The sequence below is a fragment of the Martes martes genome, assembly GCF_963455335.1.
Source record: "Martes martes genome assembly, chromosome: 1".
Classification (NCBI taxonomy): Eukaryota; Metazoa; Chordata; class Mammalia; order Carnivora; family Mustelidae; genus Martes; species Martes martes.
The window spans coordinates 4,138,074-4,209,281 of NC_137888.1; the positions used below are offsets into that span (position 1 = coordinate 4,138,074).

Below are 71,208 nucleotides of genomic sequence, written 5' to 3' on the forward strand. Positions count from 1 at the left end.
ACTGTCTCAGGGCAGGGGAGGGCCCAGAATCTCCCATCCCGGAATAGGACTCTGAGACGTGATCGGCCAGGAGGCCCTGAGGTGAACTGAGATCGGAGAAAATGGTCCTTCCAGCTGGACCACGGATAGGCTCCCTCCTCCTTTCTTTAGTCCAGAAATGTCTACGGGCACCAGAGCTTAGCACCAAAAGGGAACCGAAGCTGTGTCCCTGGGGAGGCCATACCACACCCCACAGTCCCGGTGACCTAAACAGCAGACATTTGCTCTCCCTCAGTCTGGGGCCAGAAGTCCAAGGTGCTGCCCGGCCTGCACTCCCTCTGCGGGCTGGGGGCGGGGAGGAGGCATCTGTCTGCTCCAGGCCTCTCCCCAGGCTTCTAGGGGTTTCCTGGCATCTTTGCCTTCTTGGCTTGTGGAAACGTCACCCGGACCTCTGCCTCCATGCTCTGTGTCTACGTCCCCCTGTGCATAAGGACACGGTCACCCTGGCTCGAGGTCCACCCTACTCCCCCAACTCGCTCCCCCTGCAATGACCCTATTTCCAAATAGGGGCACCTTCGGAGGTCCCAGGGGTTAGGATCTCAACTTAGGAATCTCGCAGGGACAGAGTTTAGTCCATAATGGGGCCTGAGCCATGGGCCTAGCTGGTGGTCTGCAGACTCCTCTGCAGAGAGGCCCTGGCTCCCCGAGGGGCTACTGCTCAGGGCCGTGGGCCAGCAGGCACCAGATCCTCCTGGGGCCAGAGCCCCAGAGCCCGGCTTGGCTTGCAGGGTCAGTGTGTGCCCGCTCACACTCACCCCTGCCTGTGGGAGGATGGCCCCCTTGTCCCTGCACGGCTGATACCCCCGGATACCGCCCGGCAATGGGAAGCAGGACATGGGGTTCACACGTGTGTGTCCTGCCAGGGGCTTGGGGGCGTCTGGGATTCCTGCTCCTTCTGGCTTCCGTGCCTACAGGGACCCTCCTCTGGCCTGGCTCCCAGCACCCTCTGGCCAAGCCTGGCTGATCTGCGACTCACATGCCAAATGACGAAGAAATCAGTCCCACAGTAAGTCACCAAGCCAGGGGCGGTTTGCCACTTTGAAGGGTGCTGACATTCAAAGCGCCAGGTGCTGCTGGGTTTTTGAAAGGAGTCCTCCTGATAAAGATGCTTATACACATTCACCCATCCCAAGTCCTCCCCCTTCCACCTGAAATGCTGGAGGCTCTGGGAGGCAAGACCCCTAACTCGACCTCAGAGCCAGGCCCGGAGTGGTGTTAGAATGGGTGTTTGGCCACGGCGTGACTGCCTGAACCCCAGATCAGAGGCATCGTCGGACGTCCTTCATTGAGCCTGGGTATCTTGGACACTTGGATCTAACGATGTGTTCCTGGGAATTGCGGGGTATCTAGCTGTCCTCTTGAGAGCAGAGCTTACTGGGCCTGCCAGGGCTCCTCCTGCCGGGCCCGTCGAGTGCACCCCTGCGTTTGCCTGGGTCTCCTCCGCTACTGTGGTGATGCTCCTGCTAGAAGGCAGACGTGCCCAGATCTGCAGGGTGAATCACAGACCCCCAGGGCTCAGTGGGAGTGGACAAAGACAGCTTTGCCAAGCTCTCTGGCCGCGCTCAGTGTCCTAGGAGAGGACAGCCCGGAAGGAGGGTGTGTTTCGTGGCTGTATCTCAGGGCACATGCATAGGTCCAATCCCACGTGGCTCCGCACCCCGACAAACAGGGCTTGCTTCCCCCAGCCTCTCCTTTCCAGGGCACATCCCCTCCTCCCTCACCATCCCCATCCATTCCAGTCTTCCTGCTCAGGAATGCCTTCATTAGAGAATTCTGGCATAAACGTACCGTGTGCCAGGACTGGATACGACCAGCAAACATGGCTCGCTTGAAGATAGCCCTCAAATGCTCATCAAATATTGACTGTCGGCCAAGATTCCTGGGCCAGACCACACCACACGGGTCTACATATCACACGTTTATTAGGGCTGCGTGCAACGTTAGCTCGGTGGTTTCGGTATGCAGCCTTCTATCTGCACCTCTGCCGGCCAGCCAGAGTATCTGTTCCTTGCGCTATCAGAGTGGTTGATCTGTGTGAAGAAAAGAGAAGAATTTTATTTAGCCACTAATCTTTTCAACAAATATTTAACGTGTCAGTTACTAGCAAAGTCATGTAAAGAGAATCATTTCCTAGAACGGGATTTGCTCTAACCTACTCTGGGTACTTGATTTTTTCCCCTCAATGTGTTTCTTAATAATATTTGAACGAGGTGTTAATGAAGTTATAGAACCTTCTGCAATGAAACCATGTTCTAGCGTCCACGCCTCCAGCAGAGTAGCCACCTGCCACATCGGATTCGTGAGTGCTTAAAATGTGGCTAGTGAGACTGATGAACCTGATTTTAAATTCTATTTAATTTAAATAAAGGTAAATGTAAATGCAAATTTGGCTAGAAGCCGCCATATTGGACGGCATAGCTCAAAGGTTTAATTTTCAATTCTCTGGGTGTAGGGGAGTATTTTTTTGAGGGAAACTGTAGAGTCCCTTACTCAGCAAATGTGTGTTCATATGGACTGGGCTTTAATCCTTCATATCTTTGATGTTTTCACAGTAACAGAGCACCTTAGCCTGATACAAAAGAGGGATAATTTGCATTGTTATGAAACTGTGGAATTCTAGTTTTATATTCCTTTCTATGTAACAGCTTTAGGAAGATGTAATTCACATACTATAAAATTAACCCATTTAAGCATACGATTCAATGGTTTTTAGTATTCACAGAGATACGCCACCATCAGCACAATCAACTTTCAAACATTCTAGTCCCCTGAACAAGCAGGGGCACACCTGTCAGTGGTGACTCCCCACTGTCCACAGCTCTAGGCAGCCACTCATCTACTTTGTCTCTCCAGATTTTGTCTTTCTATAAATTTCATACAGATAGAATCATACCAATATGTGTTTTCTGTGTGTTGGTTTTTCTTCACTTAGCATATGTTGAGGGTTCACCTGTGTCGTAGCACAGATTGGCAGTCGTCTCTTTATGCGGTTGCATAACATTCCCGTGAATGGATACACCATATTTTATTATACATTTTTAATCTGTTAATTAGACATGTGGATTGTTTTCCCTTTTTTTTGGCTATTATGGATAATACTGCTATGAACATTCACTTACTATGTTTTCATTCTATCAGCTAAATATTGAAAAGTAGGATTACTGGGTTAGCTGGTAACTGTATGTCTAACTTTTTGAGGAATTGCCAGAATGTTCCCCAAAGCAGTTGTATATCACATTTCCTCCAGCAGAGTATGAGGGTTCGAATTTCTCCACATCCTTGTCCACACTTCTTAGTAGGTCTTGGGTATTACAGTCATCCTAGTGAGTCACTGGGTTTTATTTGCATTTTCCTAATGGCTAGCAAGGAGCATCTTTCCATGGGCTTATTGGCCATCTACATGTCTTTGAAGAACGGCCCAGTCAGATCCTTTGACTATTTTAAAATTGGGTTGTCTTTTTATTATTGAGTTGTAAGAGTTCTTTATATATGCTGGATACATGTCCTTCATTTGCATAGATGTTCTCCCATTCTGTGGGTTACCTTTTCAGTTTCTGGATGGTATTTGTGCTTTCTTCCGTCCTTTGTGCTTTTGCTATTCTATCAAAGAAACTACGTCTAACCCAGGGTCACAAAGACTTATGCCTATGTTTTCTTCTGAGAGTTCAGTAGTTCTAGTTCTTACATTTAGTTATTTGACCCACTTTGACTGAGTTTTTGTATATGGTGTGAGGTTGGTGTCCCAATTCATTCTTCAGCGTGTGGATATCCAGTTGTCTCAGTGACACTGGTTGAGAACATGACTCATTCCTCAAAGGCCCCGCATCGGAAAGCTCTGTCATGTGTGGAGGAGAGCGAAGTGGAGGGGTAGTGGCTTCAGCAGCGTGTGGGGCATTGCAGCATGGAAATCAGAGTAGGAGGGGACTGGCTGGGCTGCAAAGAGAAGGGTTCCAGACTGGTCTGGTTCCAGACTGCCAGGGACCAAGATGGAGACCACGCGGGAGGTGATGTTAATGATGATCCCGGGCTGAGTACACCAAGTGGGCCAGGCTGACCACCCACAGTTCAGGGCAAAGACAAGGAGGCTCAGGCACATGACATCACTGTCCTCGGGTCACTAAGCTCAGGGCAAGAGTGTCTAGGTCCGGATTCAGGCTATGCTGCTTCAGGCTTCTACCCTCCTCTATGTCGAAGTTTGTAGGTCTCAGATTCCTCCCCTTTAGAACACTGGAATCAGCCCTAAAGTCTCTAATGCTTTATTTTTATTTTATTATTTTTTAGAAACTGTTTATTTTCCATCAGTCTTATTTCCATCGCGTTTGCCTCTGTGGAGGAGCGGCTTTGGACCACTCAGTGGTTGCTCCTACCCATTCCATAGCCCGAGCAGCGGGAGTAGCCAACCCGTCTTCCGCGTCTGGCTGAGTCTTCGGGAGGGAAGTGCTGACCAGGCCCAGCGCGCACTTGTTTGACCTTGATGAGTCTGCACCTTCAAGTTCAGCAGTCATTCGGGAGCTGGAGCAGTCCACCCTGAAATCCCTCCTTGGTCACGGCCTTTCCAGCACCGGCCTGCTCTTCTCTGCAATCTCGTCAGCATCTCTGTGAAGTAAAGATCAGACACGACCGTCCTCGGGCGCACCCGGGGAAATGGTGCCACGCATGCGCAGAACTTCCCAGGCCAGCATCCTCCACTTCGGATCCCCTGAGTGAGCTCCACTGTTGTTGCAAGGAATGGCGATGTCCAAGTTGTGCAGGTGAGAGTCTGTGCTCCGCAGAGCGACGGTGGGCAGGTTAACGTAAGACGCCTCTGTGACAGGCTGGTGGTCAGCCTGCGGTCAGTTACCACCCGGGTCTGGGCTCCTGGAAGGCTGCTTGATCTGGTTAGTGAGGGCTCCGGGAGGGAGGTGACCGGCAACAGCCCACTGCAGCCCAGTGCCCTGGCTGGGATTCACAGATGACAGGATGCTGATGTCAGCCGGGTTTTCAATGACAGCAATGACACGAGCCGCCAGCAGAAGCTTCTCTCAGGTTTCCTCGGGTTCATGATGTGGATGCCTTCACTTTTCTTCTGGAGGTGTGCTGCTCCATTTGGAAGTCAACGCTGGTGCCACCCAAGTTCCTGCGGCAAGGAATTCAAGGACATCCTCCTCTTTCACTTGCAGGACGCCTGAGGCTCTGGACGTGGTGACAGTTTCCCTTTAAGCTGGGACAGGAACAACTCTGTATTGACCCCTCCCTGGGTAGTGTGAAACAAAGCAAGTCTCTTCCATTTTAAAATTCAGTTCAATGGGTAATAGGGCTGGTGAAGGCTTCTGAACATGGGGGTGACCTGCGGGCTGTGCCTGGGAAGCTGGCTCTGGGAGCAGCAGGAGGGCAGGGTGGGGACAGCGGCTGGGGACCGGCCAGGGCCCGGAAGGCCTGCCCCACACAGCCACACACCACCCCTGGGGAAGTCCACGCAGCAAGTCTGCATACCCCAAACAGGAAGGCATACTGATTTCCCCAGTAGCACTTGACTCGATCTCTGAGTGAGACCCTCTTGAGGCTCTGTCCCCAGCTCAGGCCTCAATCAGCATCTGAGCAAACCCTCTTTCGTGTCCCTAAGCCACGGCTCTAACAGCTCCCACCAGCACCGCTCACAGCATTCAAGTCTCATCCTCCTACTCTTGGAACGACTGAGATGACAACCTTCAACACACATGTATAGGCAAGACAGGCCTTTCCCTGAAATTCCCATAGAGCCCCTGCTCCAAAAAGCTGGTTCTCTAAACTCAGGGCAGCTGTTCGGACACCCCCTCTGTCCTTGATTCCTCCCTTTTCAGAAACTCACTCTTATAAAGAAGATAAGGAAGCAAGGGCCATTGCTACTTTGCAATTCAAATGAAGTTTTACTTTAAATGTCTTAGTGGAACATTAATAGGGAAGCTGTTTGTTGAGATGTTAGGGCTGCCTCCTCACTCCAGGCTTTTCTGATAGTGGGGACACACTGGGGCCCCAGAGGGCACGGCAAGGAGGGCAGCACTTTCTACAGGGCCTGGTCTGCGCTCTGGCTGGGTCCCCGACCCGGGGCTGGTGGGGAGAGGCCCCCAGGGAGATGGGAGGGTGGCGGAAGGAGGGCGCAGAGTAATGCAGCTGGAGAAGGAGCAGAATGGCTGAAAGGTGATGTTAGGGGGAAGCTGGGAGGGGCACATGGGATTGGGACCTCCATCAGGACAATGCGTCCAACCCTTCCCGTGCATCAGAATCACCGGCCAGGCCCCACCCTGAGAGTGCAGCTCGGGTGGCCTGCAAAGTCACTCTGGATTCCAGGACTCTGCTCGGTTCTCGGCCTGGCCCTGCATGCTGTTCTCATTGACTCTTCAGGTGTGGTAGGTGTGGTCACGTTTACTCTGCGATAGGTGTGGTCTTTACTCCTTTCTCCTGAGAGGTGATTCTGAGGCACAGAGAGGCTGAGTAACTTTCCCAAGACCACACAGCCGAGCAGATGAAGCCGGGGGATCCTTAGGTGTCCAGACTGCTGCTGGTCATACAAGGGCAGAGGAGAGGAACGCTGTCTTAATAGGCAGGGTCAGCCTGATGAAGGCCACGGGTCGGTGGGGTGCGTCCCCGCTTCGGAGCCGCTGGGCCCTGAGGAGCTACCTAGCCTTTGTCCCATTGCCCAGAGCAGCAGACGGGCCCACAGAGGTCAAGTGGTTTGCGTGGGATCACTCGTGGCCCCTGGCAAATCTGACACGGGACTCCAAGCCCCTGCCCCTGGCTGTGCCTGGCTTAGCGCACTATGCCATGTGGTCCAGACGGTGCTACTGCACAGAGCCCGGGACATGCCTCTCATTAGGACATGTGTCTGAAGTCCCGCCGGTACACTGGGTGTCCAGACCCAGTCACTAGTACCAAGAAGTCCACGCTAGAGCACCGAGTAGATGCTCCTGACGCGTCCTGCACGACTGGCTTCGGTCCGCAAAAGAACGCGAGAGTCACAAGGGGGAATGTGCTTTTCTCGACGTGTGTTAAACAAGCCTGATTTCGGAGCCTCCAGAATGCTGTGGTCCGGGGGGCTTCAGAGGGGCTGCGGGGCTTCCCCTGTTTGCTGGTCATGCATCATCTGCTCGTGTGGCCACACTGACCTCCCAGCTCCCCCGGCCCCCTTCCCCTGCGAGGGGATCCTGCCAACAAGGAGAGGCCCAGCTGCGGTCTGCTTCTGTCGGTCTCCCTTCCCAGACCCACAACCATAGCACATGGTGCCAAGAGGGGACCAGGACCAGGACCAGGGGTCTCAGCCTGAAGTCAGAAGCAGCCTCTCGCCCGGGCTAGGGAGCCCAGTCTCTGTCTCCTCCGAGTTTCTGGCTCCAGGAGAGGAAGCCTTTCCCTGGGAAGAGTCGGTGACTTCGTTCCGTGGTTGAGCCACTGCTCCTTCCTCTCCTGGGCGCTGTCTTGTCTCCCAAAGAGCTGTGTCTCCCAAAGGGGCCGTGTGACCGTCCCCAGAGGCGTCAGCTGGGGACTCCGACATTCACCAGTGCTGAGTTGCAATTTTCACAGGCGACCAAATTAATTCATTACAACTTGATTCTCTTGCTCTTTACTACTCCTCCATAAAGGGGACACGATGGGGGCTTAAAAGCAAGCTGGCGTTGAGCCATGGCAGCACCTCGAGCTGGGTTTATCCCGTGTGTTCGGAACCTGCACGCACAGGCCGGATGAGCCCGTCACCCGGCGCTGTCACCGGCCTCTGAACACAGGCAAGGGACCGAGAGGCTTGCCACAGCCCGTGCGGGCTGCCGCATGACAGAAGGAGGGACCCACAGCCCATGAGGAACCGTCTACTTTTAAAGAGATTTGGGAAGCGTGAACTTCAGTCGAGTGACTTTTCCTGATGTAACGGGCAAGGTCTACACACCCCACAGGATGGACTATTTTACTTACAACGATGGATCAGGCCCCTACCGCCATTCGCCCGGGACTCGGGAATGGAGAGTCCCAGGCACATTCCCACGAGCGAACCCAGGGCTCAAACCCAGGCAGCCGGCTCCGCGTGGCCCTGCGTGGCAAGCATTTCACACAGGAATGTCCTGGGGGCCGGGAGCCATCACTGACCCACAACCTTAAAAATCACAGGGTGTCCTACACTAACCACTTGTGGGAAGTGACATTTAGAAAGCACTTACATTTTCTCTCTGAATTTCTGCAGGAAGCTCGAAGCCTTTTGCTGTGAGGAACACCCAGCTGGACCTGAACCGGATGTTCCTGATTTGTTTACTTCCAAGTGCTTCTATGACCTCCTTGGCATCCTCCTTCAGCCTGGGGGGAGAGAGGAAAGGCATGTGAATGTCCCCGTGGAGACTTCGGTGTATCACACCTCCGTTGTCCTGGCAAAGAGGCTTCTAGATCAACCCACCTTCTCCTGGGGCATACAGCGGGAGGGCGTCAAATTTCTAGTTAAACATACGACGACATCAGGGGCTCTCTGAGCCTCAGGTTTGGGCACAGAGTTTTAATTCTTAATTCTCAAAAGCCCTGTATCTTGGGATCAAATCACACCTTCACGTTTAGCCAATGTAATTTTTGGTCTTTGCTGCCCCTCGTGTTCACTGACCACAAAAGGAGGCAGAAGTTGGCGAAAGGTGAAAGGACAGGTCAAAACAGTCCCTTTCATTTTCAGAAAGATTAGTATCAAGAAAGAAAAAAAGCCCCAAGGGGCGCCTGGGTGGCTCAGTGGGTTAAAGCCTCTGCCTTCGGCTCGGGTCATGATCCCAGTGTCCTGGGATCGAGCCCCGCGTCGGGCTCTCTGCTCCGTGGAGAGCCTGCTCTCTCCTCTCTCTCTGCCTGCCTCTCTGCCTACTTGTTATCTCTGTCTGTCAAGTAAATAAATAAAATCTTAAAAAAAAAAAAAGAAAAGAAAAAGAAAAAAAGCCCCAAATCAACGCCACCATTGTAAAAGCAGGCGCTTAGAGTAAGCAAAGGGAGGAGGGCAGAAAGGGAAAGGAAAAAACATGAGCTGAGATTTTCCTGAGTTAAATCAGAATTTTCCCAAGCGTGTATCAAATAACTTCTGGCTGATAAGATGCTCTATTAAAAATAGGACCCGAGGCCAAATAAATTTGGGGAATGCCTTGTTCAGGGGCCAGACTTACAGGGCACAGAAGTACTCTGAGGTTCGTGGAAGGTTCACAGAAGTTTGGCTGTGAACACACAAGTGTTTGCTCAGAAGAGCAAACCTCCGAGCCACACGGGGGCCAGACCAACTTCTTTGCACAGGAAGGGGTGCGTCTGTGTGTGTGTGTGTGTGTGTGTGTGTGTGTGTTTCCTTTTCATTCAATTGTTATTCATACAGAGAATTTTTTCCCGATTTCCTTTCCTATTTCTGTAAGTCCCACCCTGAGTGTAGCTTTTCTGTCCAAATCCGGGTCTGTGGCGGCTCTTTCTTGCTCCCGAGAATATTCCTTAGCGTCTAGGACTGAACACAGTCCCCTTTGTCATGGGCTCCCCTTCCTTCTCCTTAAGAAAGCCCCCTGCTCCAGCTGGCTTCCTCGTCCCCGCCGCGGGGACAGTCCGTCCACGCTCACCTGCTCGCACCGTCGTCTTGGGTCACCATGAAGAGCAGGGACTTGGGAGGTGCACTCTGAATGAAGGTCGCCATCGGTCCAGAGTTATCTGTCAGGTCAATGCAAATCTGCTTTAGGTCCCTGTTGCTTGCTTCCCCAGACGCTGTGCCTCCTCTGGGCTTAGCTGTCGTGTCCTCTGAATCTTCCAATTCCTGGCGCTCGTCTCCACTAGTGAGTGGATGGCTGCTGGGCTCCATGCTGGAACCCGCAGAAGCGAGGGGCATGGGCACATCGTGAGGATTCTATGACTCTAACTGGAGGCCAGCGACAACCACCACAGAGGAGTCCCAGGACAACAACATGCGGAATGGGGCCAGAAATCAGACTTGCAGACCAGACTGAGCATGGCAAGTCTTTGTTGAGGGACGTATCTGGGCCTCACAGCAACAAAAGGAAGCTGATCTCAAACCCCATTATTTCCCACTGGGCCGTTTATGGTGGTGCTCACCTTAATTACAGAGTAAAAATGCACAGTTCCTGTAAGTGTGTCCAGACATTTCTTATTACTCTGTTCTCTTTATAAAGCCTTGTTTTTAATAATTCTTCCTGTTCGATAAAAATAAAAGGGGCTGCCATATCCTGACTGACCTCTGCACTCAAGCCCAGTGCCCAGACTGGAGAGACCACAGAAGGAGAACGTGCACTGCGTGTCCCGGGACGTGTGTGCGGAGCGCAGGGGCGTACCACAAGCAGGACAGGAGTAATGACGTTCAGGGCTGGAGGCTGATCACATTGTTTTATGTACATTTGATTTAAAAAATGTCTTCTCTTATTATCTGATGAAGCAACAAAAATAAAAGGCCCAGGACAAGGGTGACCTGAGAAGACATTTCCTAGGTACCGCCTTCAAACTTGATCATATGAACTCAATTAAGAGACAAGGAGGGCTTGTGTCAGACTGTTCTAGAATACTCCTATGAACTTCTGGCACCTTATTTTAGTAGACAACTGAGAATGTTTGACACTTTGATTTGTGTCTTTTTATCTTCATGCTTCTAATTCATTTTCATAGGAAAAGAGTTTTCTTACCACCTTCAAACATATCAAAATACCGTGATGCTATCGCTTTCCCAGTCACATCTGAAAATAAAAGAAATCGTTTTTAAAAAGAACGTTCAGTGGACTCAGGGTCCATCTGTGGCACTGTGGTGCTCAAAACGGCACTCCTCGGGCTGGTCAGCGGTTCTAGAACTTTCCTCCTGCCGGCTGCCAGCTGGGTGGACCTTCTGCTCTGTCCTGCTGCCCCTGCCTCTCCCACAGGAACCCCAGAGCGCCCACCTCAGCCCCCTCTGCTTCGGACTTTAGGTTTTCTAGTGGGATTCTCAGGGCAGGTGTGTTTTGTCTCAGTTCCCACAGCCCCGTGGTCAGGGGACCATGCACCCCACGTGCTCTCAGTCACGGCGCACAGAGCCCTTTCCCCGAACCTCTGACAGGTCTCCTGGTTATGGGTCTCTGGTGGCAGCTGTGACAGGATGTCTTCCCCAGACCTAAGAATAGGCCAAGCTTTGCTCCCCTGAGGCCCTAGTTGGTCTTTTCTCACAGAGGTGGGAACCGGCTTCTAGCCTCACCCTCTGCAGGGTGGAATCCAAGAGCGACTCCAGGATGGTCTGTGCCCTCACAGCCTGCTTATCTGACTTGACCCCTGCCTTCTGCTGGTCCTTTTCCATTTTCTTAAAGGCCTATTAGACCATTTTAAAAAACAAACTTTGTGTTTAGTAATCTCTACACCCAACATGGAGTTCGAACACACGACCCTGAGATCAAGAGTCGCACGTTATTCTGAGCCAGCCAGGAGCCCCTGACTTTTTTCTTTTTTTCCAGGAACCACAAATGACCTGTAAAATGAGGTATTATAAAAATAATCAAAGAATTTTAAAATGCATTAAAATATAATCCCAGACTAGATCATTTGCAAAAATCATTGAAAACCCAAGGTATCTTTGAAAATCCAATCATGGAAACTTTAAGGAAGTTTGAAAGAAAACATTTAATAACTCACAATTGACAATGGCAATATTTATTCCTCTTCCAACATTTCTAGTCTTTTCTCCCATGAGCCTGAAATGTAAATCAGAGTCAGTCAAAGAATCCCTGTCTTACTAAGCAATGAGTAGGGCTCCCTGTTCCATAAGCCCTTCTCTTGGCAGAACCCCAGTCCCTACCATTGGCACTTGCCATTTCCTCGAAGAGATGCACAGGCCTTGGCTCAGATCCCTTGAAAGTCACCCTCATCCTTGCTCCGTACATACCCACCCCCAAGGTTCTACAGAATCAGTCCCTCGGGGAACTTGGAAGCTGCTCTTACTCCTACGATCTAGACAAATGACCAGAGACAGGAAAATCTAGGATTTTTTGAGCACAGGCTCTTTACAAACATTTTCTCACACTCTTCCACCACCTCCCAAGCATTCATTTTTCCATCTTACAGACAGGAAGTCATAAGTGGTCGATTAGCTGGGCATGGATCTCACCCAAGTCTGCTACCCATGTATACACTCTCTTTCCTTGTACTGATAGAGGTCTGGTTGGACTCTTGGCGATCCTTTCATCCAGCCACAAAATGGAAGACAATTTACCTCCTCAAATAAATACTTCCTATTATTTCACTTAATTTTCACGTTTAAGTTGGAGAATAGGACCAACTTCAAATGAATTGTGACCTAAAACCAGTAAGAAGACTGACTTTCCTGGAGATGGTATTTATTATTGAAGATCCTAGAATTTTGTGTGTGTTTGCCCCCTCTGTCAAGTTTTTTTTTTTTTTTTTTTTTTTTTTTTTTAAGATTTCATTTATTTAGTTGAGAGAGAGAGAAAGAGAGAGAGCATTAGAGGGGAGAAGGTCAGAGGGAGAAGCAGACTCCCCACTAAGCAGGGAGCCCGATGCGGGGCTTGGTCCCAGGACCCTGAGATCATGACCTGAGCTGAAGGCAGACACTCAACTGACTGAGCCCCTCAGGTGCCTGATAGCGCCATCAGGTTTTAGAGTCAGGGTTATGCTAGCGTCACAAAAAGAATTAGAAAGTTTTCCTCCTTTCCCCATGCTTTGAAATAGTGGTTACAGCACTGTCATTTTCTATCTGCTCTTAACACCTTTATCTAAACTCCCCTGGGGGCTTTCTAGTCTGAGTCCTTTTGGGAAGAGTAGCTTTTTGACAACTTTAGAGAATATTCTATAATATTTTGAAAAAGAAAAAGAAACTTCCATTTATGATAATGGAAAGTGGGGATAATCTGAACCTAACTTCTCATAGAGAATAATTTAAAAATGGGATTTAAAGAGTATCTACTAGACTATATTGGAGACTTCACAAGGAAATAAAGAGCGCCAAAGCCAGGATGTGGGGGAATACTAAGTTTCAAGGGGGTGAGCCCAGCAAATAAAGCTATTTCGCCTCAGGAGCATTTGCTAACTAATTCCAGAAAAAGTATCAAAGGAGATGAGCAGCACTTTTGAGAACCACGTGAGGTGAGGCTTGGGGGATAAAAGTTGGAAGCCAGGGCCCACCAAAGGGAAGGCCATGTTAAATCCTCCAATCTTATTTGGGTTGGGGTCAAAAATGGTTGAATCTCAAAAATAAGAATGAACCAGAAATAGATCAGAGCTTGAATAACAGCAGCCAAATTTTAAGTCAACCAGGTGGGTCCCCCCAAATCTCAGTCTTTAACATTTATTCAGACCATTCTATTCTGCTAATGATTCTAAGCCCCCAGTTTATACCAAGCAAAAACCCTCAGAAAAAGAAGAGACCACCTAATACTTCATTTATCCAAAAGATTTCAAAATAACTATACTTAAAATACTAATGAAGACAATAAATAAAAGCAAAACATTTCAAACTGGTTAGAAGAAGTACAAAATGAAGCTCTAAATCTAAATTAATGTGACAAGCACAGTTGGTGGTCAGTGGAGGGGATTCACAGCACATCAGGCACAGGAGAAGATCTGTAAACTGAGTGACAGCTCAGAGGAAAACAGCTCTGTCTACAACGAAAGAAAGATACAAAGATGGAGAATACAAAACAGACTGAAAGCTACTGAGAACGTAATAATAAGATCTGATGTATGTTTGTTAGGGGTCTCAGATGCTCAGGAGAAGGTAAATGGGGCAGAAGACACAATGGCAGAGAATTTGTTCAATGTGATGAAGAACTCTGATTTGTACGTATTTAAGAAGCCCAATGAGCCTCAAAGAAAATAAAGCGGTAACAACAGAAACAGCAGGGTACAAATGCTGAAGACCAAAGACAAGGGAAAAATCTTAAAGACAGTCGGCGAGGTGAGGAAAAGGCCGTTACGTTCATCAAATCAGCAATTCAATTGTTCACTGACTCTCAAGAAAAACAATGGAAGCCAGAAGACAATGGAACGGTCTCTGCCTGGGCTGAAACACTACCCGGGAAAATCTCTCAGTAAGGATGATGAGATAAAGGTGTTTCAGAGAAAAGTAAATTGAGACAATTCACCACCAGCAGACCATACAGAAGCTTTTGTTCTGTATCTTTTGCTGTAATAAACCTTATCTGTAAGTATTAGCTGTTCCTGAGTCTTACAAGTTCCTCTAGGAGATCACGGAAGTTGAGGGTATCTGTGTAATCCTCCCCCCCCAGAACAATACCCAATTGAAATACACGCACATGTACACAAACAGACGTGATTATATTACACATTTGAAGCGTCGGTGGACCTATCTCAGCTTGCTTTCAATTAAGAATTTCTTTTGTTTTTGTTTGCATTTTATTTAATTTTTGAATATGCAACATGTTCACAGGGTTCAAAAATCACCATTATGTGTAAGAATAAAATCACACCCCAAGAAATCTATACCCTCCACTTTGTTCTCCTCATCCCTTTTCCATTTGCATTAATTTATTTTAGTTTCTGATTTATCCTTCCAGGGTTCGTTTTTATGTCAAAAATAAGCAAACTGCATATGTATAATTAGTATACATTAATGTATGTATTATACATATATACATTTATATATATGTACGAGTACAGTTACATGTGAGTATATTTATGTATATGCCTGTATCCTTTACCATATTCTTTTCTTTTAAGATTTTATTTATTTATTTGACAGACAGAGATCACAAATAAGCAGAGAGGCAGGCAGAGAGGGGGGAGGAGAAGCAGACTCCCCACTGAGCAGAGAGCCCGATGCAGGGCTCAATCCCAGGTCCCTGAGATCATGACCTGAGCCGAAGCCAGAGGCTTAACCCACTGAGCCACCCAGGCGCCCCTCCCTTACCATATTCTTTTATAAAAAACTGGTAAATGTGTTGCTCTGAGTTCTGTGAGCCATTCTAGCAAATAACCAAACCCAAAGAGCGAAACATGGGAACTCTGGTTTACAGGCAATCGGTCAGAAGTATAATGACAATCTGGGACTTGGGATTGGCATCTGAAGTTGGCAGGGGTGTGGTGGTGGAAAGTCTTGTGAAACTAAAGCCCTTAACCTGTGGAGTCTGAGGCCATCTTCAAGTAGATATATCAGAATCGAGTTGGACTGTAGATCCATCCCCCAGCTGGTATTGCAGATATTTGCTTGCAGTGGGGAGAAATGACAACACATTTGATGACCAGAGTAAAATGCACTCAAGAGTACTGTGCAGAGCATAAAGGAAATCAGTAGTTTAAGGAAAGTAGTAGAAAACTACTGTTTCCCTTTATGCACCCCAAAATAATGGGGCTCACTCGAGAAGAAACAGATAACTTGAGTAGCTCTGTATTTATTAAAGAAAGTGAAATTTGTATTTAAAAATCTTCTCACAAAGAAAATTCTAGGCCAGAAGTCTTCACTGGGAAATTGCACCAAATCCTTCAATAAATAATACTAATTCTTTACCAACTCTCTCAGAGTATTGCAGGGAATACTCACCAACACATTCTGCCTTGACACCAAAACCAGATAAAAAAATAACAAGAAAACTACAGACAAATATCCCTCATGAACACAGATATAAAAATTCTTAATAAAATTTTAACAAACTGAATCTAACAACATATAAAAAGGATAGGATATTGTAAGCAAGTGGGATTTATCTAAAAAATGCAAGGTTGGTTTAACGTCCAAAAAAGCAATTCACCATATTAGCAGACTAAAAAAGACAAACCATATAATCACCTCAAGAGATGCAGAAAAAAACATCTGACAAAATCCAATATCCATCACTGATTAAAAACTCTCAGAAACCTTGAAATAGAAGGAATTTCTTCAACCTGATAAAAGACTTCTACAAAAAATCCCTAATTAACATCATACTTAATGATGAATGATGGAATGCTTTCTCTCCAAGACAAGGAAAAAGGCAATTATGTCTACTCTCATCATTTCCATTCAGCATTGTAACGGAGGTTCTCTCCCGTGCATTCAGGCAAGAAAAAGAAAACAAAGGCATGCAGATTAGAAAGTGGTAAAACTGCCTTTTATTGGGGCTGGGGTGGGGACGGTTAGCTGACATTACTATCTATGTAGAAAATCCAATGTTAAAAAAAAAAACAAAACTACTAGAACTAATAAGTGAGCTTAGCAAGGTTGTGGGATATAAAATCATTATACAAAAATCAATTCTATTTCTATATACAAGCAATGAACAGTTGTAAATTAAAATTTAAAAAATACTACAGCATCAAAAATTAAATACTTAGAGATAAATGTAGTGAAAGAGCTGCAAGACATGTACACTGAATACCATAAAAATATCTCTGAATCAAGTTAAAGAAAATTTAAGTAAATGGAGAGCAAAAATGTTTGTTGAGTAAAAGATTAAATATTGCTAAACGTCAGTTTTCCCCAAATTGATTTAGAGTTCCAATGCCATCCCAATAAAAAACCAACAGGCTTTTGTGTAGAAATTCATAAGTTGACTCTACAATTCATATGAATATAGGAAGAATCTAGGATAGTGAAAATAATTTTGAAAAAGGAAAACAAAACTGAAGAAATTATGTTATTAAACTTCAGGAATTACTGTAAAGTTACATTTATCAAAACATTGTATATAGTGAAAAGACAGATAAATGGAAGAGACTGGAGAACCCAGAGTTAGATACACAATATATATATGGTCACTTGATTTTTGCCAATGGTGCAAAGGAAAATCAGTAGAGTAAAACAGTATTCTGAATAAATGGTGCTAGAACAATTGGATATCCCATTAAAAAATGACTTCAATCCATATTTTATAGCATACATAAAAATTAACCCCAAATGGGTACCTCACAGTATATGAAATGAAAAATCTAAACCCATCAAATTTCTAAAAGAAAAAATAGAAGAAAGTTTCTGTGACCTTGAGTTAGGCAAAAAGATCTAAGATATGACACAAAAAGTATGATCCTAAAATAAAATTAAAAAAAAAACTGGTAAACTGGACCTCATTAAAATTAAAATATTTCTGCTTTGATAAACACAGTTAAGAGAAGAAAAAGGCAAGCCACAAACTGGGAGAAAATATTTGCAAATCATGTATTTGATGAAGGACTTGCATACAGCATATATAAAGAAATCTCAATAATAAGAAAAAAAAATGAAAACTGGACCACAGACTTAAATAGATACTTCACCAAATAATGATACACACATGGCAGATAAACACATAAAAAGAGATGCACCGGGACGCCTGGGTGGCTCAGTGGGTTAAGCCGCTGCCTTCAGCTCCAGTCATGATCCCAGAGTCCTGGGATCGAGCCCAGCGTCGGGCTCCTTGCTCAGCAGGGAGCCTGCTTCTCTCTCCGCCTCTGCCTGCCTCCTGCCTCTCTGCCTGCTTGAGTGCTCTCTCTCTCTCTTTCTCTCTGACAAATAAATAAATAAAATCTTTAAAAAAAAGAGAGAGAGATGCACCATCATTAGTTATTAGAAAAATGCAAACTAAAACCTCAGATACCATTACATCTCTATTAGGATGCCCAAGATTAGAAAGACTGACCATACAAGTGTTGGTGAGTATGGTGGTGGACCAACATTCATACACTGATGGGAATCTAACAGCCTCAACCATTTGCTTTCATCCCATTTTCTTCTTGTTTGCATGGTTTCCAGAAAAAAAAAAAAAAAGCCCAATGTAACTCTTATCCTTCTTCCTTTATAGGTAAGTGGGAGTTTTTTGTTTGTTTAGTTTTGGTTTGCTTCTGGCTTCTTACAAGATTTTCTCCTTGCCTTTGGTCCTCTGTAGTTTGAATATAACATACTTGGGTGTAGATATTTTAGTGTTTATCTTACTTAGTATCATTAAGCTCCCTGGATCTGCGGTTCGGTGTCTGTCAATAATTTTAGAAAATTTTCAGCAACACTACTTCAAATATTTCTGTTCCTTCTCTCTCCCTTCTTCTGGTTCCCTATTACACGTTATGTCTTCTGTACTTGTCTCACTGTTCTTGGATATTCTGTTCTTTTTTTTGTTTTTTCCTTCAGTCTTCTTCTTTTTTTTTTTTTTTTCTTTCTTCTCTTCCCCCTCCACTCTGGGAAGTTCCTTTGACATATCCTCAAGCTCACTGATCCTTTCCTTGGTTGCATCTGTTCTACTGATGAGCCTATCAAAGGTGTTTTCCATTTCTGTTACAGTCTTTTCAATTTCCACTATTTCCTTTTGATTCTTTCTGAGGGTTTTTATCTCTCTGCTTGCATTACTCATCTGTTCTTATATTCCGCCCACCTTTTCTATTGGAGCCTCTGGCATATTAATCACTATTGTTCAAATTCCTGGTCTACTAATTGCAAAATCTCTGCCATATTCGAGTTAAGTTCTAATACTTGCTCTATCTTATCAAATTGTGCTGTTTGCCTTGCTATTTTTGTTAAAAGCCAGACATGGTATGTCAGTTAGAAGGAACAGAGATAAATAAAACTTTACTCTGAAATCTTTATGTTCATCTGGCTAGGAGTGAGCTGTTTGTTATTTGCTGTGGCTGTAGGTGTCAAAGACTAAGACTTCTCCCCTATGTCTTGGGTATCCCAAGAGACTCTTTTTATCTTTTATTTATTTTTTGAGACTCTTTTTGGGGGTTTAGCCTTATGGTTCTTTTGAGCTGTAACCCCATTATTTTAAAGGAGCTTATTTATGTGGTGGTAAGTTGTGGGGAAGGGGAAATGTTCTACAGCCCTAAGATTGGGTCTCAGTCTTTTGGTGAGCCTGTGTCACGAGGTGGTGGCCTTCACAGGTGGCCATATTTTTTTCTTTCACTCCTTAGGTGATCCAGGAAGGTGAGAAGGAATGATGCTGGGTATTTCCGTCCAACAGGGAAGTTAGTACCTGGTAAAACTCACACTGGTTAGACTCTGGCAAAACAATTTCCCTTGAAGGTAGACCATTGTTAAGGAGAAGAGAACACTGTGGGTATATTTCAGAATAGCTACTCTCCCTTCCCCCTGACAAAAGCATGAGTGGACTCTTCTTTGATCTTCACTCTGAGCCAGGTGGGCTTCCTGGCAGAAAAACTCAGGAGAGTGTAGGGGGTTCTCTAGGAGTTTTAATCTCTCAAAACAGTCCAAATTCAGTCTCCAGCAACTAGTCAATTGCCCCTGCAGGATCCCTGTCTGACACTGGCTCTAGCTGAGGTATGATTCTGTGAATTCACCTGTCTCTCCCATTTTCAGGGCGTTAGGTTGTCCTGTGACCTCAGTTCTCTGATATGCATGTGTTTCTTGTCTGTAGCATTATTGGGAGTTGATGTGCTATGATCTAAGAGTTGCTCTCCTTCACTGGTAACCTTCAGACCACTTACTATTACGTGAGATACATTTGTTCTCTGTGATACCATCATGCTTGGGTTGCTTTCTGGTTTTGCTGCTTTTTTAAAATTTGAAATTTTTGCTTTCACTATACAGTTTGTATTTTTTTTTTGCTTTGTTAAAGATCATATATTAACTAGAGCACAAGCATATTTAAAATTACCATTTTAGTAAGTGAAAAGATAAAACATGGAGAAGATTTTTAAACACACAAAAAAGCCCAATTACTTTAATATATAAAGAATCTTGTACATAGACCAAAAAAAGGCCAGTGAAAGAGGTGAAAATGGGCAAGAGGTATAAACAGATAGTTTATAGAAAATAAATACAAAGGCTCTTAGCATAAAAGGTCCTCAATTCATTCTTTTTTTTTTTTTAAGATTTTATTTATTTATTTAACAGACAGAGGTAACAAGTAGGCAGAGAGGCTGGCAGAGAGAGAGGAGGAAGCAGGCTCCCCGCTGAGCAGAGAGCCTGATGCGGGGCTCGATCCCAGGACCCTGGGATCATGACCTGAGCAGAAGGCAGAGGCTTAACCCACTGAGCCACCCAGGCGCCCCGGTCCTCAATTCATTCTTAACAAGAACAATGAAGTTAAAAATCTGATCTGAGACTTCCATTTTCATCTCTCAGAATATCAGAGATCCAAGTGTCTTTCAGTGTGCTGTGCTGGACAGACTATGGGGAAACAGTCATTCTTGCTGTGCTAATCTGAGTCCTCCGAGGGACAAAGATCAGAACAGGATAGAACACACAAGAATTTGTATAGGGGAAATGCCTACAAGAGGAGGTGGGGCAGGGGCTGGGTTAAGCACGGAGAGCTGTCAGACCACAATACAAGTCTGACCCTGAGCAAAGGATGGGGGACCAAGCCTGGCTGGACGTGTTTCAGGTTGCCATGCAGTCTCAGGAGGGTTTGGCAAGGCCACAGGAGCATCTAGAATCCATGCTGGCCAGCAGGAGAGCTTGGGTCTTCCAGGAACAGGCCTGCCTGGGGTCCCTCTGTGCCTACACAGATTCTCTCCTTCACAAGCCTCCCTCTGGACTCGCCTGAGCTCCTTCTTTAATGAGGCCTGACTTTTGGACTTCTGTGTTCACCTCTGCAGTGCCCAGTTTTAGAAGATTCCTGGCAACTCAGTTTCTCCAGATCCCCCTCCCTCTGATGGCCAATCACCCTCCTTATCCGATTGGGGCCCCACCCAAGTGATGTCTGATCACCCTGTCTTCAGCAAAACAGAGGAGGAGTCTAGGAAAGTGGAAGGTGCCGTATCCTAGAAAGCGGAGCTCCAACTCCAGAGAGGGGTACTAGGTCATCCCAGGATGGCAGTGGAGAGGAACGCCAGGCAACAGCTGCCTGGTGCCCTGAGAGCAAGCTGGCTGACCCGAGTGGGTCAGAAGGCTCCAGAAGATGAACCTGATGAGTATCTGATGTGAGATCAGATTTATTTTCACTAGAGGAATGCTTAGGGATGACACTGATATAAGTACATGGAAAGCCAAGCAAGCAACAACGAACAAAAAGACAAGGGTACACAGTAGTCGCGCACACAACGTAGGGTACACAGTAGTCGCGCACACAACGTAGGGTACACAGTAGTCGTGCACACAACGTAGGGTACACAGTAGTCGCTCACACAACGTAGGGTACACAGTAGTCGCGCGCACAACGTAGCGTACACAGTAGTCGCGCGCACAACGTAGCGTACACAGTAGTCGCGCGCACAACGTAGCGTACACAGTAGTCGCGCGCACAACGTAGCATACACAATAGTTGCGCACACAACATAGGGTACACAATAGTTGTGCACACAACATAGGGTACACAATAGTTGTGCACACAACATAGGGTACACAATAGTCGCGCACACAACGTGCTTCAGCTACAGAGCATCTTCACTTAGCCAGGTGAAAAAAAAAAAAGCCAACTGACCTGGAGGACACCGTTTGAGTGTGTCAGCAGACCAAATGCTCACAGTCACGACTGAAATGCTGACTCTGACCTTCAAAGGGAAGCTTTCCCCATGTCAGTGTGACTTTTCAGGTAAGAGCAGGTAATGGATGTGAGTCTCTGGCAACAAATGACACTAGAAACAGCGCACTTACTCCGGCTTCCTACACGGAGCTGTGACTCCTGAGTCTCTGGACTTTCTGGCCATTGTCCTCCCACCGTTCCTCACTCAATGACACATTCATATCAAGTAAAGCCCTTTGGATTTTCTTCTGGTGGTCTTACTTTTATGCAGACACTGGACTGTAATCAAACTACAATGGCACAGGCCGGACAATAACTGAGTCAGGACCACAGCGAGGAGGACGACGGGAGTGCCAACGGCCAAAGACTGCTCAGCCATGCAGCGGCCAGCCCCCAGATGACGCCTGACACGGGGAAACCAAGAGGCGTGGGCATAAGCCTGCTGCGTGGGGACGGCGAAGGAAGGGAAGGAGGTGGAGGTGGCTGTCCCCAGGGAGGGCTGGTTGTACAAAGGAAACGAGCAGCAGGAACCTGCTTGTCTTTCTGCATAAACACATCTTTTCTTTAGAAGATGATGAATCGCCACGACCCAGCACTTCCTTGTTCCGGGAGTTCACGACCACGAAACGCCACGCTGAGCCAAGCGAGAGTCTCTCCTTGGATCTCTGTTCATGTTCACTCCTCTGTTCCTTTTAACCTGCTTTTTTTGAGGCCACCCCACTTTATGCCACACCGCGTTCTGAAGACCGTCTGGGACACTGTTTGAAAGCAGGCACGCGGCACTTGGGTCCCCCATATTCGTACATTAGCTGTTCCATTAGACAGCCCGACTCAAGTCAGTCTACCCAGTACCTGCATGGATGCCAGGGCAGAATCTGGGCCCGGCCACTAACTAGCTGGGTGACAAGGGGCGAGTTACTGAATCTGCCTATGAAGCCGTTTCCTTTTCTGCACCAAGGGGATGACAAATGGCCCATCTCCCAGGAAGTCCCACGAAGCTGGTGTCTGTGTGTCTGGTTTACACTAGGGAAGTGTGGTGCTCTTGCTCTGAATGGTCAAGAGAAGGCTTCGGGCACTGTGGAGCGGTGGAAAGCCCAGGTTCTGGGGTCTGACTTGGAACAACTCCCCTTCTGGTGACGTGATTTGGAATGAGCATCCCCATCCCACGGTCCCCACCCGCTGCCAGGTCTCCCTACTTCTTTATCATGGGACCCTGCTCGTTTTCATGCCACATCCCGCCTTGTTCCACCCACGGACCTCACTGGCAATCCCATTCGCTGGTCTGCCGTGAGCTGGGGAACCCTGAACCGTGAGGCAAGCCCCCGGAGCATGAAGGCCACGTTTCTCACCATAACTGGCCCACTGAGTGCCCCACCTGGGGGTTCGTGTGGAGAAATGCCTATCGAGAAACTCCCTGGCTGAGTGAAGGAGGCCTTTAGTAAGCGATGGACCCACACAGGGGAACTAGGTTGCCCTTCCCCTCCCAGTATGGACTGGGAATGTGCTGGAGCCACGCAAGGAGGGGAAGCCGAGCCCAAAGCGGTTCGTGCCCCAGTGTGCCACATGCTCTTTAGGAGGACAAGGTCAGCACAGAGACCAACGAACTAAGAGTGGCAGAGAAGGACGGGCAGCGAGGGGGGATTACGACCCAGAGGGAAGGCCATGGGAGCACACGGGGAGAACAGGGCCCTTTGCAAGCTCACAGCCCTCAGAGGGAACCAGCCCCACCCAACCCTGACCTTGGGCGGCTAGCCTCCAGACCGAGAGAATAAATGTCTGTTGTTTTGGCATCTGGTCCGTGGCGATTGGTGACTGCCCAAGCCGGTGCAAACACTAGGCATGCCAGTTCCAGATGGCGGGATTTACTTAGGCTATCGTGGGTCAGGCAGTCCCTCAGACCCGGAGCAAGGAGTGGCGGGCAGCAAAGAGAAACAGCGCCTGCTTTAATCCCAACAGTGAGGCTCATAAAATAAAATGTGAGCAAAACCGTGTCTGCTGAATTTTGGTGTTTCTGTGACTTGGAAGGACCATGCCACCGTTCAATGAGAAGCACAACGTATTTGTTCCGTCTGCAGTCAGAGGAAAGTTCCATCCAGGGACACACCCAGCCATGGTGGGCAGCTTGTCCCCCACCCCCAGGGAAGGCAGAAGGCATGCTCCGTCCCACATGGGGCTCCTAGCCGGTGCCCAGGATCAGGGCCGTGCCCTTCCCTCCGGAGCGCAGATGTGGTGCCTGGCCAGCCCCAGGGAAGGGGAAGAACCGAGAGGGACCGCTAGGTCTTCTTCTTCACCACATGTACTCACAGCTCGTCTTCGAAGCAGATTTTGGCAAACTTGTCCTTGCCGCCCCCGCTGAGCAGGCGATAGGCATAGGTGTTCAAGGGGCATGGGGTCCAGTGATCGCATTTCTGCCTTTTAGGGGCTGGGGCTGCAGCAAACAAGAGTGTAGGAGTCAGCGTCCTGCGACAATTTATCAGACGAGCCCACTGCCCGACCGCGAACAGCGGCCCCTCCCCGGGACTTCACACTGGCAGGACCCTGGTGGAGGGGAGAAGGGGTGACCAGCGTCTCATTGGCGGCGTCAGAAATTCCCCTAAACATACGGTAGATTTCATCTGCGTTTGTCTTACAATAACAAACACGTGAAAGGGAGAGGATGCGGGGTGGGCATCACAGTTTCAGAAGGGGTGGGAGCGCCTGCCCAGGGCTGGTCACCTCCCAGACATTCTCCGTGTGCCACGTGTGTTTTGCATCCCAGCTGAAGAGAGCTCGTTGGGTCTGAGAGGGCTGGCGAACATGGGACAGCCACCCAACCTGTGTATTTACACACCCTGAAACACGCACACACACGCACACACGTACACACAGGCCCGGACCCCCACTCTGGCCATGGCGGACCCCCTTCCTTTCCCTTGAGCCTGAGGCACTGGGCTCTGCTGCCGGGGTGCTGTGAGGTCGGTGCTGACAGGCCAGGGAGAGGGCCCCCAGCACCCCCCCACTGCAGGGCTCAGCCATCGGCAGGCGTGGGGACCTGCCTGAGGCTGCCCCTCCCGAGGCTGGGTGCTCTGTGGCCATCGCCACCACGTGAGCCTCCCTGCTCACCTCGAGGTATGAGTGGCTGAGTGTGTTGCCCCGCTGAGCTGGAGGGGGGAGCACGGGGAAGCCGGTGTGCCCCTAGCCTCGGGGCACTGGGTAGGGGTAGGGGACACAGAGTTCTCCAGGGAGTATGCGCCCCTTCAGAGCCTTCACATCACCCCGCCCCTCCTCACCTGCCCCGCCCCCGGGGCTGACCTCCCTGCTGCTCTGGTTCCTTTCTCTCTAATATCCTATAGTTCCCTTGGCCACGGGATTATTCCTTTTCCTTATTTAATTTCTGCAGAAGAAAGTCAGAAGAAAAGAAAAGCAGAATAAAGGAAAAAGTCCTACACATTCTCACTCTAAAGAATCTTAACTGTTCTACTTTTTGGCACATTTTCTTCCAGACTTTTCTGTGCATACAGGTGGCACCTGCAAAGTTGGTGAACACAGATCAAACATATTCAAGCAGTATGTCACTTACATAAATTTTCAAGTAATATATCCGCTAAGATTTTCTCAATCTCCAGATATCTAAGGTTTAGGGTTAGGTCCAACCATTTACGTGAAAAAATGCTATAAGTACATATATTCTCAGTGTCTCTGGATTTGGGGCACTACAGTGTATTTATTTTAGCTCTTTTTTAAAAAAAATTAATAATATTATCCATTACTTTAAATGTAGAGGCAATTTACCTAAAAACATTGAGCATATCTGAAAATGTAACATACTGTTTAAAAGTGGGTATGTCCTGGGGTGCCTGGGTGGGCTCAGCCGGTTGGGTGTCTGCCTTTGGCTTACGTCATGATCCCAGGGTCCCGGGTAGAGCCCTGTATCGGGTCCCCTGCTCTGCGGGGAGTCTGCTTCCCCCTCTTCCTCTCCCTGCAGCTCTCCCTGCTTGTGTGCTCTCTCTCCCTCTGTCAAATAAAATCTAAAAAAAAAAAAAAAAAAAGTAGGTATGTCCTATTTCCTGACTTACAGACATCCTGTGTAAACAGCCGATCCAGTGCAAATACATTTTTTTTTTAATTGACTTATTTGAGAGAGAGAGAGAGAGACGGAAAGTACATGTGTGCAAACCCGGGGGGGGAGCAGAGGAAGAGGAAGAGAAGCGGACTCTGAGCTTGACGTGGGGCTCGGCCCCAGGACCTGAGCTGAAATCAAGAGTCAGCCGCTTAACCAACTGAGCCACCCAAGAGCGCCCAGAGTGATTACTCCAAAAGTGGGTTGGATCCTCATTTATCCCACCTGTCACCTGCACTGCTTAGTGTAGGTGATGCTGTCCCCTTAACAAGCACAGGGACCTGCTCACTTCTGGGTGGACCCACACAGATGACACCAGAGTCACAGACTGCCCTCCGCTCTTGGAGAAGGACACTGTTGGTGGGTCCTTGTGCCTTCATCACAGGCTGTAGGACTGCATTGGCTATGGGATCCTCTCAACCCAGTGATGGAAAGGACCCAGGTCTGTCCTGAATGTGCTGGGCATGCTGGCAGGTATGATGTGTTCACTGGCAGAGGTGGACAGTCCCCCACGTACCCAACAGATTTTTTTTTAAGATTTTATTTTATTTTATTTTTTGGACAGAGAGAGAGGTCATAAGTAGGCACTGAGGCAGGCAGAGAGAGAGCGAGAAGCAGGCTCCCCGCTGAGCAGAGAGCCCGATGCGGGGCTGGATCCCAGGGCCCTGAGATCGTGACCTGAGCCGAAGGCAGAGGCTTTCACCCACTGAACCACCCAGGCGCCCCTACCCAACAGATCTTAAGAGATAAGGCCCTGAGACCACGTCATACCTCCTGACCCCTACATGGTAGGGTAATCTGGAGACAGAACAATAGCAGATTAATACAGAGCTAGCGATAGTAACAGGAAAAGTTACTCTGCTTTGTTTTAAAGCCAGGAGCCAGGGCTCTAAGTGGGAGAAGGATATAGGGGAAGCAGGTCAGGAGGAAAAAAAGGGACTAGTGAGGGCAGTGTGGGCTGGGTCCCAACTTGAGCTATTTCCTATTCTCAGCTCCACTTGGCTGGGGCTCGGGGACAGGAACAAGGTGATCAGCCCAGAGAGCAAGCGCAGTACCAGACAAGACTCGGCCTGCCCACCTCTCCCACCCTCTTACCCCACACATGCCCCTGAAGGCCTGACGCTGGAGTTTCCCAGGGCGGCCATCCCTGGGGCCCATGTGGATGATCTCCCATTGCCTCCTCATCCTGTGGGGTCATACGGCTGACCACAGGGCAGCCGGCGCCCCTAGGTGCCGAGGTGGGTTGGGAGCAGGACCCCATGCCTCGCAGGGGGTGCCGAGGGCAGGTCTTCCGCGACTGCGGCCTGCCACGCAGAGGCCCCAGCAGAATGTGGGTGCCGTTCAGGTGGGTATGCACAGGTGCATTTTCCCCGAGGGAGGGCCTTGACGTTCATCAGATTCTCCGAAGACAATGTGTCTGTGCCCAGGGAGGACACGGCGGTGGTATTTTCTCACAGGGCCTGGGAGCGGCCGTGTAGTTTGTGTGGCATTTCAGAAAGGCTTGCTTGACCTTCTACCCATTCCCTAGAAGCACAAAACGTCATTATGGGAACAAAGAAATACGATCATAGTCTTTGTTCGGGGTGGGGGTGTGGAGATGTAGACACACCTTCTCAGAAGACAGAGCTTTTTCCAACCCCCACCTCTCCCCGACCATGTTCCCCACCAGATTCACTCCTGATTCACAGATTTTTATTCCAAAACTATCTGTTAAGTACCAGATACTGTGCCACATGTAGGTCCTCAGTGCTTTTTCTGAGATTTCCTTCCCCAAAGATTGGATGGTAAAGCCCACAGGAATCCGTGGGAGCTGATGCCCTGCCAGGAGGAACAGTGGGTCTGCTCATCGGTATCCTGCTTCCCTGTCTCCTGAAAAGCCTGCCTGTTGGTTTAAGTAAGGCCCAGGGCCCTGACCGGCCGTGTGGCTCCAACATGGCAGGCCTCCTGCAGTGAACTGCAGTCTTAGAGGTCATTCTCCTGCCGAGAGAAGTCTTAGCTTACTTCTTATCCTTACATTCCCTAAAACAAATAGAGGTTCTTAGGCTCCACATTGAGCCCATAGATTTTTCATTTCCTGGAGCAGGGTCCAGGAACCTGTCTTTCTGAAATACTTCCTGATTTGGGAACCATGACTACAGTCACCCCTTTAAATGAGGAAGGTAATTCCAGAAACGTGTTCCTGCTGTGTATGCCGGGCAAACAAGGAGGGCGCCGCCTGGGCGTGCGTTTGCCCACACTGTAGCCAGGTCAACTCGCCCCATTGTTCTGGATGAGATTAAAGTCCAGTCCACAGAAATAACAGCCCAGAAGCCACCGAAGAGTGCTGGTCTCTCTGACGGTCAGTGATAATGGTTTCTTGGGTGTCCCGAGGGCGGGGAAGGGGGACAGAATGTCAGCACACCGGTTTGTCCTGCTCGGTGGTGCCGATGTGGAAGGATGCCCCATGAAGAGACTGTGGGGCATGGCACTGTGTCACCTCTCCTGGACCTCTGTCTCCATGTCCCCCTACAGACAGTGGCATTGCTGCTTCTGTGCCCTTGCTGTGGGGGCCAGGTAAGGTTGCTAAGGCCCTACCAGCTAGAGGGGGCAGCACCCTGCATGGGAGGGTTCATTTTGGAACCAGAAAGAACCTCAGACATAGAGACACCAGCAATGTCCCTTCCATGACAGAGGAGGGATCGCGAAGGCAGTGACCACTAGTTGGGGGCAGAATTAGAATTAAATGTAGTTTTTCCGGCTTCTTCTTGTGACAGCAGGCATTAGCGGTTGCCAGCTCATTCCATCTTGGCTGAGGATCTAGGAAGGTGGCTCAACAGGGCTGACTTGGTTAGCCTGGTTCGGTCTCACCAGAGCTTCTAAAGGATGATTCAATGACCTCACAGCTGAAGTATATGGAGAAACTTTCAACAGGGCTCTCCTTCTACTTACTCTCTCCTGAAACCGATCTTTGGGGCCTGGGGTTCTAAGCTCTGTGGGGTGTGTATGTGGCTTCCAACCGGACTTACTCGTCCATAGGTGCAGAAATTCTCCCTGCACGGACACTTACTGACAAAATACTTGTTAACACTGCATGCCGTCCTCACCGCCACAGGGACAGCGGTGGACGGAATAGCTCTCACACCTTGAGTGCAAGAGACAGAAAGCAAGCTAAGATAGATCATCACTGACTGTGATATATGCTATGTGGGGAACAGGCATTGACAGCCTCCAATGTATATAAAAACTCCCTGCAAATCAACAAGAACAGAACCACCCCGCAGAAAATGGGCAAGACACAAATGCAAGATCTGCAGAAGGGGGCGGGGCACGGGGACAAAGGCCCGGTGCACACCGTCGCAGCCTGCCCCAAACGGCCCCCGGCCCCCGGCCAAAAGGTCAGCACATTTAGGCAACGGCTACACATCCGCAAAATAGGACAGCTGGTTCTGCGACGAGGTATTCAAACAGAAAGATGTCCTTAAACACCTCAAAGGGGTTGGGGGGGACTGACATGGAAAATGGGGAGAAGGGGCAGGAGACAATAAAACCAGAGCAGCCCTGGTCCATGGTCATGAAGGGGCCAGACCGGTGGGAAGCCCTCTCACTCAGTATGAGGAATGGGGTGACCTGGAGTGGTCAGTGCATGGACTCCTAACTACGGCCGAGGGTCCGGAGTAGGAAGAGAGGGGCCAGGTCTAGAAAACCAGAGAGATTCAGGGGAACTTGGGATGGGCTCAGATTTACAGTCTCGTAAAGACGGCAGGGCGGGGGCGGGGGGCAGCATGCGACATGAGGATGGTATGAACCCTGGGGAGCACGGATTGCAGGGTAAGAATTAACTTCAGAAAACCCAAGCCAGGATCGCAGGGCCTCTGAGGCCACACAGGGAGTTGGGTCCCTTTATGGGAATAGTTTAGGGGCTCCTGGGTGGCTCAGCTGGTGACGATCTGCCTTCAGCTCAGGTCATGATCCTGGGGTCCTGGGATCGAGTCCTGCATTGGGTTCCCTGCTCAGTGGAGAGCCTGCTTCTCCTGCTTCTGTCTCCCCCGCCTCCCCACCAAGCTTGTGCTCGCTCTCTCGCTCGCTCTCTGGCAAATAAATAAAATCTTTTTTTTTTTTTTTTTTTAAAGAATAGTTTACGAAGTGGAAAAGCAGCCCACGGATTAGTGAAAGCCCAAGATCGGGGTAGGGTGTGTGCGTCGGGGCCGAGTGCAAGTGGGCTCAGTCGGGACTGCCCTGGCCCCGGGGGTGGCACTCAGCATGTGCCTCCGGCTCCTCCGCCCCTTTCTCTCCATGCCCAACACTGATCTCACATGTCAACATGCCCCTCCCTTGGCTTCACGTTGGACCAGACATGAGGGGTCACTGAGGACGTTTAGAACAGACATGTCCAGGAGGGTGTCAGAGTCATTGTGTTGAGCTGAGTGCAACAGAGTTTCCCGTGCTGAGGGCAGGGGCTACACTCGTCCTTGAACCCTGTCCAAAGCCAGGGATCAACACCTCCCTGGGTACTCCGCAGGCATGGAGGAATGCAGGTGTCCAGAGGGGCCAGGTACCTGCCGAGGCAGCATCTGACCAAACCAAAGGGCACCTGTGCTTTCTCTGAGGCCATTCCCTGGGGACATGACAACGGCACGGAGTGAGCCCTGCTACAAAGCCCGCAGAGCCCCAAGGCTGATGCAGTGCCTTCTACTCTCTTAGCCACAGGAGCCCCAGACCCTCCATCAATCACTAGGCTCAACCCCCAAACTCTGAGCCCACCAGATGCCCAGGAAAGCTGCGTCCCTCCGAAGTGGAGCCCCAGCCAGCCGGAGCCAGGATGCAGCCCTCACACCAGCTGCAGCCACCCCTCTACGGCGCTCCTGCCACATTTGGGTTTCTAATAACCGGACAGTGCTGTAGTCCCAAGGGAAGGTGACAGGGCCTCCCTGGCCTGCACTGGTAGGAGTGGGAAACTTGTGAATGGGCTCTTCTGGAAGGACTGGCATCAGAGGCAGCTCCTAGGAGCAAACTCATGTGCTGGGCAGACTTTGCATTTCATGTGACAACAGAGAAAATGAGAAGGACTTGAGGGTGTCCCCCACACCCTCACATGGAGGGCTCTGCCTCGGTGCTGGGCCTCCTCCCCGGTCTGCCCAACGGCAAGCATGGGCACTGTGGAAACTTTATTAAAAATATAAACACCGGGGCGCCTGGGTGGCTCAGTGGGTTAAAGCCGCTGCCTTTGGCTCAAGTCATGATCCCAGGGTCCTGGGATCGAGCCCCGCATCGGGCTCTCCGCTCAGCAGGGAGCCTGCTTCCTCCTTTCTCTCTCTGCCTGCCTCTCTGCCTACTTGTGATCTCTGTCTGTCAAATAAATAAATAAAATCTTAAAAAATATATAAACACCAAGGGGCCTTCGGTGGAACACCTGGTTTAGCATCCCACTCTTGGTTTCGGCTCAGGTCATGGTCTCAGGATCCTGAGATCGAGCCCCACGTCAGGCTCCACACTTGGTGCTGAGTCTGCTCGACATTATCTCTGCTCGACATTATCCCTCTCTCTCTGCTCTTCCTTCTGCTCTCTAAATAAATAAATTCTTTTTTTTTTTAAATTAAAAAATAGAACAGTTGGTCACAGTTGATTTCTAGAAACTGTCGGGCTTTGGGGGTGGGGTAGTAAAAGGCAATTAATCTGAAAAGGAATCACTTTTATACATTTAAAAAAAAGTTTATTATTTTTAAAGATTTTCTCTTTAAGCAGTCTCTACACCAACACGGGGCTCAAACTCTCAACCCCAGACCGAGAGTCACAGGCTCCACTGCCTGAGCCGGCCAGGCGCCACCCTCCCCCGCCCCCAACTTTTACAAATTTTTTAAATCATCACCCAATTCTCCATATTTGTGCAAACAAATTTTCTATAATTTACTTCTGTATTAAAAATATTCCAGCCTACCTATTTACAATGAGATTCCCAAAAAGGGGACCGATTACCCCTTGAGCGTCTGCCTGTTTTCCAATGGAGAGTCTAACGAAGACTTTGTGATTTCACGTCATTCCCTAATGAAGTTCTATTCCCAGTGCTAATTTTTATTGAACGCATCTTGGAAATGGGGTTTCTTTGCTTTCCTATCATCATAATTTGCCTTGGGAGGTCTCACACAGGGATGAGCAGGGGTGTCTACCTCGGAAAGGGGTGAGAACTGAAGGGGCAGGTATCCCCGGCCCCCCCCCCCCCCCCGCCCCGTCCTTTCCTCCTCCCTCCTCCCGCCCCTCCCCCTTCCCCTCCTCCTCACTCTCTCACACCATCCTCATCACCAACATCAACACAAAAAGGCCAGCTGGGGCAGAGCTGCGGCCAGACCCCGCTCCTCACTGCCGCGACTGCGGCGGGGCTCGGTACTCACCCTTCAGGAGGGGCTTCTCCGAGATGCTCCTGAGGTTATAGACCGCACTGGTCAGGGAGACCTCCGGGATGAGCTCTGCGAGCAGGTACCCGGAGTACCATGCGCATATGGAGGCGAAGAAGAAGACCACGGTCCTCAAAGTGCCTGGGGACAGACAAGTCGCCACTGTGATGCCTGGGGGACAGATGCCATCCTAAGCCCACTTCGTGCACCAGCGTCTGACCGGCACTCTGAGAAGTTCGCCCGCGGGGAAGTGGCAGGTGGGGATGTAATGAAGCCACCACTACTCAGTTGGTGTTGCTTGTTGCTTGGACTAAGCATTCGAGGTCACAGCGACAGATGACAGAAACAAGACATGGGTGTTTTCCACGCCAAGTTCTTCTGTTTGCTGTTTAGAGCTTCCTCAGATGGTGACATCGGTGATTCATTAGTGGCCTCGTGACCCAACACGCCTGACATGGGCCTAAAGACCAAAGCGGCTCATTCCTTTGGGAGGAGCCTTTTGGAAGTGGACTGCAAAGTCCAGAGGGCAGGGACTGTTTTGTTAATGCTGAGAACAGCACCTGGCGCCCTGTGAACCTGCCAAGGGTCCTCTTGACCCTGGGAAAAGCCACCGGACCTGTCATTACCATCACAGACCCGCTTGCAGGGAAACCCAAGCTTTGCAGCAGCGGCAAATCCCTGGAGGTGATCCTTCTGGCTAATTGGCTCTGGTATCTTCCTCCCAGTTTTTAAGGAAAAGGCATTCCCCACTCTGAGGTCAGGGGAGGCCGAGGGGACAGCTCTCTGTCCCTTCATAGACAAACTGATGCCAGACCTTTCCGATTTTACCCCCTAAATATCTCACAGAGCAGGACTCGTTCAGGATCACCAAAAGGGCTACAAGGCAGAACAAGGAAGGAAAGGAGGGAGGGAGGAGAGGAGAAAGGAGAGGGAGGAAAGAGAAGGGAGGGGAGCGGTGGGGAGGGGAAGGCCCTCCCACCTGACCCCACAACACCCTTGGCTGTCTCACTCCTGTACCCACTCGGGCCAAGCACCTGGAAATAACCACCCCTCCCATAGCCCCAGGCCTCCCCTCCCACTCCTGCGCTGGCCAAGGCCTCCAAATCCTCCATGCGGCCCGTGCCCCGCCCCCTGATGACAGGCACCCCGGTCCTCCCTCGATGATACTCCCCACGGGGCTCCCACTCTGTGGACATGTCCTGGCCTTCTCCGCTGGCTTTCCCTCCCAGGGCACAGCCTGGGCCTCTCCTCCGGATCCCAAGATGAGTTTGCCCAGACACTCAGTTCTGAGTTCCGCACGGGGGTGCCGTATTGCCAGCCTGCTCTCCGCACTCTGAGATGTCCCAGAGGAAACCTCTTCACTGCCCCCAGTTTCCCAGATCTGCTCCTGACCCTGTATGGCTCATCTCAGCAGATGGATGGGGTCAGAGGCCAATACCTGGGATTCTTCCTTTATTTCGCACTTCCCCTCCCAGCCCTGATGGAATCCACCGGCCGGCCTCGCTGGGTTTACCAACACCATCAATCTCGCCTCCGTAGACTTCTCTTGTCTCTACTGCCTCCCCCTGCGCAGGCCACCACCATCTAAGTCTTCCCTCACTGGCCGAGAGCAAAACCTCCCCGTCCCGTGGTCCAGACAACGTGTGGACTCATCCCAGGGGATGTAATAAAGGCTGCAGCACAGCTTTGTCCCGGTCCCCGGCACAGAAGCCTAAAGCCCTTGGTGTCTCCGATCTGTTAGGACCCCTGCTGTTACTCCTCTCAACCACATCTGAGTCTGTTCCTGCAGGGGACAGCGCTGGAGGGCTGTCCTCAGGCCCTTAGGCAGCTTTAAGGGAGGGGCTGGCTGCGTGCCCGCAGGGCTGGTGCTTTCCGCCCTGCCCCCGAGCTCCAGGAGGAAGCTGAAAGGAAGCCTGAGCTGGGTATGAAGCCAATGCCATAGTGAGACCCAAGAGCCCTGGACTCCCGAGGCCCGAGGCTGGGCCCCTTCCTGATGGTTCACACGCGGATGTATGGGGCTGGTGATGCACCGGGACGGCAGGGGGCAGAGGCCCAGACCTCCCAGGCTGGGGCCCTCCCAGTATTCCACCAGGACCCCTCCTGGCTGGCTGGTGCTCTGGGCCTGTGGACCGTCCACAGGGATGTGCTTGTGCCTGGGGAGGCTCATGAGCCCAGGGGGCGGCGCTGACGGAATGGGGTGGGATGTTTCGGATTCACCCAGACGAGCCGGTCTTTTTCAAGTGTGCGCGTCCACATCCACGACATTCTTCCATTTTCCAAACCATGTGGTCTAAAGTTGTTAGAAGGTTACGCAGGGGTGGGACAGGGTAGACCGTTTGCAGGGCTGGGACAGGCAGGGGTGGGACAGGGTAGGCCGTCTGCAGGGCTGAAGGGACACCTCAAGCAGAGAAAACCAGCCCCAGGAAGCAAAGTGAGAGCCGGTTCTGGCAACTCTGTTTGCTCTGTGCTGGGTCACACGGATCCAGGGGGGCCTCGGCCCTGTCCTGCGTGTACCTTTGCATCACTCTGTCCTCTGCCTCGGGGTGCTCTCCTCCATGACCTCCGGCCCTCTCCCTCCCCCTCCACGGCTCCCCCTCCCTCAGTCCAGCCTGCCGCACACCCTCACATCAGCCCATCACGCGCCTTGTTGGCAGAGCACACCGAGGGTCTTCCCTCTCCAGGACTGTGCCCGCGCACCAAGACAGCATGTGGGTAGTGGAGGTTCCAGAAAATTCCGTCGGACGCGCAGTATGGAATGACTGCTGGAAACGGAGTCAGCATCAGTAGTGTCAGGCTCAAAGGCAGCAGCAGTCCAGTGTGTCCCGTGTGTGTCAGATCACAGCTGGACTTACTTTGTCCAAGTGTCATAGTTAAAGAAGACAATCGGCGAACCAGAGACTCTTCGCAGAACCTTCTAGTCACCATGTCTCATGTGAAGTCTTTGAGCAGAGGTGCTGTTTAGCTACTGGAGCAGAACACAATGCTACCTTCCACACGAGTAAAGGGCAGCGACACGGAAGGGAGACGTGGTCCTGTCGCAATGAATAAGGACACGTGAGCGGAAGTGACAGGGAGGACCACGTGGAACGACTAGCAGTCCAAGCGTCCTCGTAGGCGCAACTATAAACCGTGGCTGGCCTGGCCTGCAAGGCGGTGAGCTCCCAACCCTGGACACGCTCCAGCGCTCCCCGCAAGGCTGTAAAGTCCCCGTGCTTCGGGTGAGGGGTGAACCAGTGATGTTCCAGCTGGGAGCAGCTGGACTCTGAAACTGGCCGAGAGAAGCCAAGACCCAGAGCCAGAACCACCTCCAGGCGGAGGGCAGATCCGGCTGCACAGACTGGGACCAGTCCACTGCGAGAGTCTGGGGACCCGTGCCAGCGGGGAGCTAGACCAGCAGCCCTTGTGCAGGCCTTATATTCCTGGAAGTACCTGGCTGCCAGGGGGACAGACCTGGGAGCCAGACCAGCTGGGGCCAGCCAGTCTCGGGGATGGACACCTGCTTCAGTCCCCAGGGTGAGTGCACACCAGGCGGGACCCGAAGCAGTTCCCCGAGACAGGCTCGGACCCTGGGCAGCAAAGAGCCCCGCGTCCCAGTGGGGCACAGGTGAGCACTCCTTTGGGAACAGTGGGAACCAGACCCCAGCTAAGATGGCTCCCTGGACCTGCGTGGGACTTCCCGGAGGGGGGGCGGTAAGGACGGGGAGGAAGTATGCTGAGTTCAGGAACCTTCTGTGATCCTGTAACCAGGATCTGGCCTTTTCTCATAAAGTAATAAAGTCATCCGCAGTGGCTGACAGACAGGTCCTCCTCTGGGCTTCTAACCAGCAGGTGTCACATGGAAGGGTCAGAGCAAAGACCAGTCCCAAGCACGGCGGGGGGTCAGTTACAGTGCTCTTCAGCGACCCTCACTCACGCTGCATGTGCGCCTCTGTGTGTATCTCCTACCCTCACCCCCACGCTCAGATTCTTGGGATCTCAGGTTGGTCCCGGACCCTTCACTTACACTGGAGAAGACAGCAGTCCCAAAACCAATTTGCATTCGGCCAGGCTACAGGTCTAGGAGATCTCAGGGCACCCTCCTGCCCCTCTACCCCGGGGACCCTGAAGAAGGCAACTCTGAAGCCCTAAGAACACACTTTGGTGCCATCTCCTTCAATATGACGTAGGACGAGGAAGCTGTCACTAGCAGCCTTGCCAAAGGGAACCCAAATCCCCTTCCCCTAGAGACGGCCACACCTGCTCCTTTTGCCTTGGGGAGTGGGGAGTGAGAGAGGGCTGAGAGCCGGTGAGCTGCTTTGTGGCTTCAGGCTCCGCTGGCTTCAGTGTCCACTGCTGTCCCTGTCCTATTGACTGAGGCTTTTTGGTAGAAAGGCCAGGAACAGACACATCTGAACACCACAGGAGGTCTGGAAGGGAACCTGCCTTGAAAGTTTCACACACCAATGACCTGCTTTTGAGCACTTCGGATAACCACTACTAGGCAGCTGTCCTAGGACAGGGGAAGAGTGGTGGTGGCTTAACCTACCACATCCCTTCGTTCCATCAGAATGTCCCCCCATGATCTTTCTACCTGGGACAGACCCAGGGCTTGACCCAAGTATCCAGGAAAATGGCGCTTCCAGGAATGTTGCCAAATCCCGAGCTCACAAAGTCCAAAGTGACATGGTTCTGAGATTCTGTGGGCGACTCTCTCTTAACCACACATGTCCATATAAATACAGATCTGAGTTATGCCAAAGCTTTATACAAAAGGACCACATGGGCCACGAATGACTCACAAGGGCCATGTGTTGGTAGGGGAAAGTACTCTAAGAATACTCAGCATTTTCCACCAAGTAGCCAGCAAAATGTTATAAGAATCTAGAAATAATGAAAAAAAATCTTCCAAAATACTTATCAGTAATGCCCCATCGCTTCTTGGACTTTTGGCTAAGATCAAGTAAAAATAATGCCCCAAAGGAGATGTTTTCTCCCCAAAAAAAAGACATACATTGCCACCCATTTATACAATCCACACAAGTTACCAAAAACAGTGCTGTTCATAAACAGTTTTGTAGAGAACAGGACTATTTCACACAATAAAGAAAAGTCTTGAAATCTGTCTTGCCAGACTTTGGGAATGGAGCCGCAAAGGGTGGTGTTTAGAACGTTCTGGAGTGTGACCACACAGCTGGAATGTGTGCCCCAAGGAAAGAGGACGGTTTAGTCCACCACCTCCTGGCAGACAAGCTGCCCTCCAGGGATGGGGACTGGCCACTAAAGGAGCCCAGAGAACTTTCCATTTCTGAACTTCCCATTTTTGCACAAGGTATGCTGCCTTGCTCCAGAAGAAAAGAGCAAACCCAGTCAGGAAGAACAAAGGCAGGCGGGTTAACCCGGAACCCCAGAGCGAGCCCTATAAGGCGAGGCAGGCAGGCAAGTGACGGGCTGACAGAGGCTGCGGTCAGAAAGGAGGCCCTGAGAGACAACGTGCCTGGTGGGATGACTTTTGTTTCCTCTTCCCTTTTTCCTGTTTTTTTTTTTTTTTTTTTTTTTTCCCAAGCCTTCTGCAGTCTCAAGTAATTTGGTATTTGGAAAATATAAAAATGGCCTTACAGAGAGATGCTAGCGGAAGTTTTACAGCCAGTGTCCATGCGGCATTCGCATTCGCCCGTCCCCACCCGACTTAAGCAACCTCGCTGCCCCTCACTTGTCATGACTTCCTGGGCTGGGCAGCTGGATCTGTGGCTAGTGACCCTCCACCCTCGCCCCTCGCCCCTCGCCAGAGCAGCACGGTGGAGGGGTGGGGGGGGGAGCCCAGAAGCGCCCCTACTCCGCAGCTGGCCGCCCTTTGTCTGCAGCGGCAGGTGCCCTCCCCGGTGGACGGAGCCCCCTCCTCTCTGCCTGCGCTCCCCTGCTGCCTACTTTCCAGGCAGGGCATCAGACTCACGGAGTGGGAGACGGTGTCGGACTATCCGCACGGAAACCGGCGACTTTGCCCCTGCCGCAGCCGCTTTCTGAACCCAGGGCCCGGGCAAGACCCGGCCCCGCGCCTGCCCCGCCCTCGGGCCCGCGCAGCGGCGGCGGGGGCCGGGGGCTCCCAAGTAGGGCGAGGGGACGGCTCTCCCCGGCCCGGCCCGAGTCCCCTCTCCCTCCTCCGGCCGGGAGGTCGCACTCACCCGCCGTCCCCAGGCGCATCTTCCAGGTGCAGCTCTCTGGCGACCCGAGCGAGCCTCGCAGGGGCCCCGCGGCGACAGAGACGCACCCTCGAAGCGGCCGGCGGCAGCGGGGAAGGAGAGCAAAGGGCGGGACGAGGGCAGACGGGCCTGACGGAAGCGCGGGCCGGTGCGGGCCGGGCGGGTGCTGGCCTGGCAGGAGCGCGGGGCGGCGCCCACGAGCTCGGGCTGGCAGCCGGGGCGGGATGCTCCCTCCGCCGGCCCTCGGCGGGCTCCCAGGGGGCCAGGAGCGACGAGTCGGGTTTGTTCCCGCCCAGGACGCTGTGTCCGCCCCCCACCCCTGCCCTTCTTCTTTTCGAAGATTCTATTTACCCGAGAGACAGAGCACAAGCAGGGGGAGCGGCAGAGGGAGAGGGAGAAGCAGGCTCCCCGCTGAGCAGGACCTCCCACCCCCAGGGGCCTGGGATCATGACCTGAGCTGAAGGAAGGTGCTTAACCGTCGAGCCCCCGGCCCCAGGGACACTGTGTCCCTTAACCGTTCTTTCGCACCCGCAGCGGCCAGTTTAATGTCTCACGGGGGAAAGGGCTACAAAGAGAAATGAGCATGGCCTGAGCCTCTTATACATCAAAGCAGGGTTCAAGCTGGAAGTCAACTCCCCGGGGCCAAGGTCGCAAGTCTCCTTGCCTCCTCGGGGCAGTCCTGCTGCCGCTGTGGTGTGCGCCCCCCAGCACAGCCCTCCACCTCTTGTCTCCTCCTTCACTTCAGGCTTGACTTGGGGGAGAGGGGTAAGGACAGTGCCCCCTACTCCACGGTCAGGGTCACAGGGGTGCAGGTCCTTTTGTTCATACAGAGGCCAGGGGTGCCAGGGCGGGAGTGTGGCAGGTGTCGGAAGAAAGCATCCCAGAAGACACGCCAGCTGCTCTCTGTGGACTTACATCCCGACGTCCACCAGGCTTCTGTCGCTCTTTGGAACACACTGTAGTCGTAGTGGCCTCAGGCTGCCCAGGGCAAGTTAAGGCTCCAAGCGCCGCTGGTCATTTACCGAAAGAGTATTCGAGGTGGGCAGGGTTCTACAGAAGACCCACTCCCACTCCCAGACCCTGCGGGCCCCACACGTCTCCCCTTTTCCTGTTTCTCCTCTCTGGAAAGCCCAGAGGCCTCGACAGTGCAACACAAAGTCCCTTCCCCTAGTCCCGGGATACCCGTCACGCTGTGGCTGTCAGAAGGGGCTTCACCATGACCCTCCTCCACCAGTCTTTGCCTCCTGACAGCTCCTGGGTGGCCCCGTCCAGGGGGCCCGGGGACGCAAGTCCCGTGAACAGTTTGGCTTTACTCTTCCAGGTCACTCGTCCCCCGACTGGCTCCCAAATCCGGGAGATCAGAAGATAGGATCTGCACAGTTCCCAGGACTTGAGACGTGTACGCATGCCTGCCTGGGCATTAAGCAAGTGCACCAGCTTGTTAAAGTGGATCTTGGTTTCATTGACCAAGTCTCACCTTTGAGTAGCTCACCTGATTTTGGAGACTGAGTTTTATGTCTTGTCTGTTTTCATTTTCTTTTGGATTATGGTAAAAAAAATGCATGACATAAAGTTCACTATCTTTCCCAAATTTAAAAATTTACATTAAAAAATTTACATTTAAGGGAACGGTTCAGGAGAGTTAAGTATATTCACATTGTTGTGCAACGGACCTTCGACCTTCTTGTCTTATGAAACTGAAGCTCTGTCCCTATTAATATCAACTCCCCTTCCCCCACCCCCAGCTCTTGGACACCACCATCCTACTTTGTTTCTATGAATTCAACTACTTTAGAAACTTCACCCAAGGGACGCCTGGGTGGCTCAGCTGGTTAAGCGTCTGCCTTCAGCTCAGGTCATGATCCCGGGGTCCTAGGATCGAGTCCTACTTCGGGCTCTCTGCTCAGTGAGGAGTCTGCTTCTCCTTCTCCCTCTGCTCATGCTCTCTCTCTCTCGCTCACTCTCTCTCAAATAAATAAATAAAATCTTTAAAAGAAAGAGAGAAAGAAAGAAAGAAAAGAACTTCACCAAGTGTAACATACACTATTTATCTTTTTATGACCAGCTTATTTCACTGAATATAAAATCCTCAGGATTTCATTCTTTTTTCAGACTGAATAATATCCTATTATATGTGTATTCCACATTTTGTTTACCCATTTATTTGTTGATGAACTCCTGGGTTATTTCCAGCTCTTGACTAACGTGAATAATGCTGCTATGAACACATCTGTACACATATGTACGTAGGTACATAGGTACATCTCTTTGCGGCCCTGTTTTCAGAGATTCGGGGTACATACCCAGAAATAGAGATTGCTGGACCCTATAGCAATTCTGTTTTTAAGTTTTTAAGGAAACACCATGCAGTTTCCCACAGTAGCTGCCCCATTTTACATTCCTAATAATGGTGTACAAGATGCCAATTTCTCCACATCCTCACCAACACACTTTGTTTTACTTTTTAAATTTTTACATAGTGGCCGCCCTAGTGGGTATCTCGCCATGGTTTGATTTGCATTTCTCTAATTCCTAGCAATGCTGAGCGTCTCCTGGGCTTGTTGGCCATCTGTGTATCCGCTTTGGAGAAATGCCTGTCCCAGTTCTTTGCACAGTTTATAGTCTGGTTTTGTTGTTCTGCTGAGCCGTACGGGTTCTTCAAATATTCTGGATATGAGCTCCTTATCAGATACATGGTTTGCAAATATACTCCCTGACGGCGTAGGTCGCTTTCTCAGCTGCTAACTGTGTCCCATGACACAGTCTGATATGGTCTCATTTACGTAGTTTTGTTGTTGCTGTTGCTGCTTTTGCTTTCGGTGTCCTGTCCAAGAAATTACCAAATCTAGTGTTAGGAAGTTTCTTGTTAGGAGTTTCACAGTTTGGGGACTTACATTAAGGTCCTCAACCTTAGCTTTTGAGTTAGTTTTTGTGTGTGGTGTTAGGGAGAGCCTAACCACATTCTTTTTTTTTTAATTTTTAATTTTTTAATAAACATATAATGTATTTTTATCCCCAGGGATACGGGTCTGTGAATCACTACTAACCACATTCTTTTGATGTGGATGTTCAGTTTTGCCCACACCATTTGCTGAAGAGACCGGCCTTTCCCCATTGGACGGCCTTGGCACTCATGTTGAAGATCATCTGACCACACACGCAAGGGTTTCTTTTTGGGCTCTCTAGTATACTCCATGGACATATACGGAATCTGTCATTAGGCCAGTGCCACCTGGTCACTGTAGCTTTAGGATGAGTTTCAAAATCAGGAAGTGTGAGCCTTCCAACTTTTTCTTTTTCAAGGTTGTTCTGGCTATGCAGAGTCCCTTCGGACTTCATGGGAATTTTAGGTTGAATTTTTCTTTCTTTTTTTTTTTAAGATTTTATTTATTTGGGAGAGAGAGAGAGAGAAAACGAGTGGACGGGAAGGGCAGAGGGTGAGGGAGAAACACTCCCTGCTCAGTGGGAAGTCCAACATGGGGCTCGATCCCAGGACCCTGAGATCATGATCTGAACCGGAGGCACACGCTTAGCCGACTGTGTCATCCAGGTGTCCCTAGGTTGGATTTTTCTATTTCTACAAAAAACACCATCGAGATTTTGATAGGGCTTGCATTGGATGTATAGATTATTTTCGGTGATATTGATAGCATCAGATATTTAACTTCCCAATCTGCAAACACCAGATGTCTTTTCATTTATGGGTCACTTCCTTAGTTTCTTCCAGCAATGTTTTACAGTTTTCAGTGTATAAGGTTTCCACTGCCTTGGTTAAGTTAGGGTTTGTTTTGGTCTTGCTCTCATCGCCTGTATCCCGATCCCTTTCCCCATTCTTAGCAGGTTTACAACAAACACGGCTACTCCAATTCCCCCTAGCAGCTCCCACTATTTAAAAATTAAAAAAGACAGGATGCCTGGGTGGCTCAGTCAGTTAAGCCTCTACCTTCAGCTCAGGTCATGATCTCGGGGTCCTGGGATCGAGCAGGCATTGGGCTCTCTGCTCAGCAGGGAGCCTGCTTCTCCCTCTGCCTCTGCCCCTCCCCCTGCTCCCTCTCCCTCTCTCTCACTCCCTCTCTCTCTCAAACAAATAAATACAATCTTAAAAAAAGACATAATTTCCATTTCTGGTCTATACTAAGAATTTTTGAATTTTTTTTTTCTAAAGAGGAAATGCTATGTATATTAACAGTGAAAACTGTAAAGCAATCTACGAGGTTAATAAAAGACAGAATGACTATTTAAATAAATCACTGTTTAAATACTTGGAACTCTAGCAGGAACGTCAGATTATATATTATCAAGATTATATATTACTGGGGTTCCCCAGGGGCTTAGTTGGTTGAGTGTCCGACTCTTGATTTCAGCTCAGGTCAAGATCTCAGCGTCCTGGGATCGAGGCCCCATTGGGCTCCCTGCTCAGCGGGAAGTCTGCTTGAGAATTCATTCTCTCTCTCGCTCTCTCCATCTGCCCTTGCACTCACTTGTGCACACACACACATTCTCTCTCCCTCTAAAATAAGTAAATAAGTCTTTTTTTTAAAAGCTTTTATGTTGCTTCTAATATACATGGAAAACACACATGAGATGTATGTTAAGTGAAAAAGCAGGAACAAAAGTGGACATTTATGCATATAAGGCTAGAAGGAAACCCATAAAAACAAAACAGTGCTGCATACTATAAACTGGCAAATGCCATTTGCCTGAGCGTACGATAAAGCCACATCACATTAAAATTTCTTTAAGTAAATCTGCACTACGAGATACAGAAGCAACCTAATGCCGACGGGGAGAGGAATGGATACGGATGTGGTGCCTCTATGCACAGTAGACTACACTCAGCTATAGGAAAGACTGAAATCCTGCCGTCTGTGACAACGCGGGGGGACTTAGAGTGTATTTATGCCCAGGGAAGTTAAGTTAGAGAAGCACAAATCCCATATGATTTCATGTCTCTGCAGAATCTAAGAAACAAAAGGAACAAACAAACAAAGGCAGAAACGGACTCATAAGTGCAGGAACAAACTGGTGGTTGCCAGAGGGGCCTGGGGGTGGAGGGAGGGGGACCCGGGTAAGGGGACGAAGAGGCACAAATTTCTACGTGTAATATAGGTAAGTCACAGGGATGAAAGGTTTAATATCGTGATACGTTTGTACGGGGACAGAGGATAACTAGTTGTGGGGAGCACGCACAGTTACGCATGGAACTGTGCACCTGAAACTGACGCGAATAACTCCCCCTCAATTCCCCCATGTGCCCCTGGGCCTCCTGGACCACCGGCTCATCTTCGCAGCTCTTCGCTCACCTGAGGCCCAGGGCTCCGTCCCCAGGGACAGGTGCTGTCACTACCAGTTCCGGCCAGCCCTCGGAGCCAGTCTCTGCATATGCAAACCTGCGTGTCTCTCGGCCTGTGGACACAAACACTGGATTGTACGTGGTGTTTCACAACTTGCCTCTTGTGCTGTAACATGTTAGGAAGCTTCCCACGGAAACACAGCCAGGCTTTGGCTGTTGCGTGGACACATTTTTTAAAATGGGCTCAGAGGGCAGTTTGGGTCATCTGTAGTCTTTCGAGCTACTAACAATGCTGTAACACCTGCCGGTGTCCACCTTGACATAAATGCTGAGGTGCGTTTAGAATAAACGCCTGGAAGTCAGTTACGGAATCAGAGGGTTGGCGAATTCTGGATTTAATGGGTATTTCGGAGAAGTTACAGCAGCCCCCATGCCTGCCAGCCTCACGGGAGAAGGTCCCTGCGTCCAAACAATTCCTAACACATCGTATCGTCCACCTCCTTGATCCTCGCTTGTCTGTGGCCGGGGAAAGTCTTTGTATTATTCTGTTGGCTTCTTTCACTGAAGGGATGGCTTGGGCATATTTTCAAAGGTTTAAAGGCCATTTGTGGTGTGTGTGTATTTCTTTGTCAGGAACTAGAGTGTAGTCATATAAATTCCCCGTTTTTCTCTTAAGCTGTTTGTCTTTTTCTTTTTCATTTGTAGTAGCTGTGAGAAATGATTTTTTGCCTAGATAATACATTTATACATAGTCTAATTTTTTAAGAGTGTGTTCAAAATAAATTGTGGTAATCACCTCCTCATCCTAACAGAAAATGAGAACTGTCGATTTCTTGGGTGTCCTTCTGGGACTTCTTTATACCTACCCCCCCAAACACTCTACCCTACCAAATAATGCGCCTGCTTCAGCCAACAGGAGCACGCGCTCATGTGGCCCCGCATGTGCTTGTCAAGGTATCTCGGCACGTCTGACCCTTGTGTAGACAGAGGCTCCCACACTCTTCCAACGGCTGCAAAAGGGATCTGACAGCGCTGATGGGCCATGAGGGCTCTACCGGCTCCAGACTAGAGACATCGGATTTTCTCATGTCTGGTTAGGACTGACTGACACAGCGACAAAAGTCTTGCACACAGGACGTTTCACTTGCGTGAGATGAATAAAACAACAACAACAAATACTCAGGCCTGGGGTGCCCAGCTGGCTCAGCAGGTGACGCACGTGACTCTAGATCTCCGGGTTGTGAGTTCGAGCCCCACACTGGGCGAAGAACCTACTTTAAAATCATAAACGAAACAAATTCCTAGACATGGAACCGCTGAGCTTGTGTTACCTTCATTTTTTTTTTTTTAATTTATTTATTTGACGGACAGAGATCACAAGTAGGCAGAGAGACAGACAGAGAGAGAAGGGGAAGCAGGCTCCCCGCCGAGCAGAGAGCCCGATGTGGGGCTCGATCCCAGGACCCTGAGATCATGACCTGAGCCGAAGGCAGAGGCTGTAACCCACTGAGCCACCCAGGCGCCCCTGTGTTACCTTCATTTTGACCAAAGTTTGCCCAAACACACCTGGATGGTGTGGCACTCACTGACCTGCCTCTAGCTTCACTGGTGCACGCCTGTTTCGTCGTCTTAAGGACTTTCCAGGATAATGTTTACTCTCCCGGACTTTCACCCTAGTTACTCAGGAAAGCACTGCCGTTTAGGACGCGTCTCCCCCTAAGACACACTCAAAGGCAAACAACCGACAACAAGGAGCTGGGGTTGGAGGGCACACTCCTACACGCCTAAATATGGTATACCCCGCTCCACTAATGGACACTTGCTGTACACACTGCTATGTAATTCTAAATTGTATACGACAGTTTTTACGATTCTGTAATACTTAGTCCCTTATCATAGATAATAAAAAATTTTTCCTGTTTTTGAGTATGGACTTTTCCCCTTGCACAATTAAAAAAAGTTATCTGATTTTTCTTTTGCGGCTTTTGAGTTCTTGTCTCGCATAGAAAGGCCCTCCCCTCCTCCCCTCATGTTTTCAGTTCTTTTTTTTTAAACTTTTAAGAATTACTTTAAAAAAGATTTTATGTATTTGACACAGAGAGAGAGTGTGCACAAAAGAGAGCACAAGCAGGGGGGAGGGGCAGGCAGAGGGAGAGGGAGAAGCAGGCTCCCCACCAAGCTGAGAGCCCAACACGGGGCTCCATCCCAGGACCCCAGGACCCTGACCTGAGCCAAAGGCTGATGCTTCACTGACTGAGCCACCCAGGAGCCCAAGGTTTTCATTTCTTGATTAAAACATTTGATCCCTTGGGGCGCCTGGGTGGCTCAGTCGTTAAGCATCTGCCTTCCACTCAGGTGATGATCCCAGGTCCTGGGATCGATCCCTGCAGCGAGCGATGGCTCCTGGCTCAACGGGAGGCCTGCTTCTCTCTCTCCCACTCCCTATCTCGCTATGTCTCTCTCTGTCAAATAAATAAATAAAAATCTTTTTAAAAAACGTGACGTCTCGCTGATGGAGACCCAAACTGCCTTTCTTCCAGTTGGCCAGCCAGTGGCTCACTTTTTCTGGATCATTTCCCAGTATTGACTGAATTGCCCCTTCATCCTGTGAAGTTCCATGTGTACTTGCTTTGATGTCTGGACATTATAGTCTGTTTTCTCTGCCTTGTCTCCCGCTCAGATATTTCTTAGTGATCTCTGCATGTTCCCCTGACACACGAACGTGGGATTCTGCCATCACGGCTCATGGCCGCAGAGTCCCCAGCACGGGACACGCTCTGTCCTGGAGGACGTACTGAGAGATCTTTTTCTGCCCTCACAACAGCCTGAAGGGAAGCCCTCTTAGCTGTCTCACAGATGGTGAGGTGAAGCATCCACTGTCACGAAGGCCAAGGGTCAGTGATCGAGGACTCCAAAGGATTCCATGGGAGTCCAAGCAGATGTTCTCCATGAGTGCACGTGCTCACTGAAATCACAGCAACAGCACAACCGGGGCCTCCTAATGGCTGTGTTCCACAGTCATGACCCCTCAGTTCTGTCTGCTTGGGTCTGCAGAGTGACCCGTCTGCTAACTTGAATTCTCCATCGCAAAAATCCACAGCATATAAAATGCTAAATGAGACCTTTCAAATTTTCTTGTAAAGAACTAGATTTAGCTTCTTTACAACGAAGTTGAGTGTTTTTCGTATTTATTGCACAGATGGAGACTGAACATGTTGAAATGCCTGGAAATTTCTGGAAATGAGCTTCCCTTCTTCTCCTTGCACAGGTGTCTTACCCTTATTTTCCATCCTTTGTTTCTCCGGGCTGCTCTATGCTGAGCTTTTTCAGACTTTACTCTCCAGTTCACTAATCACATGCTCAGCTCTATCTAATCTGCTGGTAAACCTGTTCTTTTGAGTGTGTTGTTACTGCTCACATTTTTATTTCTAGAAACGTGATGTGGATATTTTTCAGAGCTAGTATGTTGTTTTTCATAATTTTCTGTTTCCTAAAGGTATCTTACAGTCTCCTCTTGTTTTGTTAATCATAATTAGTCTAGCTAGCTAACAGTCTACATCAGCTGTTAGAATTAGTCTGAAATTTTCACAAGCTTTTTTCCTGGTTCTAGATCATGAAGCTTTTTGCCTGACTGGTTATGCACTGGGCATTGTATTTGAAAAAGTATATATATATGAAAAAATGTCTTGAGGCCAGTGGAAGTAATTCAGTCCTGAAAATCCCTGTGTTCGTTTTTGCTAGGGCCTGAATCATTACCACTCTGGGGCCATCTATAAGAAAACATAGAGTCAACGCTTGAAAATTCAAAATGGGCTATAATTCAACGTAAGCTACTCACTGAAGTTGGTGCCTATCCTGATAAAGTTGGGCTCCAACTTTTTTTTTTTTTTTTGCATGGAGGATCCACTACCATACTCCTTGATGCTAACTTGGGGGTTTCACAAGTGCCCTTGGATAAAATGTAGTTTCCTGGCATGCTTCCCCCAGAGGTGGAGGTGCATCTTTGGGGAGCCCAGGAAGACAGTGAGCTTACTATGGAGTAGGCGGCAAACGGCAGCTGGGGTGTTGGAGGAACAGTATAGTAAACAAGGAGTAATGCGTTTTCAACAGAAGTGCTGTCAACTGTAACGGACAGCCAGCAGAAGAGATAAAAGATGAGGGGAAGGTGCGTCTACCCCTGAGACTGGTAGCTGGGATAATGAGGCCCCCCTCCAGGACATCTACACCAGCACTCAAAGGGGGTCTCTCCAGAGAGGCCTTCCCTGGATGGCCAAGAGAACAAGCCCAGAGCCTCACCCCTCTCTCCCTGTTACTCTTTACTACCTCTAGCACTATCCTGCCCTTCTCCTTGCTTGAGGACCTGTGTATGTCTGCCTCCTTCAGCAGAATATAGGCCCCACCAAAGCAGGGCCTCATCCCACACACTGCCGGGCCCTGGTGCCTAGTGCAGGGCCTGACGCCAAAGAGATTCTCACCAGATCTCTGGTGAACCCACGCACACGTGAACTAACGTGTGAATGGACGACTCCACTAAAGGTGTGTGACACGGATCAGGAGGGACAACAGATGGCAGGAGGAAGTGTTAGGAGTCTGATTTTAGATACTGAACCTCAATGTCTTAAAGCCAAATATATACTAGGTGTCTTTATTTTTTTTTTTTAATTAACCATGTTTCTAGAGCTATTTTAGGTTCATAGCAAAACTGAACAGAAAGCAAACGTTTCCCATACACCCTCTCCCCCACCATGCAGCCCCCCTCACTATCAACATCCCCCACCACAGAGGACATTGGCCACAAATTCATAATCTATATTGACATGTCATAACCACCAAGTCCACAGTTTACACTAGGGTTTACTCATGAGGTTGTAAATTCTATGCCTTTGGACAAACGAAGAACAACGGTTTCCACCACTGTCGTGTCCTACAGAGTAGTTTCACTGCCCTAAGAAATCCTCTGCGCTCTGCCTGTCATCCTTCATTCCCGCAGGCCCTGGCAACGACCGATCTTTGTACTGTCTCCACGGTTTGGTTTTTCCAGAATGTCACACAGCTGTAATCCTCCAGAATATAAGGCTTCCAGAGAGCCTTCTTGCCCTTAGCAACATGTATTTAACTTACCTCCATATATTTTTTTTTTATGACTTAATAGCTCATTTCTCTTAGCACTGAGTAACTCATGGTTTGGAGGCGTCCATTTCTCTCTTCACCAGCTGTGGGATATCTTGGTTTCTTCTAGGTTTTGGCAGTTATCAATAAAGCCTCTACCAACATCTGTGTGCAGGTTTTCATGTGGACATAAGCCTTCAATGGCTTTGGGTAAATACCAAGGAGTGTGACTGCTGAATGATATGGTAAGAATAGTTAGAATGAGTTAGCTTTGTAAGAATCCCCCCGAATCATGTGAAGCGGACACATTTTTGCATTCCCCTCAACTGGGAGTGAGAGTTCTTGCTCTGATTTCTCACTGGCATCTGGTGTTGTCAGCATTCCAGATTTCACCTATTCTAATAGGTGTGTAGTGGTGTCGTCATTTTAATTTCAATTTCCCTCCTGGCATAGGATGTGGAGCATCTTTTCATCCACTTATCTGACATCTATGTATCGTCTTTGGTGAAGTGTCTGTTAAAGCTTTTGGCCCATTTTTAAACTAGCTGTTTGTTTCCTCATTGTTGACTTTTAAGAGTTCTTTGTATATTTTAGGGCAGTTCCTTATCAGCTGTGTCTTCCGCGAATATTTTCTCCTGGACTGTGGCTTGTCTTTTCATTCTCTTGACACTGTCTTTCGGAGAGCAGACATTTTAACTTTAAACGAAGCCCAGCTTATCAGTGATTTCTTTTAGGACCATACCTTTCGTGTTGTATTTAGAAAGTCATCACAACACCCAAGGTCCTGTCGGTTTTCTCTTAGTTTATCTTCTAGGAGCTTTATAGTTCCGCATTTTACATTTATGTCTGGGATCAGTTTTGAGTTAATTTTGGTAAAAGGTGTAAGGTCTACTTCTAGATTCATTTTTTGCATGTGGATGTTCTAGTCTTCCAAGACCATTTGCTGAAAAGCCTATCTTTGTTCTATTGTATTGCTTTTGCTCCTTTGTCAAAGATCAGTTAACTATATTTGTGTGGGTCTATTACTGAGCTCTTTATTCTGTTCCATTGATCTATTTATCTATTCTGACACCAATACGTTGCTATCTTAATCACTGCAACTTTATGGTTAAGTCTTCGAGTTGGGTGATGTTAGTCTTGCAACTTTGTTCTTCTTTAAAACTGTGCTGGTTATTCTGGGTCTTTTGCCTCTCCATATAAACTTTAGAGTCCGTTTGTCAATACTCACAAAATAACTTGCTGGGATTTTGACTGGGATTGCATTGAATCTAGAGTTGGGAAGAACTGACGTCTTGACAACACTGAGTCTTCCTATCCATGAACATGGTATATCTCTCCCATTTATTAATTTTGTTCAACTGTGCTTTGTAGTCTTCACACAGACCTTGTACATATTTTGTTATGTTTATACCTAAGTATTTCATTTTGGGGGGTGCTAATTAAATGGTATTATAACATTTTAGAACTGTTGTGATTAAATGAGTATATGGCATATCTGGCACAGACAGCCTGAAGCTAAGCAGGCCCTGAGACATTTCATTATTAATGCACTCTGCACTTTATCCTACAAGGCTGAGGCAGCCAGAGAATCTGCTAAGTTGGGGGTGAAGTTGTTCAGAATCCTGGCCAGCTGACCAACTACAAGGAAAGTAAAGACTTTCCATGCCCTGGAAAGCCTCCTGGGAAGGCTGTAGGACAGTGGAAGGGCTGACCCTTCTGAGCCTTGCCAACCTTGGGGGAGGAAGTGTTCATTTTTAAAGGGGCCAGAAACCCAGATAGAGGAGCTCTGGGAAAGGTACAGACCTTAGTTCAATTCAATTCAATTCAATTAACCAAATGTTTATTAAGCAACTGCTAGATACCAAGCACTGTTTATGCCCCAGAGACACATCAGGGAAGAAAACTGACAAAGCCCCAGAGCCTGGGAAGCTCACCATCTAGTGCCAAGTTATGAAAAATGAAGCAGAAACACAGATCCCCTGTGGGGGAAATCCTGCAGACAGGAGCATGCCAGTGGGAAACCCTCAAGAGAAGGAGAGCACGCACGGCGAGCGCCCCAAAGCTCTTGTGCATGGGATCATGCAGAAAGGCACTGGTGATGCTGGGGGTAGGCAGGGGTGCTGGGGGTGATGACAAGCAGGACATGAGTCTGCCCTGGGGCAAGACAGGGGAGGGAAAGGAAGAAGCCTGAGGTTGGGAAAGGCAGCTTTTGATTGAAAACTTTCAACCATTTTCTATACCACAACTTTGTCAAAATGTCCTTGTCTGCAACAGGCTGAGAGGAGAAATCCAGGCACTGTGAACTCTGGTTTGGCAGAAGGCCCAGACTTAGTTTAGAACTCTCTCAAGTCTGAATGAGGTCAGAAGTCGTGGGGAGAGGTGAGCTGAGAGTGCAGACGGAGGGGCCGGGTGCCCTTCTTTCAGAGGTCCTTCTGGGCTGTTCCGGGAGCAACCTGGGCGGGCCAGATGGTAACGCACGCGGGAAGGTCCCACACTGACCGTATAGCCGTCTGTTCCTGAACAGCCATTGTTCTTAGAAAGGACTGGTCAGTGAGAGTACAGGGCAGCACGTCTAAGCTTCCGAACTGGTTTTGTTTTTCCTGCTTGTCAAGCTGTTACTTGCAGACTGTTTCTTTGCGAATCTCTCGAAGGAGCCAGATGCTTTTGTGCAGATAATCCATGGTGACTTTGGGGTTTTCATTTGAAAAGGTGTTGCCCACAGAAACCAAGAGCTGAGTCACACACACCCTTAGCTACAGAAATCTACCCTGACACGGACACTTATGGTGTGAGGAAGAGTCCAAATTTTTGGAGTGTTTTTATCCTGAAGACTCCAAAATGGGGAGTGTTTATATCCCATAGTTCACAATGTTCCTTTCTCTGTTTCAAGCATCATCATGTTGGTCATGGTCGGCATCCCATGGCAGGGAGGAGCTGACGCAGAATTCACGCATCTCATGAAGAGACCCTTGTGCAGGGAATGAATCATTTGTGGGGAGAAAAGGCACCCAAGCTTCATGAACATGAGTGATAGAGAAGTGAGAGAAAGCTCCTGGGACTGGAGCAATTGTTGCCCATTTATCAAAAGGGAGGGTCCACAGAAGCCTGGAAAAGAGGTTTTGGCCAAAAGTGTAATACAAATCAGTAATATAAACCGGTATTAACTGGCTGGTCCCAGAGATGGTTGATGCCAAATGCTCTCGTCAGCTCAATGCCAGATCCCTGGGCACCGCACTTGGACAGTGAGGCAGCTGACGTGCACAAAGGACACCTTAGTAGTTCACGGCACTAAGCTAGAACCTGGGTCTCTTAGCTCCCAGGCCCTGCAGGCAGGTGTCCTACATTCCTGGAGGGCTGTGCTTCTTTCATGAAGATGTATAAGAATTGAGAGGTCACTCGTTCTTTGAGGGGCCAAGGGAGAGCGCACACACTCACAAAGACCTCCCAGACTCTGCGTGACCCCTGGTGTCCCCTCCTCCTCACCTTTTTTTTAAAAATTTATTTATTTGACAGACAGATCACAAGTAGGCAGAGAGGCAGACAGAGAGAGAGAGAGGAGGAGGAAGCAGGCTCCCCACTGAGCAGAGAGCCCGATGCGGGGCTTGATCCCAGGACCCTGGAATCATGACCTGAGCCGAAGGCAGAGGCTTTAACCCACTGAGCCACCCAGGTGCCCCCTCCTCCTCCTCACCTTTATCTCCTCCTGTGATCCGGTTACTCGCACTTCACCCAGAATGCAAGATTCCTGAGAAATAAAAACAAGCAAACCAACACCCCAACTCACATGCTTTGCGGCTGGTTTTGACTTTTTATGAAACAATTTTTGCTAGTTGCAGTGGCTGAAATTTTTAGGACAAAGAGCATTGAAAGTGGATCAGACTGACCCTGACCCCTAGTTCTGTCTCTCAGCAGCTGGGTGGTCTGGGGGTACGAACCAATGTAGGGGTAAAGGGGTTCACAACACTCTCCTCAGAGACGAGAGAATAGAGAGAAGAAACCAGAACATGCTGACTGTAAAAAGGCCCTATACATGGTCGCGATTGTTATTTTAATGAGTTATTTTGTGTCTCACTGTCATGAGTAATCAAGAGAAAAATGAGCTGAATTTCAGCTTTGGTTTAGAAAAAAGTTAAGGGACTATCACAGACACACTCTGACACCTGTCCTAGAATATTCCAATGAGAAAAGATCTTTCTTTCTTTCCTTCTTCTTCTTCTTCTTCTTTTTTTTTTTTTTAAAGAGAGCGAGAGAGCGTGAGAGCAGGGAGAGGAAGAGAGGGAGCAGGAGGGGGAGAGAGAGAGAGAGAGTCCTAAGCAGGCTCCGTGCGCAGAGTGGATGGACCCAGGGCCCTAACTCACCCCGAGATCATGACCTGCGCTGACATCAAGAGCCGGACGCTTACCCACCGAGCCACTCGGGTGCCCCCAGAAAAGATGTTTCCTAAAGGTCAGCCCTTTGGGAAAGAAAACAGCTCGACCGCACATGTATTAACAGTCCGAAAACGCTGAATGTAAGGTAACAGAGTTCCTGAAACTGAGTGATGTCAGGTTGGGCCCGCTGCCCCGGCCCGCCGCCGCCCCCAAACCACCGCGCGTCAAGCCGAGCGCGCACCGCCTGGACCCGCACGGCCCCCGCGCCCCCCGGTTCTCGTGCGCCTGCTGCGTAGGGCGCGGGGGCCCTCGGCCCCGGCCCCGGCCTGCCGACAACCCACCCCCGCCCGCGGGGCGGCCCCGAGGCCGGACACGGCGTTTCGCACACGCTCCTCTGGGAGCCCCTGGAGAACCGCGGACGTCCGTGCGGGAAGAAGGACAGCGCTCCGGGGCCGCCGCAGTCCTGGCGCTCGATCGCCCCCCACCCGCCCGCGCCGCGCAGTCCCACGACGCCACGCCGCCCGCCCGCCCGCCCCGGGTGGGGGACCCCGACCGCGCCCGACGGGGGGGCCCCGGGGCTGCCACTCCCCTTCCAGGAGCCCGCACGCGGCCGGCCCCCCGCCGCTCTCCGGCAGGGCACCCTCTTTCCGGGAGAAGCCGAGGCGGGGGGACTCACCCCGCCCTGTCCGCTGCCCACGTGCGGTCGGGGACGAGCCCGGGGTCCTGGGCCGCGGCCAGCTGCCCCAGGCGGCCGAGAGGAAGGGGCCTGGGTGCACCCCTCGCGCCTCATCCCCGACCTCAGGTACCCGTCCCCGCGACCCCCGGGCGGGTCCCCCTCCACCCCGGGGTCTCGGCCTTCGTGAGGGGCAGCCCCGGTTCCAGACGCCCCCGCTGCGGGCCAGCATCCCGCCCCCCGCCGCCGCCCGGCCTCGCCCCGCGTCCTCTCACCGGGCCGCCGTCGCCCCTCGCCGCGTGCAGCGGTCGGTGTGCGTCGCGGGGCCCGCGCCATCCTCGCCGGACTGCGCAGGCGCGGCGCCTCTCCCGCCCGCCGCTGGGGGCGCCCTCTCGGCCGGCCGCCCCCCCCTCCCCCAGCTTCTCCTCCTTCCGCATAGCTGGTGTAGAGCTGGGTTAGTGACCTCCAGGCACCGGCATTCCTGTGGGTCCCTGGAAGGCAGGGCAGGTGTGTCCTCCGTCCCCAGCGCGCGGACCTGGGGGCGCTCACTAAGCCCTCGGGAATTACGCGTGTGCCGAATGGATGCCCCGTAAAATGCAAGGCTGGGGGGACGTCCAGGCTTCGCGTTGTTCAACTCCCTCCGAGCCATTTCTGCCCAGGCTGGTCGTTCTCAGTCAGCTCAGCCTGTAACAAAATACCGCAGACTGGGCCACGTAACCCGTGCACGTTCATCTTCTTACAGTTCTGGGGGCTGAGAAGTCCGAGATCGGGGTGCTTGCAGATTAGGTCCTTGGGGAGGCCTCTCTTCCCGGCTTGCCGACACCTGCAGGCTCACTGTGGGCTCACGCGACCCTTCCGTGTGGGTCGGGGAGAGGCCTGTCTCTGTGCTCTCTCTTCCTCCTCTTAGAAGGGTGCTCATCCCGCCACGAGGCCTCCAACCCTCCCTGCCTCATCTGAGTCTATCTCCCAAAGGCCACATCTCCAAACGGCGTTGTACTGGGGGTGAAGGTGAGGGGGACACCAGCCTTCAGTCCAGAGCAGTGTGATAGCCACACATGCCACCTTCCCAGAGCAAGTTGGAGGGAGTCTGCTTCTGTCCTTGAAGGCCTGATCTCCAAGGGCCCATGTTGGGTTCAACTGGCAGAAGTAACACACTAGCATTTTTGGAACTTCTGTTGCATAACACAATGTTTTTAGCTTCCACCAGGAAGTTGCAATTTGAGCTGGGCCACAGGGATCAAGAAGAGACTTGATGTCATACCTTCAGTTCCCAGTCATGAGTGTTGACACGGAAGGTGTGTTTGATCCGTACAGGGTTTGGCTGGAAGAAAGCAGTTTTCTGGGAAAAATGAAACCATTAATTTGTTCTTGACTCATAGTACAGAATAAGTCAGAATGCCTGATTGAGGATGCAAAGCAAAAACTCCTGGGCCACCTTGCCTCCTAGCAGTCCCGCCAAGGAACCTGCCTTACTTACTCTGTTCTGACAATGGAGACTTCCTTTTCGACATAAGCAAAAAGCTACTTCTCCTTTATAAAGTGAAACTGGGATCAGCAGAGTGGCAAGTAGTTAAATACACATACATCTTTTTTAAAGGTGACAAGAGAATTTTCCAAACCTGTTTAATGAAAATCTCTGCCTTCTGGCTAAAGGGAAAAAACAAAAGACGTTTCGCTTTTTCCTCTGATTCAAGTTCTTCCGGTCACTGCCCGTCCTCTCTTCTGTCCAGTGTCTTCATGAGGTGGTGAGGGGGTGAATTAAACATTTCCTTCAGACCTGTTACCTCAATGACCTCATATTATAACAACCGTGCAGGAGAGGAGCGTTGTTATACCCATTTCACAGATGGAGCCGCTGCTGAGGATCTAAGTGTAGTGAGTTGCTCAAGGTCACACAGCTGATGGGAATCACATTGAGGGGAGCGTGATGGCCCTGTCCTTTGTGCTCTGCCTGGGGCATCTGTCACACTGCGTTATAATGATCTGGTCCCCTCATCTCCCCATCCACAAGTCCAAGTCCATGAGTGGCCCACGGGGAAGAACTCTCCCAGACTTGTGTGTCCGGCAGCTAAAATGATCCTTGGCATACAGCAAATTTTTAATGCATTTGGATGAATGTGTGAATGCATGAATGAGTGAGCAAATGAATTGTATGGAAAACAGAATAAAGCAGAGATTTCATGTGACTTGAATGTATAAATTCTAGGTCCTAATCCCTCCTACGCCTTTTCTGTAGCCAGCCCTTCCTTTTGTCACCCGTGCAATGGCAGGATGTTTACTGTTATTAACCATCAACCTCCACAGTTTCCATAAGAATGAAGTGAACACTGCCCTGTAGGGCCTGTGCTTGCAGAGGCCGAGGTGAAATGCTGCCCATCAATGGGAAAGGAAGCAACAGAGGTCCCTTGGGCTCCCCCCAGGGAAGAGGCTGAGACCCCTCCCCTACGTGCACAAACTGGTCCTTGGATTTTCCCAGGTCCTGACAATGCAGACCACAAAAAGTGGTTTGTCTTCAGGCTGCGCCACATCCTGGCAGCCCATGTGGGTAACAAGGGAAAGAGAACAGTCAACAAAACCAAAAGACAGCACACAGAGTGGGAGGAGATATTTGCAAACGACATACCAGAGAAAGGGCTAGTATCCAAGATGTATAAAGAACTTATCAAACTCAATACCCAAGGAACAAATAATCCAATCAAGAAATGGGCAGAAGACATGAACAGACATTTCCACAAAGAAGACATCCAGATGGCCAACAGACACATGAAAAAAATGCTCCACACACTTGGTATCAGGGAAATAAAATCAAAATCACAGTGAGATACTACCTCACACCAGTCAGAGTGGCTAAAATTAACAAGTCAGGAGACGACGGATGCTGGAGAGGATGCAGAGAAAGGGGAGCCTCCTACACTGTTGGTGGGAATGCAAGCTGGTGCAGCCACTGTGGAAAACGGCATGGAGGTTCCTCAAAAAGTTGAAAATAGAGCTACCCTATGACCCAGCAATTGCACTACTGGGTATTTACCCCAAAGATACAAATGTAGTGATCCGAAGGGGCACGTGCACCCGAATGTTCATAGCAGCAATGTCCACAATAGCCACACTATGGAAAGAACCGAGAAGTCCATCAACAGATGAATGGATAAAGAAGAGGTGGTATATATATACCATGGAATACTATGCAGCCATCAAAAGAAATGGAATCTTGCCATTTGCAACAATGTGGATGGAACTAGAAGGTATCATGGTAAGCGAAATAAGTCAATCAGAGAAAGACAAGTATCATATGATCTCACTAATATGTAGAATTTGAGAAACAAGACAGAAGATCATAGGGAAAGGGAGGGAAACAATGAAACAAGAAGAAACCAGAGAGGGAGACAAACCCTAAGAGACTCTTAATCTCAGGAAACAACTGAGGGTTGCTGGAGGGGAGGTGGGTGGGGGGTGGGGTGGCTGGATGATGGACATTGGGGAGGGCATGTGCTATGGTGAGTACTGTGAATTGTGTAAGACTGATGAATCACAGACCTGTACCCCTGAAACAAATAATACATTCAATGTTAATTAAAAGGACAAAAACAAAAAAATGTATGCCGTGCCACCATAGGGTGTGTGAAAAGTTCCCCAATACCAACCCTCTCCCCAGCTTGCAGTTCCCATTGCTACAGTCAATGCAGGGGGGAGGCCTGCTTCTCAGCTGGGGTTACACAATGGAACCACAAGTGCATCTGGAAAGTATGGAGCCAAGGTCTCACCCCCAAGATTCTGAAGTCATTGGGAGAGACTCCAGGAAGTGACATTTTTAGAATGCTAGGTAACTCAAATGTATAAGCAAAATTAGATCCCAAGGAACTGAGTTAGTGTATAGGGTTTCTCAACCTAGGCACTATTAATGTTTGGGGCCAGATAATTTTTGCCATGGGGTTGTCCTGGACAGGATAGGACAACTGGCAGCACACCTGATCTCTGTGTCCTGGTAGGTCAGTGGGCAACACCCCATTGTGACCACCACAGACGTCTCCCTGGCAGGTCAAGCAGCCCCGGCTTGAGAGCCAGTGAATTTGATAACGAAGGATGGGAGGAGAGAGGCTACGGTGGCATGTGACACTGTGGGTCATGCCAGCTCCTGCACCACACGGGAGCTCGTTAGAGCTGCAGACCCCCTACCCGCACCAGAAGGGGGATCCTTATTCTCACAAGATCCCCAGGAGTCACGTACGCGGGAGTGTTGGAGAAATACCGTCGGGCACTGTGTCGTGTTCTCCTGGAAGCTGCTTATCGAAACAGTGATGCACCAAGAGCCTCCAGACAATATGAGATCGGAGCCAGGGAGGGTCAGTGTGGGGCGAGGCGGGGGTGGCGGGGGACCTCCCAGACGAGGACCCTGTGGTAGTTCGGTTCCCTGCTGCAGAGCTCCACAGGGTGAGCAAGACAAGAAGGGCAGTGTGGGCAGGTGAGCGGGCGTGCCTAGGTTTACGTAGGGTGGGCCTCACTCCATGCGAGGGCCGTGGGTGGGGACAGCCAAACGAGAGGAACCTTAATGACTATCATAACCGGGAAACTGGGTGAGCAAGTCTGCTGTTGTCACAGACAACCTGCTCCTCCCACACCGGCCTCCTAGACACCCTGCAAATGATGGTCACGGTCACGTGAGGCCACTGCTTCCCCGTGTGTGGAGGGGGCTGCCCCCTTAGTGGGATAAGGGCGAGGGGAGCGTGGGAGGGACCGACCCTGTCTGGCCAGGGCCGTCAAGGCACAGCATGGCGGGCGGAGCTTCTGGAGGGCTGCGGGGGCAGGTGGGGTGAGAGCGGGCCTGCCGGCTGGCCCCCACTCTATCTCCAGGGGGAAGTCGTCCTGGAGCGCCCTTGGCCTCCCCCCAGATGCTCGTGCAGGTGCGAGCTGGCTGGAACATCAATGTAAAGCAGCCTGTGGGGCTATGTGGAAACGAGACGGTGGCCCGTGATATTTATCCAAGCTGGCACCCCTGCCCCTGCTCCCCTCCCCCGCACCCTCCCCCACAGCGAACCCCAAGTTCGCTGTGAACTTGCTATTACCTGGAGGGCATGTAAGCCTTCTCCGCAGAACTGCAAGCTCCATGAGGATGCGGTCTTTGACTCATTCACCGCGGACTCATCAGGGCCTTGGACAGGACCTGGGCCAGAGCCCCTGCTCCCTAAATATTTGCTCAGTGACTGAATAAAGGAATAAGCAAATAAGGTAGAGAAAGAAGCCGCGGGCTTATCTTCCGAACTGTGGAGCCACCCTCTCCTTCTTCCTCTTCCTCGGGTGACTTGATTCATTTTACCTTTATCTGCTTTTTGGAAACTTACTTGGGGTTTCCAAGAACGTGTCTCCCTCTTCCCATCGCCCCATTGCTAGGGGACAGCGCTGTCCCTTGGATCACTCTCTTCTCTCTCACAGACATTAGGAAGCACTCGTGGCCACGTGCTTCCGTGCTGGGATAGCGGTCAGCGAAAGCAAAGTCTCCTAGACCCGAGCTCCCCCCGCCATCTTCGGGGGGGGGTTGTCCGATGGCCCCGCGGTCCCTCCTGCACTCGCACAGCTGCCCCGTGGAAGCCCATGAGGCAGGCCTGAGTCTGGGGATGGGGACCAGTGTTTGAGGCCGAGAGGAACAAAGGCCTTATTGGCAAATGAGGTGGAACTGACCATGTCAGGAACCGTGAGACAGGCAGCCCGGGCCACGACAGGTGTGACCCAGGCTCGTGGCCTTCTTCCTTCGGGAGGGTTAGGTCAGTTCAAAGTGCTGGATCCCTGCTAGGTGCCCAGATAGGCACGTGGGTGGGCGCAGGGGTGTGGAAGGGGCTGGGAGGGATCATGGATTCACGCAGACGGTCACAGCCGCTCTCCATGAGTGAAACCCACATGTTTTTGCCCCTCGTACCCTGCAAATGTTTGCTGCCGGGAGATCTGAAACGTTGTCACGGGGTCGTAGAAGGCATAGAGAAATAGACAAGCCACCATGCCTTTGCTGGTCTGGAACAGAGTCCTCATCTTCCCCAAGCCAGGCATGATGCAGGATCCCGGGGCCGGTTCCCCACCCGGTGAGAGTCAGGCTGGGACATCTCAGGTCCTGCCGAGACAGCCCTCCAGCAGCCGGTGAGGCCTGGCTGGCGTCTGAGGAGGAGGGCAGGAGTGTGGTTCCTGAAGGCGGGGCCGGGCGCGAGGGTGTAACCCAGAGCTTGCCTCTTTAAGGGAGACCCCGTGGAGCCGTATCATTGGGAACTCGTCCCCGTCCCACACACAGCAAATGTGCATTTCAACAGGACCGCAGTGTGGTTCGTGTTCGGTCAAGCCCCGAGAAGCCCTGACCCAGAGAAGCCTGTGCAAAGAGTATGTGAAGTTTTGGGGGCAGAGTCTGGGGCCATCACGGGAGCGCTACTCGGGGCAGGTGAGTGGGAACCCAGTGAGGTCTGAAAACGACTGCTTGGGTTCCCTCTCTCCTCCTGAGGGGACAGCAAGCTGGGACCCCGCACGTGTCCTGCCTCTACCCCCCCCCCCCCGCTGCAGGGGTGCAGGGGTGTTTACATGCCCAGCGCATGGAGCGCGGTCCACAAACAGGATACTGACCCCCAGACTCCCAGCAGAGAGCTCTGCTCTTCCAGGGCCTGGCCTGCGGGGCCGTGGACGTGAACTCCTCCTTGCACGTTTCTTCCTCACAGACGCAGAGTCAAACGGGCCAAGGAAACGAAGCAGCTGTTTGCAAAACCCGTGACACACAGAAGAAAAAAAAATCTTACACACAAGCAGCTGCCTCCAAAACTAGCTAGGGTTTAACATTAGAAGTCAGGGGACCAGTCTCATCCCGTTGTGGAGAGGAGTATGGATTTGGGTATCCTCACGGGAAAGTCTCCAGACACTGACCGAGGGGACAGACCCTCTGTTTCCTGGAACACAGGCACGCTGTCTGGGCCAACTGTGTCACCAAGCTGTCAGAGGGCTCCAAGGACAACGTGGAGGGCAGAGAAAGCCAGCCTGGACACGACTGAACACGAGCATTTCCCGGCCCTAACACTGCTGCAGGGATTGGCTTTGGTCATAGTTGCCACGCAGGACGCTGGGGTTCCTCTTCTTCCACACTCCTAGGCTAAGACGAATCGCCATCTCCCAGCATGGCTTCAAACCAGTTCCGCCGGGCGCTGGGGTCTCCCTGGGTCCTGCCCTCCAGCCGTGTCCACTGAGCACCTGCCACGCTCTTGGAGGTGCCGGGGGAGTGCAGATCCCACCAGCCCAGAGCAGCTGACACGGCCAGCATTGGTTCCGTGGTCTGGAGTCTGTTATCACATAATCTGATGGTCATTCCTGACTCCAGGTCCGGGGCCAGAAGGCAGGGTACCTAGACACTGGAGTGTGACACGTGTGTCATGGGAGAGGTAGATTCAAGTCAGACTGAGGCTGGCCTTGAGTGCTCAAATTCAGATTTTCCTCCTGCAACTGCAGACGGCCGTGGGAAGTGTTTAGGCTGGGAGCGATCCATCCCAGAAAGCAGGTGGTTTCAAGATGGGAGAGGCAGAGGGCCAGGAGACAAATAAGGAACCCAACTCAAGAGTCTAGAAGACAGATCATTAGAGCAACCCTAGCGGGAGTCGGGGGAGGGTACAGTATGAGGTCTCTAGGAGGTAGAACCAGAACAATTAATGACCCATTGAGGGTGGAGAACGAGGGAGTGGAAAAAGGTGAGAATGACTCAGTTTCCCACCCAGGCTGTGGATTGAAGGGGGGGGTGTCGTATTGGACCAAGAAAGAGAAGGAAGAAGGAACGGGATCGAGGGAGAGGGACAGCAAGAAAATAATGGGCAAGGTTCCAAATTTATTTTTTGATGGTATCTTCTGATTATAAAAATAAATTTAGGAAATACACAATTTGCTAAAGAATAGTTTAAATCACCTGTAATTCTTTTACAGATAACTTCTTCAACTTTGGGGGGCATTTCTTTCTAGTATTTGGGGGGGGTGTGTGTGTGTGTGTACATTTAAAATTATGATGTGACTACACAGATGACTTATATCCTTTTCTTCTTATTATAATCATTTCCTGACCTTGAAATAATTTTAAAAATATATATTTATTTTTAGCAAGAGTGCATGTGACTGGGGGGAGGGGCAGAAGGCGACAAAGAATCTCAAGCAGACGCCACACCCAGTAAGGAGCCTGACTCGGGGCTCGATCTCACAACCCTGAGACCATGCCGTGGGCCGAAATCAAGAGTCAGACGCCTAACTAGTCAGATGCTTAACTAGTTGGACGCTTAACTAGTCGGACGCTTAACTAGTTGGACGCTTAACTGACTGAGCCCCACAGGTGCTGCTAAAATACATCTTTAAGAGTTGCCTTGTGCTCAGTCCTAGGGGTGTTCGGCAATGAGACTTTTCCTTTACCGCTGTGCGCTTCCATCCCGTCCACTATTTTCCACCTTGAAAAACACAATGAATATGCTTGTAATAAATTTTCCTCCAAGTTTCAAAAAAAGAGTTTAAAAATGCCTAAGTAACCAAACTAAAATATTTCTGTAGCCAAAAAACAAAAACAACGAAGAAAGACACACACACACACACACACACACACACACACATCAAAAAACCTTAAAACGGTATAAAAATACATACAATAAAAGCTGAAGGCGGGACTCCCTGCAGGGGCGGGGCGTGAAAGCCTGCGACCTCCCCCTGCTTGTCCTGGAAAATCACAGAGGCGAAGTGAGAAAAATGAAAGAAACACAATGAACTGCAAAAGCTCGGAGTTCCACATTTTTAGGGAAACTAGGAGGGAGAGATAAATCACAGATTTCAAAGAATGCACGGGGGGTGCCAAAGGCAGCTGAGCGCCAGGGCAGAGGTCCTGGGGCAGAAATGCAGGGACGAAGGGACAGCTCGCCGTCCTTGGTTCCGGCAGCAGCCAGCCTAAGAAGGCACCAGGAGGCATCCGTGTCCACAGATGAGGGACTGGCCCTGAGGTCCGAGCGTCTTATTCCTTCTTCCCCACAAAGGGCAGGAGGACCTCCTCAGGGAACAGAAGAGTGAACATGTATGTCCCGTGTTTCCAGAGACCAGTATGCCTCTCCGGCAGCAGAGGAGAGGGACTACCAGAAGCACGAAACCCGGGAGGTTATGAGAAACCCGGCTGCGCTGCCCCGTGGGAACCCCTGGCAGGCAGGGCGAGTGATTTGCAAAAGGAATCTGCTTCCGAACCGATGAGCAGATGTTATGAGCAATTACACGGGGAACAGCGTGGCCACACACACCGTCCCAGGAAGAGCGCTGAGCGCTTGCCAGGAGAAAGTCGTCAGAGAGCAGGGGACAAAGGTGAGTGTGCATTTCAACACAAATAAGGTTGGGGGGGCAGACAACTCATCGAAGCCATTCCTCTGGCAGAGGAGGCCCAAAATGAAGAAAGGCAAGAATGTGGGGCGGATAGCAAAGTAGCAGGAGATGAAACCCACAGTGACCGAACTCAAGAAAGACACAAGAAAAAGACAAAATCAGAAGACGCGCCAGGGGAGAAGAGAAGCTCACGAAAATACAGGAAGCAGTGAGGCAGAGAGAAATGAGGCCAGTAAAACATCGACGGAAATAAAGCAATATTTTTTAAGTATTATAAAATGATGACTGTAGGGGCACCTGGGTGGCTCCGTGGTTAAGCCTCTGCCCTCGGCTCAGGTCATGATCTCAGAGTCCTGGGATCGAGCCCCGCATCGGGCTCTCTGCTCCGCGGGGAGCCTGCTTCTCTCTCTCTCTCTCTCTCTCTCTGCTTGCCTCTCTGTCTACTTGTGATCTCTGTCTATCAAATAAATAAATAAAATCTTTAAAAAAAAATGATGACTGTAGAAGATAAGCAGGTTGGGGCTAACATATGCATGATGAAGTTCTCCTAAAAGTGGGGGCCAGAGCAGTGGATCCAAAGAAAGATTTAACTTTCCTTGACCCCAAATGGTCAGCATGAGACACGTCCCAGTCAAGAGTCTTCAGGGCAGGGGTGCCCGGGTGGCTCAGTCTTTGGCTGAGGTCGTGATCCCGGGGTCCTGGGATCAAGCCCCTCATCGGGCTCCCTGCTCCACGGGGAATCAGCTTCTCCCTCTGCCCTCCACCCCCCCCCATTGTCTCTCACACACTGTCTCTCTCAAATAAATAAAATCTTAAAAAAATAAAAATATAAAAGAGTCTTCAGGGCACCTAGAGACAACACGTCAAGGCACACGAAGTAGGAGGGGGATAGAAAGCTGCTGTCCGTTTCCCCCAAGGCCATGTTCAAAGCCAGAAGGCAGTGATGCCATTGCATAAGGCAGGAAAGACAGAAAAAGAGAGAGGGAGGGAGGAAGTGAAATGAAGCCTTTCTTTACACAAGCCAAACTTTAAGGATAAGGGCCACAAATGGTTTTTAACAAGCAAGGACTCGGGAGATACTGTTTCTATAAGGAACAATATTCTTTTTGAGGAAACTACTCGAAGGAAACTTTTCCCAGTCCAGAGGTAAGTGTGTGTTGGGGGGAAGCTGGCAAGAGTGTGGGCCCCAGGGACCTAGAAGGCACCGCGGCGTTCCGTACCCTGAGCAGTGCAGGAACAGTACAACTACCCAGAACCGCGGAGGGAAGCGGGAAGGCGAACACGAGCGAGAGCACCTCCGCTGATCCTCATCCGTGATGGTGGGCCCCAAAGGAGATCAAGTAGAGCTGCGAACCTAGCTAGAGGGGAGTGTCCTTCCATCCGTGGACTGAGACAACCAAGTCAGGTGATGGGGAGGGAGGGCCGGGAGGAAACGCCCATCTAGGGGAGCCAACAGGGGCTACAACAAAAGTAAGACCAGGGGACTTCCTCTCGGCTTACCTGAGCTGTCATTAGGAAGGTAACAAGCCTCCCTGGATAAAAGAACCACACACAGGGCACCTGGGTGGCTCGACTGTGAACCATCTGCCTCCTGGTTTCCGCTCAGGTGGTGGTCTGGGGGTCGTGGGATCGAGCCCCGCCTTCAGCTGGGAGTCTGTCTGAGAGTCTCTCTCTCCCTCTGCCCCTCCCACTCTCTCGCAAATCAAATAAATCTTAAAAAAAAAAAAAAAAGAACTACACAAAAAGCAAAGGAGAGCAAACATCTCGCGGTGAACCACCGTGCGCACACACACGTTGGACACACGGGGCAGAAACACGGTCATCCTGCCCCAGGAAGGGACGCACTGGGTGCGAGTCCTTGACTTGTAAAAAGTCAACGAATGCATCCTCAGAAAAGCATCACTCTGAGGGCCTGGGAAGGTTGGCAATAAAGGGACGGGCCCACCCCAGAGGGCCGCCACGACCACGACAGGAGACCCGGAGTCTTAGTGCCAGGCAAGTACTTAGGACCAATTTAAGCCAAAAGGCTTTACAAGGTAGGAGGGGGCACACTTTCCCTTGTTTGTTAGGGGGCGATTCCTGACAAATGTGGGGACAAAGTCAGAGATCCCCGCGGTGTCTAGAGCCAGCATGTGATGAGCTCTATCGAAACACAGAGATGACCCTTCTGTCCTTGTCCGCTCGCCGCAGCGAAACATCACGGACGGGCTGCGGGCGGGGCTCGAGCAACAGACGTTTACTTACTCACGGTCTTCGAGGATGGGAGTCCACAACGGACCCATGGATGGCCCCCAGGGCCGGTTTCTCCCGAAGCCCCTCCCAGGGCTTGCAGACCCCGCCCCGCCCCGCCCCTTCCCAGGGCATCTCTCCCTGCACGCGATTCCTGCTGCCCCCTCCTCTTTTTATAGACACCAGTCAGAGGGGGTCAGGGCCCAGCCTCCTGGCCTCATTTTGTCTTTTTATTTTTTTTAAAGATTTTATTTATTTATTTGACAGACCGAGATCACAAGTAGGCAGAGAGGCAGGCAAGGAGAGAGAGAGAGGAGGAAGCAGGCTCCCCACTGAAAAGAGAGCCTAATGCGGGGCTCGATCCCAGGACCCTGGGATCATGACCTGAGCCGAAGGCAGAGGCTTAACCCACTGAGCCACCCAGGCGCCCCTCATTTTGTCTTCATCTCCTGAGTAAAGACCTCGTCTGCAAACGTGCTAACATTCTGAGGTGCCGGGGTTAGGACTCTAACCCATAAATCTGGGGAGACAGAATTCAGCCCATAACAGGAAAGATTAGGTTATAAAGTAAAGATGTAAGAACATACATAGCATAACAAAGCCGGGTTAATGAACATGGTTCAAATTTGCAGTCATGAAGGACAAAAGTCATCTTGCTTTCAAGACCATTGGAACAGGCAGAGTGGCCGCAAACGTCTCCATAAGTCCCACGGGCTGGGTGGACAGCAGGTGAAACTTCCTGGTCCCGGGGCAACCAAAGCGGGTGCTCGGGAACTAAAAGCCAGTTCCCCTGGAAAACTCCAAAAAAATCTTCCTTATATCTCTCTCTCTAGCGAAAGAGAAAACAAGCAGCTAATTATTGTTTTTAGACCCCAGTAATCGATATCATATGTAGGTTCTGAAATAAAGTAACCCAGCGCTCAGAGAAAGGCTCCCAGCCGCAAAGCTTCTATCAGCGAAATAGAATGAAAGCAAATGAATTAGGGGCTCCTGGCTGGCTCAGCCCGTAGAGCACACAGCTCTGGATCCTGGGGTTGGGGGTTCAAGCCCCATGTTGGCCATGGACCCTACTTAAAAAAAAAAAAAGAATTAATCATCGATCAAGAAGAAACTAAAGCAGGGGCGCCTGGGTGGCTCAGTCGGTTAAACGTCGGACTCTTGTTTTCCGCTCAGGTCATGATCTCAGGGTCATGAGAACGAGCCCCGAGTCAGCCTCTGTGCTCAGCGGAGACTTCTTGGGAGTCTTTCCCTCTTCCTCTCCCTCCCCCTCTGCTCCTCCTCCCACTCATGGGCATCCTCTCTCTCAAATAAAATCTTTAAAAAATAAAGAAGAAGAAAGTAAAGCAAAGAAAAAAGAGATTCATAAAACAGAAATGACTAAGGGCAGTAAACAGTAGAAGTGACCAATAAAACCTTTTAAAAAAATAAACCCTTAAAACAAATAACAAGGTTGGGGCACCTGGGTGGCTCAGTGGGTTAAGCCTCTGCCTTCGGCTCAGGTCATGATCTCAGCGTCCTGGGATCGAGCCCCACGTTGGGCTCTCTGCTCCGTGGAGAGCCTGCTTTCTCCTCTCTCTCTGCCTGCCTCTCTGCCTACTTGTGATCTCTTGTCTGTCAAATAAGTAAATAAAATCTTTAAAAAACAATAACAACAACAACAACAACAACAACAACAAAATAACAAGGTTAACTCATGTGCTAACCTGATCTAATAAAAAAGCACAGATACACAAAATGAGGAATGAGGGAAATACGAGTTACAAAAGCAGGAACAATGGGGAAAGGGATCGTAAGACGGTTATGTTTAACTTTTCAGTATAAGTTGGAACCCTGGGTTAAAATGCCTAGTTTTACAAGAAGATATAATTTATCAAAACTGATTTTCATAGAAAGAGAAAATCTGAACAGACTGTTTCCACAAAATGTACAGAGAAATGTGCCAAGGTGCTAGTTTGCAAAAGAACATCAGAAATTCTACCAAACTCTTAGAGAGAGGGTAATTCCATTGCCATACACACGCCCTTCCAGAGCGCAGGGAAAAGGGCAAACATCGAAAATACTTTTATGAAGTAAGCACAGTCTTGATAATACCTGAAAGACTGCAGAAAAAGAAAACTACAGACAAAACACAGTTGTCAATATGGTTAGGAAAATGTTAGGGAAAACAAGAGCAAATCGGAATCGAAAAGCACTAAAAGAAACATACAACACAACCGAACGAAGGCTATTCCAGAAGTGCAAGTGGTTCACTGTTAGGAGAGCTGGTAGCATAATTCACAATGTTAGTAAAGGTAAGGAGAGAAACTGTGATATCCTCCACTGTTGATAAGGAAGTACCCGGGGCACCTGGGGGGCTCAGTCAGTGAAGCGTCTGCCTTCGGCTCAGCTCACGATCTCAGGGTCCTGGGATGGAGCCCCACATCGGGCGCTCTGCTCAGCGGGGAGTCTACTTCCCCCCCGCCTGCCACTCCTACTGCTTCCATGCTCTCTCTTTCACAAATAAATAAAACCTTTAAAAAGTACCTGACAGGACTGTAAAATTTGTGATAAAATTCTCAATACAACAGAAATAGATGGTATATCAGCTGGGGCTCTCCAGAGACATAGAACCCAGAAGATGTATAGATACATGGATATTTCATTTCATTTCATTTCATTTCATTTCATTTCATTTCATTTCATTTCATTTCATTTCGAGAGAGAGGCAGAGAGGGCGAGCATGTGTGCATGAGCAGAGGAAGGGGCAGAGGGAGAGAGAGAGAATCTCAAGCAGGCTCTATGCCCAGCACAGAGCCCAATGTGGGGCTCGATCTCATGACCCTGAGATCAGAGTCTGACGCTCAACCAACTGAGCCACCAGGTGGCCCACACAGATTTATTTTAAGGGATTGGCTCATATAAGCCTGGCAAATCCAAAATATTCAGGGCATCCAGGCAGGCTGGAGGCTCAAGGAAGAGGTAATGTGGCAGCTTGAGTCTGAAGGCTGTCCAGAGGCAGAATTCAGTCTTTTTCCTCGTAAGACCTTCAACTGATTGGACAAGACCCACCCACAGTCTAAAGGGTAATATGCTTTATTCAATGTCCACTGATGTAAACGTTAATCTCATCTAAAAAATACCTTCATGGCAACATAGACACAAAACTGATCGTGAGACATGGGTGCGTCCGGAACATAGTAAGGCCTATCTTTTTCAGCTGGTAGTATCAGGTTTTAAAGTCAGGAACAAAATGAGGCAGTCTTTACTACGTAACACTCTACCGAAAGTCCTGGGCGACGTAATGCGACAGGGGAGAGGAAATAGATGCACAATCGGAGAGAGCCGAGGGCTACTATCAGTATTTGCACATGACCCAACCGTGTTCCTATAAAACCCAGAACACTCCACCTGAGAAATCTCAAAGGAATTCACTAAGAAAGCAGGACACGGCCAAATTATTATATAGAAACAAGCAGTCTTCCTGGTTGCAAACAGCCAGTCAGGAGATTTAATGGGAGAAAGATCTCATTTACAGTAACGATGACGACGACAATGAAAGGGTTAAATACCGAGGGATAAAGTCAATAAGAAATGGGCAAGACCTATGCCAAGGAAAGTTTACCATGTTCTGAAGGAACAGAAAAGAAGTTAATGAATAGGAACACATTTCCTCTTCTTGGAGAGGAAACCTCAACAGCAGACAGGGGTCAAGGTTTCCCTAAGTTCAACTGTAAATGTATGTGATCCCAATAAACATCCCCATACGTACTGGGGGGGAGGCGGGGGACATCTGTACCAACTGAGTCAATTGTTCATAAGAAAAAAGAAAAGAACAGCCAGGAAATGTCTGAAAAAGAAGGGCTGTGTGAATGCAGGACTCGTGACGACTATGAAAACTGCGCAAAATTTTAATACTGAAAGAGCCGGGTCCTGGCAAGTTCTGGACCAGACCATTGGAAGAGAAATGAACAGGAAAGAAAGGGAACGCAAAGGGAACAGAAGTCCAGGAAGACGCCCAACTACACCTAGCAACTAAGCGTGTGATAAAAAGGCACCTGAAGCCAGTGGAAAGTGTGTGCTATGTGATAGTTACTGCGAGAACTAGGTACGCCCTCCTACAGAAACCGCACCTCACACCTTGCACGAGCGTATACTCCAGAAGGACCAGAGATGAAATATTTGCCCCCCAAAAAGGAAGCCATAAATATAATCAGAAGGAAACATGTTTATAAGGGTTTTTTTTTGTTTTGTTTTTTGTTTTTAAGATTTTATTTATTTATTTGACAGAGAGATCACAAGTAGTCAGAGATGCAGGCAGGGGTGGGGGAGGGAAGTAGGTTCCCCCTGAGCAGAGAGCCCGATGTGGGACTCGATCCCCGAACCCTGGAACCCTGACCTGAGCCGAAGGCAGATGCTTCACTGATTGAGCCCCCCAGGCGCCCCATGCCCCTGTTTATAAGTCTTACAAACTTGGAGGAGAGAAGGCTTTTCTAACAGACTTCAATCCAGGAGGCTTATCAGAAACTGTTTGGCAGATCTGAGTATGTGTGAGTGTATACACACCTTTCTCAAAGGGAAAAACAAACCACCAAAACCCAACAAATTCAGTCAAAAGACAGGACATACTGAGAAACAAAATTGCAACTGATAATCTCCCCCAAACCTTTGGAAACCCATAACCATCAGCCTGGTGTGTCTCACGGGGCAGGCACGGGGCCCGGCAGGCAATGATGAGCTCAGATCATCTGCATTCCAGCCCTGTGAAGCAGCCTCAGTGAAAACACGATTTCGCAGCTGCAAATCCAAGCAGGAAAACTTAGCCTGCCCAAATCACACAAGATAGCATGAGGTTAACGTGTAATGAGACTTCTGTTTGGAAAGCCTGTAATATGAACACGATATATCTATGAAGGGGTTCCCTAGAAATCGGGCAACAGCCCAAAGGAAGAATGGCCAAAAGATGTCCGAAGTCGCTCAGAATCAAAGATGTGTCAGTTAGAGCTACACCGAAATGTCATTTTCCACTCATCCGCTTGGCAAAAACGTGCACGTTTAACCACCAGCTTCTTGACGGGAGAAGAGGGAAACAGGCACACTCGTGCATTACTGTGGGAGCGTAATTTGGAATAATCCTTATAAAAGGCAATTTCCCAGTCCTCATGAGGATTATAAATGGAGCTGTCTTCTGACCCAGCAGTTTCCCTCCTGGAAACTAATCCCACACGTGGACCTACCCACATAATCATGTTTGTATAAGGTTATTCATTGCAGCCGTGTTTGTGGAAGGAAAAGACGCCAAACACCCGGGATGATGTCAGCAAGGGGCGAGTCACATAAAGGATGGGGCAAGCGCACGGTGGATGCGACACATCTGGGAGAGATATATGAGAATCTCCCAAGGTAAATTCCGTGGGAAAAAGAAGAAAGCAAAAGGGTGTATATAGCTCATACCTTTTTGTATTAACAAAGGGAGAGAAAAATAAACACATCTGATGGTCGACGCCTTAAGATGAATGAGAAGGCAATGCCAGGTGACCTTGTTGGCAAAAGGTGGGGAGCAACACGGGAGGGGCCGGACACCAGGCAGACCACAGGTCATGAGTGTGACGGAGATTTCTCACCATATGTCGTTCTGATTTGTGAACCCTGTAAAGATACGACCTATTCAAAAAGTGGGGGAAACACAACAGCTCCAACATTGTTTTAGGCCAGAACTGGCATTAAAAAAAAGAAGAAGAACATAAGCTAAAAAGCACAAGTATCAGAAAAGAGATAAAATTACCATCATTTGCAGACGACCTAATTTTCTGCTTGGAAACCCCCAGACAAATCAAAGCAGAACACAACCTGTTAGAAACAAAGTTTCTAATGCGGTCAGTTGCAGATCAACACAGAAAACTGGTGCTTTCAGATACAGGTGCAATAACCAGTTTTAAAGTGTAATAAAAAAAAAATCTCATTCGGCAGGACAAGAGAAAATGCAAACCGCTGGGGAATTATGAGATCAAGGAACGGTGTGGATCCGCAGGAAATGTAGCCTGTGAGGGACACGGCAGAAGGCGGGTCCAGATAGAAATACTCCTCTGATGGACTCAAAGCCGCCCCTAACAACACTTCGAACTCTCCGAATTTAGCTATACATTTAGCACGATTCCAAAACAGATCTCACCTGGATAATTGCAGAAACACCATCCGGTGTTCCTAAAGGACATCTGGGAGAGTGAGTATG

The 71,208-nt window shown here is 49.9% G+C and overlaps 1 protein-coding gene across 2 annotated transcripts; it reads right to left on the reverse strand.

The window, feature by feature from the left end:
• Positions 1-1,943: 1,943 nt before the first annotated feature.
• Positions 1,944-38,317, reverse strand: FAM3B (FAM3 metabolism regulating signaling molecule B). Of its 2 annotated transcripts, none has more exons than XM_080828244.1 (8): positions 37,964-38,317; positions 31,803-31,946; positions 23,643-23,766; positions 11,635-11,693; positions 10,665-10,715; positions 9,597-9,684; positions 8,199-8,331; positions 1,944-2,069 (listed from the first exon to the last, which is right to left on the reverse strand). In XM_080828244.1, the coding sequence occupies exons 1-8, from the start codon at positions 37,980-37,982 to the stop codon at positions 1,980-1,982; spliced, it is 708 nt and encodes a 235-aa protein (XP_080684370.1). In that variant the 5' UTR covers positions 37,983-38,317; the 3' UTR covers positions 1,944-1,979. The 2 variants fall into 2 exon arrangements, with proteins under 2 accessions (XP_080684370.1, XP_080684369.1); XM_080828243.1 differs by lacking the exon at positions 37,964-38,317 and adding an exon at positions 34,658-34,820.
• Between the last annotated feature and the right edge of the window lie 32,891 nt (positions 38,318-71,208).

Coding starts and splice junctions, on each gene's coding strand:
- FAM3B (XM_080828243.1), bottom strand. CDS start 34,730: ATGGTGACTAGAAGGTTCTGCGAAGAGTCTCTGGTTCGCCGATTGTCT. Junction 8,332..9,596: donor CAAGACGACGGTGCGAGCAG/GTGAGCGTGGAC, acceptor CTCTCCCCCCAG/GCTGAAGGAGGATGCCAAGG. Junction 2,070..8,198: donor CAGAAATTCAGAGAGAAAAT/GTAAGTGCTTTC, acceptor TTCTTCACACAG/ATCAACCACTCTGATAGCGC.